The 72,089-nt window shown below is 34.9% G+C and overlaps 4 protein-coding genes across 6 annotated transcripts; 2 read left to right on the top strand and 2 right to left on the bottom strand.

Moving 5' to 3' along the window:
• Positions 1-36,213: 36,213 nt before the first annotated feature.
• Positions 36,214-40,662, bottom strand: LOC145580085 (protein EFFECTOR OF TRANSCRIPTION 2-like). Its single transcript, XM_081637427.1, has 2 exons — positions 40,237-40,662; positions 36,214-37,540 (listed from the first exon to the last, which is right to left on the bottom strand). Exons 1-2 carry the CDS (start codon positions 40,660-40,662, stop codon positions 36,695-36,697), a joined length of 1,272 nt encoding a protein of 423 aa, XP_081493553.1. The 3' UTR covers positions 36,214-36,694.
• A 2,466-nt stretch (positions 40,663-43,128) lies between these two features.
• Positions 43,129-49,586, top strand: LOC145580084 (inactive protein kinase SELMODRAFT_444075-like). Its single transcript, XM_081637426.1, has 9 exons — positions 43,129-43,641; positions 45,071-45,225; positions 45,317-45,411; positions 45,563-46,566; positions 46,964-47,124; positions 47,491-47,567; positions 47,649-47,796; positions 47,883-48,032; positions 49,103-49,586. The coding sequence occupies exons 1-9, from the start codon at positions 43,491-43,493 to the stop codon at positions 49,145-49,147; spliced, it is 1,986 nt and encodes a 661-aa protein (XP_081493552.1). The 5' UTR covers positions 43,129-43,490; the 3' UTR covers positions 49,148-49,586.
• Positions 49,587-53,770: 4,184 nt separating this feature from the next.
• LOC145578977 (putative acyl-[acyl-carrier-protein]--UDP-N-acetylglucosamine O-acyltransferase, mitochondrial) lies at positions 53,771-58,938 on the top strand. Of its 3 annotated transcripts, none has more exons than XM_081636273.1 (11): positions 53,771-53,957; positions 54,071-54,147; positions 54,344-54,468; positions 54,644-54,752; positions 55,761-55,853; positions 55,941-56,057; positions 56,170-56,253; positions 56,469-56,573; positions 57,171-57,257; positions 57,333-57,472; positions 58,524-58,938. In XM_081636273.1, the coding sequence occupies exons 1-10, from the start codon at positions 53,867-53,869 to the stop codon at positions 57,444-57,446; spliced, it is 1,002 nt and encodes a 333-aa protein (XP_081492399.1). In that variant the 5' UTR covers positions 53,771-53,866; the 3' UTR covers positions 57,447-57,472; positions 58,524-58,938. The 3 variants fall into 3 exon arrangements, 2 of the variants coding, with proteins under 2 accessions (XP_081492399.1, XP_081492398.1); XM_081636272.1 differs by having other exon boundaries at positions 57,327-57,472; positions 58,524-58,937; XR_014098951.1 differs by lacking the exon at positions 58,524-58,938 and having other exon boundaries at positions 57,164-57,257; positions 57,327-57,368.
• Positions 58,939-59,496: 558 nt separating this feature from the next.
• Positions 59,497-65,834, bottom strand: LOC145580083 (protein SHOU4-like). Its single transcript, XM_081637424.1, has 5 exons — positions 65,704-65,834; positions 63,818-64,760; positions 62,730-62,885; positions 60,308-60,519; positions 59,497-60,040 (listed from the first exon to the last, which is right to left on the bottom strand). Exons 2-5 carry the CDS (start codon positions 64,691-64,693, stop codon positions 59,848-59,850), a joined length of 1,437 nt encoding a protein of 478 aa, XP_081493550.1. The 5' UTR covers positions 64,694-64,760; positions 65,704-65,834; the 3' UTR covers positions 59,497-59,847.
• Positions 65,835-72,089: the final 6,255 nt, after the last annotated feature.

The following is a 72,089-nucleotide window of genomic DNA, read 5'->3' as shown; positions in this document are numbered from 1 at the left end:
CCAACACCCTAAAATAGATCACCCAACTGGGGTTCTAATGCTCATTGCAAATACCATCAAGGTAGGGGACATACTACCAAGGGTTGTTGGAAACTGAAGGAGGCCATCCAATATTTGATCGAATAACAAGCTTCCCATACCTCCAGCTGGTAAGAAGACTGAATGATGACAGAGCACAAGACACAAGGCGAGCTTCAACAACAAGATTTTGTGACCTCTTTTTCTATTTTTTTGTCTTTTATTCCTCCTTTTCCCAATAAAGTCTAGCATAGGCATTCCTCATCTTCCTCATTAGATTTATTAAGAGTTTGTTTTTTTTATCCTTTTCCATTTTAATAAAATGAGCATTTATTTCTTTACATATGATCATTGCATTGCATTTAAAAAAAAACGTCGAACTAAGCACAAGGTATACCAATTATTTGAGGCATCTCTTGTAGCCACATCATATCACCTTCACCCTTTCAAATATATAATTCCTTTTATGATAAACCACTTTGAGTCTCATCTAACGCTAGACCTTTTTTTTTTTTGACCCACATCTACCTCACCTTGGGATGGGACGGTGTGCAACTTATGCAATTTCCAAAACCAAAAGCTTAGTGATATTATAAAAGTTTCGAAAGATTAAAAGTGCAATAAATAAAGTGTGAAAAAGGGCAAGTGTTCCAATGTCGTCATTGATATGAATATATCTTTGATAAGAACACGTCTCAGATTACGTCTCTTATCAAGTGCTCGGTACCGTGGCTGAGAAACATGAATACCAAGTGAGTGATAGACCGGATGATCGGGATTGTCCACACTTATAAAAAAGGATTCGAATTTGAAAAAATGAAAGTTTAAGAAAAAAGAGAGCAAAAAATAAAGTAAAAGAAAGTTCAAAAGTGAGAAAAATCTCAAGTATAAAAAATACCAAGGTTTAAAAGCAAGGTTGCACACCTTAAGGGCTCATCTAGGGTTTTGAGCCTTTATCCTAATTTTTTTTTAAATATATATGTATATTTAAAAAAAATCGATTTATCGTGTTATAAATAATTAAATAAGTTTATATAAATTAATCGATTTATATAAACTTATTTAATTAAGTTTATATAAATAAACTTAATTAAATAAGTTTATATAAAAAAACTTATTTATTTATTTATTTATTAAATAAGTTTATTTGATTAAATAAGTTTATATTTATAAACTTAATTAATTAAGTTTTATTTGGGTATGGGCCGTGCCGACGTGCCGACGACCGTGCCCGTGCCGGATTTCAATTTTTTGTTCACGGCGCGGCCCACGGTGGGCCGCCATGCTGTGCCGTGCCGGAGTCTTGACGGGACCGTGCCGGTCGCGTGCCGGCACGGCCTTTGCCCATCTTTACTTTATCCCTTTCTTCTTCAACCTTTAGCCTAACCGCGTAACAACCCTTCAAAGACCTCTTTAAGCTATACACACACTTATGCGAGGTTAGGCTAGAGCTACGGTAGGCCTGATTCCTAACGGATACGTAGGCAACCTCACATTGAGGTGCGGCCGTAATAAAAATGCATTTATATTCATATTTACATTCATACAGGATCATATTAAGGGATCTCCAATGCTCATCCCTATCCATTTAGAGCTAGACTTGGGGGCTTGATCCCTACATCATTAGCCTACCCAGCCTAAGAGTCATCATCATTTGACTCGTCTCAAAATATTTTCCACAACTTTAGACTTTGCAGCCTAACTTTAGTGTCACTTTCACACACGTCACAGATACATGACTAAATAAACCTTCCCATAGGAACCCTTTTTCATGAAATCTTAACAACGTTGAAGCATGACTTGCCAATCTTAGAATCACTCACTATCACAATCATCATTACATCACAAAGTACGAAGTACTTAGCCTCCGTGCCTAAGTTACCTAAATACTTTCATCATCGAGTCATCAACTAGGATAGCCTAGGATGCTACAATCCTTTCACCATGAGATACAATGATCCACGCATACATTTGACTAAGCACATTCAACATGCACCGCAACACTTCACTTCTTCTTTTTCGTGTCTTTCTTTTTCGGGATAAAGTCTGTACCCTCCGCAAAAATGACGAAATTTTTTTTGCTTTTCTGCATTTTAAGTCACACGAGCACAATACAATGCACACACGAGTCATGTACATTGAGTCATGTCGTGTCATACCACATCAAGTTGAGTGTACACACACGTGTCAAAACACATTAAGAGTCAAATACACTAAACCTTAAGTCAACCAAACACAATGAGTCAAACACAGCAAGCCTTAGGTCAACCCTAAGAAAAGACATAAGCAAAGTCCTATAGTCAAAAACATAGATGCAGGTGCACTAAGTCCCAAACGGACAAGTGATGTTTACAAAGATCTAAGGCAAAAAACACAAGTTTTTTCAGGACATGAGAAGCTATCACTTCCAAGGCGTGAAGATGAGAAAATTTGACAAGACGGCTCAAGGCGTAGTGATCTTCGACAACATTCCCTAGGATTAGAAAGTTGTCACCCGGTTTGAGAAGATAGCTCAAGGCGAAGCAATCTTGGACGACGTTCCCTAAGATGTAGAGGTTGTCGAACAGAACAACTTTGATTCAACAAAACTTGATTGTGTCCTGAGGCATGGACGACTCACACAGCAAGTTTCTCAAGGCGAAGAGACCTATAATTATTGGATAAGTTTTTCCCAAGACGAAGAAAAATTGTCGATTGATGCACACTTCCCAAGGTGTAGAAGTTGGCGATTGCATCCCTAGGTGTGGGTACTTAGTGGAATTTCACTTGCGAGCTACTCAAGGCATAGGGGCTCACGACAGGACTCTCAAGGCGTGGAAACTATTAAACTATTATGCTTCCCAAGGCATAAAAAATCATCATTAAAAGACTGCTCAAGACGAAGGGGTTTACGACATGTTGCCCGAGGCGAGAAAATTTGTCGTTATTCACTTGTGAAGTTGATTGAGATGTAGTGGTTCATGATAAGGATTCCCAAGATGTGGAAGACCGTCATCCAATGGATCGATCGAGACGTAGTGGTTCACTATAAGAACTCCCAAGGTGTAGAAGACCGTCATTCAGTGGATCGCTCAAGGCGTAGTGGTTCGCGATAGAATTTCCCCAGACGTGGGAGATTGTCATCCAGTGGATCGCTCAGGGCGTAGTGTTTCGCGATAGAAATCCCGAGACGTGAAAGATTGTCACAGCAAAACTGAAGATGGCTACAAGCAGCGGTCTTCGACGATGCTCCCTAGGATGTGGAGGATTGTCACAATAAATGAATATAGCGAGGCACAGTTGCCTTCAGATGGCGTTCACGAGGCACTATGGAGGTCGTCACAAAAAATGCAACAACAAAATCGGTTACTTCATAGACGTGTACTCAACGGTGCAAGATACGCGTTTCTTAACTCTTTTATCTATTTAACTAATGCTAGTTTGTAGGTATTGGCGTTAGAAGAATGATTTAGGATCAGGAACATTCTGAATCATTCTCCGTCCCTATCGTTACTTTTACTTTTGTTTTCAAAACTTACGTTTCTCCAAACTCAGTCAAAGTAGGGGCTTTTGTAGACACCTGATTGTGTCTCCCAAAAAATCAAGCCCAGTGATGAGTATCTTTCACGTCATTGATTATCGAACGAGGTGAAATGTGGAAGAGTCTCGTGATTTCTCTTTTTTTAATAAAAATAGTTCTTTCTATTTTCGAAAAACCTCCTTTTCGTACCTTATTTATAGAAAATGTCCAATCCAATTTATTTTTGTCCATAATATAGGTCCAATAATTATGTGGTTGGATGGGGTTCGAAAAGAGCTTTCCAACGATATATTATAGGCCCAATTCCGATGAATAATGAGGAAGTTATGGCTAAAATACTAAATTGGATCTTAAATGAGGTTTATGGGCGACACAATGATCAAGTGGATGGTCCATTAATAATTATCCTTAAAGTCATTAGGGATTACTTTAATTTTCTGGAATAATGTAGAAGGTTATTTTAAGTTCTAAAGAGATTAGGATTAATAATTATATTTGATTTAGAAAAGATAAAGGATTTTAGTTGGCATAAACAAGTGTTTTAAAAGGATTTAATTTGATAATAAAATACAGACTCTAATTACCTAATTGTATTAGGAAAAGGACTCCATACAGTAATATTTATCATGCAGCATTATCGCGATGAGACAGGACTATCGCGTCGCGATAGGCCTATCGCATCGCGACAGAGCCATCGCGTCGCGATGGGAGCAGTTTTACTCCGATTGAAATTCAATCTTTTCTGATCTTTTCCGGACAATTTTTTCTCTATAAATAGGGTCATATTTCCCCGTTTACAATCATCAACAATCATCTTTCCATTCTTTCTCTCTTAAAACTAGAAGCTTATTCTTTCTCTCTCTTTCTAAGCCTTGCCTTTTCCAAAAAAAACACCATACGTCCATCACAAGACTTAGACATACATAGCTAAGCTCGAAGTTGCCTTCGCCTTAGACGTGAAAGGTTAATAATTTCTGAGGGTTTGGTCCCAAATTCCTATTTCAATTATTTAAATTAATTGGTTGATTTAATACTTTTATTGAAGTTACTAACGTGTGTATTATTTCGATAGAAAGAGGTACGAGGCAATAAAGTGAGTAATTTCATTGCTCTATTTCTTTAGAAAGCATGCTTAAAATATTTTGATGCCTAGTATCATGTTAGGATGTTATTTATTGCTTTCTAGTATCATGATTAGGTTGCTTCCTATTTCTTCTATCATGTTAGTATCATGTTAGGGCTAAAGCTTTAATTTTTATTGTTTAGTGACATGCTAGGATTTGTTATTAATCTTGTTACTATCATGCCTAGGATCTTGCTAACATTATGCTTTATTGAGATTATTATGATGATGATGATTTGTTGTATTAATATTATTATGTTGCTTGATTCCTTATTGTTATTGCTTGATCACACCCTCTCTTGCAGATTTAAAGGGAATTTGTACTTGAAATCACGTTTAATAAGATAATTAATAATTTGATTTAGGCTAATATGATTTTAATTCAAGTGATCGTCAATAATAGATTTGTTTTTGAATTAATAATCCTCCAACATAGACAAACAGGTTTAGGCTAACCTAATGATTGTATGTTAGTCAAAAAGCGCACATGAATCTGAGAAGAATAAAGTAGAGGCCTATTTTAGGGCAGGTTCGATTTCTTTTAGGTTGGATTTGTACCTTCATCCCTGAATATCCAGTCATGGTTCCGGACCACTATGGAGTTAGGGATCTCATGGATCGTGAAGGGGTGTAACCTTCACCCTGTGAACGGTTTACAAGTTCCTAAAACTTGTTGGCGACTCTTTTCCTCTAGCTTCCTTCACTTTGGACGCCACCATGTTTAAGTGTATGATCACAGTGGGGCTCAACTGTGGGATGCTTGAATTATTCCCTTCAGTATGTAATTTATTTTTTACAGACATATATTCGTATACTGTAATTATTTAAATTTTGAATATTAGCAGTACATTAGTACGAAAATATGAAAATTTATGGTTATAGAAATGAGAATATTTGATCTTCATATAAATTTCATTAGAAATCTATGTGAATAAAAAAAAAATATATTGTTTAAAATTATACGGAATCTTTAAATATTATATATGCATAAATTTTTGGCATAATTATTGTTAGGAAAATATTGTTTAATTTTGGAAAAAAGTTACGTTAGATATATATTTTTTTAATCTAAATTAATTTAATTTATTTCACTTTAATTTGTATATATCTTTTTTTGTATTGTATATATCTAATTTAATTTAATTTATTCACCATGATTCTTTAAGAGGGGCGAGGTCAAATACGTGAATGTCATATTGAAGAACAATACATTAATTAACCTTTAGGTAATATATATATAATATGACCTTGAAATGAAAAATTTAAAGACTTATATAACTATGAGTCTATCACCATGACTATTATTTATATAGATGAATACAAAAAATTTTGTATCTTGTTTTGTTATTTGAATATTATAATTCGATTTTAATAAATATTTTATTTTTACCGTATCATGCTACCATTATATTTCTAGACTTTTTTTATTTGAGAAATAATATTTCTAGACTTTACTATATAATAGATGCTCTGACCATTATGCTCGTACCAATAAGTATCATTGTAGACACCTGATTGTGTCTCCCCAAAAACCAAACCCAGTGATGAGTGTCTTTCACGTCATTTGATTATTGAACAAAGTGAAAGTGTGAAAAGTCTTGTGATGCGGTTGTTTTTAATAAAATAATCTTCTTTTTGTTTTCGGAAATGAACTCTGTTTAGTGAAAATTTCCAGTCCAATTTATATTGGTCCATGACAAGGATCCAATAATGGTGTAGTTGGATTGGGTTCGAAAAGAGCTTTCCAACGATATATTATAAGCCCAATTCCGATGAATAATGAGGAAGTTAAGGCCAAAATACTAAATTGGGCCTCAAATGGTTTTATGGCCCAATGATCTAGTGGAGGGCCCATTAATTAATGTTCCTAAAGTTATTAGGATTGATTTAAATCTTCTAGAATAATCTAGGAGGTTGTTTTGAGTTCTAATGAGGTTAGGAATAATAATTATATCTTTTATGAAAATAAAGAATTTTATTTGGATTAAAACAAGTGTTTTTAAAGAGATTAAATCTGATTTTCAAAGATAAGTACGGACGTTGTTAATCGAATTTAATTATATTAAGGATTCCGTACAAGTTTTCAGAAAACGCGTGCATCAGCGCGGAACAACAAAGTTGGCGCTGAACGACAAGCCTGTCGCACAGCGACAGGTCTGTCGTGTCGTGCTGGACTCTGTCGATCTGCGATAGAGGCAGTTTTACTCCTAATAGGATTCGGTCTTTTTTAATTATTTCCAGGCTATTTTCTCTATAAATAGGGTCGATATTCTCCGTTTTTAAATCATCAACAATCATTCACAATCATCTAATTCTATTCTCTTCTCTCTCTCAAGCTAATAGCTTTTCTTTCTCCCTTTTCTAAGCCTAGCCTTTTCCAAATAAATTACCGCATTCACGAGTTCTAGACACACCTAGCCAAGCTCGAAGTTACCTTCTCCCTAGACATGAAAGGTCGATAATTTCTGAGGGTTTGGTCCCAAATCCCTCTTTCAATTATTTAAATTAATTGTTTGATTTAATATTTTCCTTGAATTTACTAACGTGTGTATTTTGTTATTAGAAAGAGATACGAGGAAACAAAGTAAGTAATTTCATTGCTCTATATCTGTAGAAAGCATGCTTAGATTATATTAATTCTTAGTATCATGTTAGGATGTTGTTTATTGCTTTCTAGTATCATGTTTAAGTTGCTTCCTATTTTCTTCTATCATGTTGGTATCATGTTAGGGATAAAGATTTGACCTTTATTGTTTAGTGACAAGTTAGGATTTGTTATTAATCTTGTTAGTATCATGCCTAGGATCTTGCTAATATTATTATGCTTCGACGAGAATATTATTATGATGATGATGATTTGTTATTATTATGTTGCTTGATATTATATTATTATTATTGCTTGATCACACCCTATCTTGCAGGATTAAAGGGAATTTGTACTTGAAATCACGTTTAATAAGATAATTAATAATCTTGTTTAGGCTAATATGATTTTAATTCAAGTGATCGCCAACAATAGTTTTGTTTGTGCATTAATATTCAACCAACATAGATTAAACAGGTCTAGGATTAATATGTTGATTTTGTATTAGTCAGAAAGCGCACATGAATATGAGAAGAATAAAGTAGAGGCCTATTTTTAGGGCAGGTTCAATCTCTTTTATGTTGGATTTGTACCTTCATCCCCGAATATCCAGTCATGGTTCCAGACCACTATGGAGTTAGCGATCTCATGGATCGTGAAGGGGTGTAACCTTCACCCTGTGAACGGTTTACAAGTTCCTAAAACTTGTTGGCGACTCTTTTGCTCTAGCTTCCTTCCCTTTGGACGCCACCATACTTAAATATATGATCACAGTGGGGCTCAAATGTGGGATGCTTAAAATATTCCCTACAATTTTTGGCGACTCCACTGGGGAGGATTTCTATTTTAATTCCTAAAATTTATTTTGTTAATAATTTAGAATGAGTGGATGAGACTCGAAAAGTTCTAAGTATTCGCGTGCGTAATTTTGATTGACTTATTAGCATATGCATAAAAAAGGTCCACATTGGGTAGACCATCTGTAATACGTCAAAAACATAGGATTTTTACACGTAGGAAATTTGGGAAATATCTTTCACAACTAGGATTGAAATAACGCTGTGAAAAACTGGAAAATTCAAAGAACAAAAACCTGCTGAGGCATGTAGGAACTGGCGCTGAGAAAACAGAGCCTGTCGCAGTGCGATGGCTCTGTCGCTGTGTAACAGTAATGTCGCGTGGCGACAGAGTCATCGTCCGACAGACTCTGTTGTCTCGTTCTGTGTTCTTCCAATACCGAGCTAGAAATCTACCTTCTTGTTTCGCCCAGTTCTAGTATTGTTTGCTCGATTCTACTTCCTGATTGATTTTTTCTCACTTTTCTAAACCCATATGTGTTCTACATATGGACATAACCCTCTGGGGATTCACGCTCCATCTACTCAATCGAACGCTCATGGCAACGAAGGGTACATCCGAGTTTGTGAATTCACCAAACCGTGGAACCAAGTTTAACTTGCGGGGTCCCATCCACACGCGCCAACCCTTCCAAAGGTAAGGCTTCCGTGTGGTGAATCCGGACTCATAACCATGGATCCTCTTTGACTAAGCCTTATCCTTGAACTTTAGAGAACTAGAGCCATGGTTAGGTTGCAAACTCATTGCACCATATTGTACTTACTTGACTACTTGTGCATCTCTTGTTTTTGCATATTTACACTAGCCGTTTGTTTGACTTGTGTTTGAGTCTAAATAAACTGATTAATGACTAAAGGACTTTGCTTCATTAATTAACCAATTAATATGAGTTTTTAAAGTCTAAATAAATTGATCAAATCTGACTTAGTACGTCTATAGGATTTTCCCTCTAAGCTAAAATACTGGAAACAGACCCAAACTGACGTTTCAGCAATGACGCCGAGTTTGTCCTGTGGCGCGACACGTTAGTGTCTGGCGCAACGCGACAGAAATGGCGCGCCGCGACAGGTTTGGCGCATCGCGACGGTCCCATTGTCCTTGCGATGGTCCGTTTTTCTACCCGAGTCTTCACGCCGAGTCTGTTTAATTAATTTATTAATGGCATAAACCGTATTTTGGTCCTTAATTGAGTCTAAGCACAATAGTCCCATGGTCTTACACAAGAGTCAAATCATGTCACTTTCACTCACTACAAAAGCACACACTTTGTTACACCTTGACCATGTCTAGAGAGTCTTGCGTGCGCGTGTTTTCTATCATTTTTTTTAAGGGGGTAAGTCGGATATTAATCCTCCAAACATTACCATGTTGTTTGAACCCTATACTTGATTCCCAAAATATGCACCCTATTTTTGCCTTTTGCCTTTAAAACCAATAAAGTCAAAGTCAATTTGAATCAAGTCATTAAAACAAATATGGTTTAATTTACAGTACTTGGTCAAGAAGAGAGGGACGATTAATCAAGGACAACACCTTCGTTTAAGTTTTACTTTTTGATAAGCCCATCAGACACAGAAAAAAGTTCATACTAATCGCAAACCAACAAGAAGTCAATGAGCTTAGGCAAAACCTCGTTAACTTGACCGAGATGATGAAGACCCTTGCCCTTCAAGTCAATGACCCTGCGAAACAACAACAAATGGAACGAATGGAGGAAAGCTGAGCAAGCTTTCCAGCGACTATAAGTTCCAAGGGATTAGCTCACAAGGGGTCTTAGTGGACAAAGAACTTCTTCCGCAGAAGTTCAATGCCAATGATATCCCTAAGTTAAACCAAATGACAACCCCTACTTTCATCTAAGGGCCTTTAAAACCATAATGAACATCAAGGGGATTGACAAGAAAGTTTTCCACACTTTGTTCTCACTATCTTTAGAGACCGTTTGCCAACAATGGTTCTTCTCCCTTGAAAAGGAGAAAACCTCTTCTTGGGATGGCATAATAAACGCTTTCATAGATAGGTACAAGTGTAACGTCCAAGTCGAAACTGACCATAGAGAGCTTGAGATGTTGAAACAAAAAGAGAATAAAGGCTTTACTTCTTTCTTTAATAAGTGGAAGGAAACTTCCGCTAAAATGGTTGAGGTGCCTACTGAGAAAGAATCTGTAAGGATGTTCATTAAGAATCTCCAGGAAAAATACTCTAAGCATCTCAAATATCAAAGCAACTTGAACACTTTCAAGGTCGTCTATGACGTAAGGATCAACATTGAAGACGACCTTGCAAAGCAAAAAGCTACTAACAACTCAACCAGTGGCTGGAAAGGAAAGAAGAGCGACAATCCTTCTTCTTCCAAAACTACCCACTCGAATAATGTTAGCACCTTTAGTCTGAATGAGGTCCTTGCTATGAACAACCAAGGACAAAAGAAGCCATTTTAGAGAAACTTCACACCTATTGGCATGAGTTATGACACCACATTTGATCGCCTACATGCAAAAGGTCTTATAACTCCCATTAGACCATTTGGGGATCTACCGGTCGAAAAGAGGACGGCTAGTTGGAACCCCAATGCACACTACAAGTACCATCAAGGCAGGGGCCATCCCACTGAGAACTTCTAAAAGTTAAAGGAGGCTATTCAAGACCTCATTGATAACAACAAACTTCCATTGCCTCCTGCAAGCAAGAAGCCAAGTATCAATAACGCTCCACTTTCAGATTCCTTGGCTATTTCTGATAAGGAAGATCATGTCAATCCAACAACCCTCATTAAACCAGTTGAAGAGACTCTTGCCATCGAAGAAGAAAAGGAAATCTTTTTCGATGCCAAGAAACACACTATAGGCGAATCGCCGGCCATTAAAGAAGAGGTATGGAACCTCATAAACGCGCTGAGAGAGGCAATTGATACATGTCGCGAACTCCTCGACCGTCTAAAAAGAGTTCAAAATGAGAACGATATCGAAAAGACGACAATTGCTAAGACTAGTGAGGGAAAACCATTTCCTCTCCAAGTAGTTGAAAAACCCAAAAGGAGCAATAAGTCTTATACTCCAATTAGAACCTCTTATGCAAACATGTTTCAAAAGCTCTTCAAGAATGGGAAGATTAAACCTCTCGAGCCAAGACCTTTTGAATCGCTAAAAAGGACAGACCGATTATATTGTCCATACCATCAATCTGGGAGACACACCATTGAACATTGCTTCAAGTTCAAAGATTTAGTCCAAGGACTAATTGATAGTAAGAAGTTAGTCCAAATAACTCCTGAAAAAGATGCTAATATCAATGGAATTTGGGAAAGCGATGATGAGGATGTCTACCTCAAAGATTTGGATGAAACTCCACTTTCCACAATCTATCTGGTAGACGATATTTGGGATGAAGAAGATTCGCCCATAAATGTCCTCATAAGGTCAGGGAGAATACAACCTCCCATTATAACACAACCTATTCCTACTACTCAACAAATTCCCATACCCATTATTGAAGACAATGATATTATGAAACAACTCAAGAAGACTAAGGTCGAGATGAACGTATGGAAATTACTAGCCACATCCCGTGAGCATAGAGTTGCAGTAATGGATGTTTTGGCTAAAGAAGAAATAGATTTTGAAACCACTCCTAAGGGGTTAGCTAATTTTCTCATGAGTGATCTTCCAAGTCCCATCAATCTAATCACCTTTTCAGACAAGGATCTACCTCCAGAGGGTGATAAGCATAATAAGGCCTTAACCCTCACAATAATCTGCAAGAGAATGAATGTCCCAATGACTCTTGTAGACAATAGGTCAGCAATCAATGTTTGCCCACTTCGAACTGCGAGGATGTTAGGAATAAAAGATGAAGATTTGTCTCCATCTACACAAGGAATAAGGGCTTATGACAACACTCATAGCCAAGCTCTTGGGACTATCACTATGAATGTCACGGCAGGTGTCATTGAACATGCTACTACTTTTCAAGTGGTAGACATCAAAGCTTCTTTCAACTTGTTGCTAGGACGCCCTTGGCTTCATGACCTTAAGGCCGTCCCTTCATCCCTTCATCAACAAGTGAAGGCCATAGTTGGAGGAATTCTTGTCACTATCGATGCTTCCCCATTAATAATTAAGACAATTGGTAAGCCTATTATAAATATGGAGCACGATGACAACGATGAAGACTTATGGAGCTTTAATGCAAAAGAGGTCTCTTTTATCGACAAAGATGAAAAGACCCCTCTTCACTGCAACCTTCATTCGAACATGGTAGTTAATGGTATGCTCCGAAAGCAAGGACACTTTCCTGGAATGACTCTAAGGAAAAAGAAAGGAGTAGCGACGCAAATGGGATCGCCTGGCCTTCCTAAATTAGATACTTTAGGACTTGGTTTTGAACCGACCCCGAAAGACTATTAGCAAGCCCGGGAAAAGATTAATGCGCGGAGGAATGCTCGTACCCAAAAGAAAGAAATTCCAATGGATCAATATCCTCTCACTCTAAATGGTTAATTCATAAGAGAGGGTGGGGACTACCCTTATTACGAATTTCCTGAACCTTTTGTCAAAGATGGGATAAGACAACCGGGGTTCGAGATCTTCTTGGATTGCAATTTCTTGGATGATATCCCAACTCCTATCCATAAGGAGAAAGCACCTCCGTGCTTCGAATTTAATGTCATGGGATTACTCTTTGTCTACGAGAAAAACGAGCCTAAGCGCATCGATGACAATTCAGCGCTTATTCAAACAGTCTTGCAAAACGAAGACTTCGATCCTACAGTGCTCATTACTCCGGCAGAGGGATTAGTCCAAGGATGGAGAAAGACCGTGAAGGTGACTACGCCAAGTGGTAGGAGGATCTCCATAACAACAGGACAAGGACCAATGTTCGACGAGTCTAAGTCATCTGAATCTGAGTCTGAATTCAAGTCTTCTTTAATTGAGTCTTCTAAACCTTCTATAGTAGTATCTCATTCTCTTTCTCCTACTTCAAAGTCTACCCCTAGGATAGTTAGTAGTCAAGTCCTATCGGACATCTCTTTATTTGATGTAATGATTTCCGAGTTTAATAATATGTCTTCTTTCGCTTACTCCTCATGCTATTCCCTTACTCAAGATGATGAGCATTTCTTAGCTAACAATGAAAATGACAAAGAAATAATTAAGGCAATGGAAACCCTTGAGAACAAAACACCGGCAATTGAAGATACGGAAACGGTTGATATCTCAAAAGATCCAACCATTAAAAGAGAAGTTAAAATTGGTCTAACTCTTAATAAAGAAGAAAGAACCAATTTAATAAATCTATTGAAAGAATTTATAGATGTGCTCGCTTGGTTATATGAGGATATGCCAAGCATAAATAGAGAAATAGCTCAACACACAATACCAGTAATCCCAGGAATGAAACCTGTAAAACAAAAGTTACGTCGAATGAAACCCGACGTAGCTCTAAAAATAAAAGAAGAAGTTCAAAAATAAATAGCAGCAGGTTTTATAAGGGTATCCAAATACCCCGAATGGGTCGCAAATGTGGTACCAGTCCCCAAGAAAGACGGAAGGGTAAGAATGTGTGTCGACTACAGAGATCTAATAAGGCAAGTCCAAAGGACGACTTCCCTTTACCACACATCGATATTTTGGTAGATAATACAGCGAATCACGCACTTCTCTCATTCATGGATGGATACACAGGGTACAACCAGATTCTCATGGCAGAAGAAGACATGGAAAAGACTACATTTATAACACCATGGGGCACTTACTGTTACACGGTAATGCCATTCGGGTTAAAACACGTGGGTGCCACTTACCAAAGAGCAGCGACTGCCTTACTCCATGACATGATGCATAAAGAGGTAGAAGTCTATGTGGATGATATGACTGTAAAATCAAAAGATCGTCCAGGACATCCAATAGCCTTAAGAAATTCTTTGAAAGATTAAGGAAATACAATATGAGGTTAAACCCATCTAAGTGTGCTTTTGGAGTCACCTCAGGAAAACTCTTGGGCTATGCCATTAGCTCTAGAGGAATAGAGATAGACCCAACTAAGATTAAAGCAATCATGTCAATGCCACCGCCCAAAACCGAGAAGCAAATTCGAAGATTCATTGGCCGGTTGCAATACATAAGAATGTACCAGTAATATGGGACGACGAGTGCCAAAAAGCCTTTGAGAAGATCAAAGCCTATCTCGCTAATCCGCCCATATTAGCGCCAGCACTTCCGGGAATTCCTCTTCGATTATACTTAACAGCCACTAAAGAGACCATGGGAGCTATGCTTGCGCAAGAAGTAGAGGGTAAAGAGAATGCCATCTACTACTTAAGTAAAAAGATGCTCGAGTATGAAGTGCGCTACACACCACTTGAGAAATTGTGCCTCGCACTAGTATGGGCCACAACCAAGTTAAGACACTACATGCTCGTTCATGCAGTCAATGTAGTATCTCAAATGGACCCACTAAAGTATCTGTTCGAGAAATCTACTCTTAATGGGCGAATATCAAGATGGATAGCCAACTTAGCCCAATTCGATGTAAGGTTTATGCCTCAAAAGGCTATCAAAGGATCAGTGGTCTCGGACTTCTTAGCAGATTTCCCAATAGAAGATTCGATGCCAATGCATGAAAATGAATTTTCAGACGAAGACTTGATGCTTACAGAAGATGATACTTGGACATTATATTTCGATGGAGCTTCAAGCCAAAAGGGTTATGGCGTAGGGGTATTATTAGTATCACCTAAAGAGGAACACATCCCAATCTCTATAAAGCTAGATTTCGACGTTACCAACAATGCTGCGGAATATGAAGCATGTGTGGTAGGCCTCGAAACTACTTTGGCATTAGGAGTAAAGAAACTTTGAATATTCAGAGACTCCTCTTTAATCATCAATCAGATTTCCAAAAGATGGAAAGTAAGGAGTGAAAGCTTAGCCCCTTATCAAACATATCTGGAAACTCTTACTGATCAACTCGAAAAGGTAGAATACACATATCTACTAAGAGAGGAAAATCAATTTGCTGATGCCTTGGCAAGACTAGCCTCAATGGTTAGAATTCCTAAGGAAATCGAGCAAATGCCTCTGACAATAGAGAAAAGGCATAAACCAGCTTACATCCAAGGTATAGAAGATGATGAGGAAGCTCGGGATCAAGATGAAGAGGAAGAACCTTGGTATACTAACATCCTCAATTATGTCACCAAAGGTGAATATCCACCTCACGCTGACAAGAGAGCAAAGCGAGCTCTAAGGTTGTTGGCTTCCCAATATGTACTCATAAACGATGAGCTTCATAAAAGGGTACCTAAAGGTAGAACTCTCCTATGTGTAGGCAAAAAAGAAGCTCAAAAAGCAATGAGAATAATCCCCGTGGAACTCATATGAATGGCAAAATGCTAGCCCAAAAAGTAATGCGCCAAGGATACTATTGGACTACCATGAATAGGGATTGCAATCAATATGTAAAGAGATGCCCTAAAGGCCAAATATATGCTAACTTGCAACATGTTCCTCCATCACTCCTTTACACCTATACATCACCATGGCCATTCTCAACATGGGGTATAGATATTATTGGAAAAATCACCCCTCCTGGGACAGGAGGTCACGAATACATCTTAGTAGCAATTGACTACTTCACAAAATGGGTCGAAGCAGCATCATATGCAAAACTCACAGCAAAACATGTAGCACTCTTTATCGAAAGAAACATAATATGTCGGTATGGAGTCCGACGTGAAATGATAAGTGACAATGGAACTCACTTTCAAGCGGAAGAATTGCTTCAAAAGTATGGTATTCAACATCATCATTCTTCCCCATATAGGCCTCAAGCAAATGGTGCAGTAGAAGAAGCTAATAAGAACTTAAAGACTATCATCGAGAAAATGATGGAAAATTACAAGGATTGGCCTGACAAACTTCATTTTGCTCTTTGGGGCTATCACACGTCAATTCGCTCATCCACAGGAAATACGCCATTCTCCCTAGTCTATGGAATAGATGTCGTACAACCTGTAGAGCTAGAAATACATTCTCTGCGCATCGCGTTAGAAAGTAAGCTCGACGAAGTCAAATGGACTAGAGCAAGGTATGAGGAGCTAATTCTACTTGATAAAAACGACTACTAGAAGCTCTACATCATACTCAATGCTAGCAAACTCACACGGTTAGACACTTTAACAAAAAGGTCAAGACAAGAAACATTAAAGTGGGAGACTTGGTGTTAAAAGCATTAAGGAAAAATATTCTAGACCCAAGAGGCAAATTTAGGCCTAATTGGTCTGGACTATACATTGTCAAAACTATCCTATCAGGAGGTGCCGCAAAACTAACTGATATTGTTGGTAATGAATTCTCATACATGACAAACCTTGACCAACTTAAGAAGTTCTACCCATGATAATTGAGTAACATACTCAAAAGAGCTACGTGTGGCCTGATTCCTTAGAAAAGGATACGTAGGCAACCCTTTACAGGGTGCGGCCACTTTAATTTTTACAAATCTTGCATCCCCGCATTAATGCATCAACACAGAACAAACGGCGTGCCGAATTTAGGATCAGCGCCGCACGACAACATCTGTCGCGCAACGACAGATCCAGCGCACCGCGACAGGATCGTCGCGCTGCGACAAGTTCAAAAGTCTAGTGCTAGTATTTTTTTTGGTCGATTTGGGCGAATTTCGGTGTATTTCGAGAATTTTTGACTTCTGTACTCGAACAATTTTCGCAATTTATTCAAGTCATTTTCATTGCTTTAATAATTAATTTAATATAAAAAAAGTCAATTTAATTTAAAAGCTGAAAATTGCATTAATAAAAATAAAATTACATTATTGATGGAATTAAAATTAAAGCTTAAAAATAAAATTGACTCAAAAATAAAATTGACTTGAATATAAATTTTGACTAATAAATTAGTGGTTAAAACAATGCTTTTATCTGTCTTCTCTTTTCTGGCCCTCTTCCAATTCTTCTCTGCTTCTTCTTCATCATCCATCTCTTTCACCAATAGGGATCCCTTAGAATACCTACACACAATCTTGGAGTCAATAGTTTCTCCAATAGCCATTACACCGTCCTTCTTTTCAACCCACATTTTCTTTTCTGCAGAGTCAGTCTTTCTTTTCTCCTTGCCCTTCGTAGTACTTTTCTTCTTAGGCATAACGGGGGTCTTGAATTCAACTTTCTCACCTAAGCGTTTCTTAGGAGGAATTTTCTTGTCTCCTAGGTGGTCTTTTACATTGGTCTTGCTCAACTTTCGGGCTTTGTTCTTGTCCTTTTGAGATCTACCAATTAACCATTGCTTCACATCCCTAGATAAAGAAGGAGGAACCTTTTGGGAAACAACTTCCCACAAAGGCCTGGCACACCAATAGTCATCAAACCTCTCTATGTCTTGTGATACCGGAAATTCATAAGGGTGACGAAGATCTCCGGAGGGAATGGTTTGAGCAAGTCCATATTGTCTCTTCACACTGGAAGGGTAATAAAAGGTCAACTTGGACAAACTAGGAAGACGGCAAAAAGGTTGGCCATTGACACCAAACCATCTTCTCAATCTTCCACCAAGGAACAACCCACTTGACAGTAAAATCGCAGGTTTCAAAGATTCTACTCCACTCCCGGCAGCCCATCTTTATGGAAAAGCGTTTATTCCTGCAATTAAAAATATCAATTTTCTACCTGTAATAAAATTGGAGAGCCTCGAAGAGGTGCTTTTGGATCTTTTTTTAGCTCATCTAAACTAAGCATTGTTTCTCCAACGATTAATGGCATTGGATTTCTCCCTGATTCAATTTGCTCCATGATAGACACTAATATTGCTAGACCCTCACGAATATTACCACTGGTGAGGAGATATTGGCTAAATATACAAAAGAGAAAATCCCTTCTCCTATAAACATGAAAAGACTCCGAACGTGGTCTATCAAGATAAAAGCGTGTGAATTCTTTCAAATTAACCACATTCCCATGCACAATATCTTTTAATTCCCTATCCCTAAGGTTAAGGAAACGCTCAAAATCCTTATATTAATATTCTCTCACCTTAGGAATTACCGCAAGATCTAAAGAAGGGGAGCCAAAGATGGCACCAAATTCTTCCGGTAAAGGGCAAATCTCATCATGACCTAATCTAAAGCAATGGGTGTTTGGATCCCAATACTCTAAGGCGGTATGAATAAAGTCTATGTCAAGATTTACTCCCTTAATACCAAGCAAACCTCCCAAGTGGAAAAAGTCAAGCTCTTTCCTCCCTTTAGCAGTCAAAGACCGGCACCACTCACGAGTAAAATCGCTAAAAATCTTAGACATGATGAAAAATTAAGGAGGAAATTTTTATTTTTTCAGTTCGAATTATACCAAAATCGACGGATTTGGGGGCTATTTATAAACAAAAGCTGACGCAAATCGAATCCTGAAAGGATTCGGAAAAATAAACCCAGCACGCCGCGACAAAGTTGCCGCGCCGTGACAATCTAATTTTTCTACGTTAGAATTACGCGTTTCGCTGACCATATGTTATCTGACCTTGACTCGGATTTATACTTTGACTGTACGGTTTTGATGCTTTTCAAAGCCTTATCCAAACATTATTTTTTGGCAAATATATTCCAAACACTTATTTGATTATTTTGAGTTTAATTAAAATTAAACTTATTTTTTGTCAAATTTGACTTTATTTTTCATTTTTTCTTTTTGGGGGAGAAAGTCGGATATCCTCCATTAATAATAAAAATGACATAAATGGAAAGTTTTGAGCAAAAATTAGTCACATTTCTTCACACACTCATATGCACACAAAATGAAAAATGAAAAAGCAAAAGATAAAACAGACATAGTAATCATAGTATATATATATATATACACACACAATATGTCTAATACAAGTGTCAAACTCAAAATAAGCAAAGTCCTACAAAGTTAAAATAAAATATATACAGGTACAACTATGATGACGGAGGACGCAAATGAGGAGGAACATCAAACATATCAAAAACTGTGTAGTCCGTGGAGTTAACCCCTCACCAGCATTAGGATCGCTGGTGGTCGGGATCAAAAGAATGGGGCCAATCCATCCTGCCTCACCCTGCGGCTGCACTCCTAATTGTTGAGGCTGTTGTGGCTGCTGCGACAATGAGCCAACCTCATACGTCCCACCACCCGCTGAAGGAGCCGATGTCGCGCCTCCTTGGCCAGTCATCCTCCTTGAAGCACCCTCAGACGAAGAGCCGGAAACCTCTACTACTATAGTGTGGTCCGACTCCGCCCGACCACCCTAGCTCCCTGCCGAAGTACGTCGATGTCTCGAACCGGATTCGGACCTCTCCCTCCGAGTCTCGGGTCTCGAACGAGTACTCGTCGGAGGTACAGGCTGAAATAGAAAAAATGAGTCAACTCAAGCATGAAAAAATAAGTAAATAGAGTAAGCAATAAGGTCAAAAGAAATACCTCCATGCCATCATCTCCACGACATCTACCTCGGTGACTCAATTTCACGAGCTGATAACGAAAGGCGTCCATAACTCTCACCATCCTCGTCATCACCTCGCGGGAAAACTGTAATGAAGTCAGAAATAAATAAATAAAAAATCTATGCAAACACAAAATAATGATGAAAGACTTACCGAGGTCTAGTGGCGAGGTATCGACTGCTCTATCAAGCGCCAGGGCTCAAGGACTAGAGGAATCATCTCCTCGGCCGGACCAAAAGACCCCTGATAGGTGATGGACACCGGTGGAGGCATAAACTCCCTAGCCGCTGCTGTAGCCTGTCAAAATAAAGTCTATGCGATTAAAATCTGCTAGGGGGCTATCAAGAGAATAAATCAAGGGCACGAAATGTACTTGTGCCTCCTCCGATATACAAGGAGGTGGAGCCAAACGCGGCATGTGACTCTCACCATAACTTCGGCTCTAATGGATATGACGTTACCAATTCGTACCAGCCGGCGATCCACTGAAATGGACTTTCACGTCCGTCTGGTCCAACATATGTCGTGGGGGACGAGCAGGAACCACAAAGGACTCTAAAGAGTGCTGAATCGCAACTCTCTAGCCCAGCAACGTCATACATCCCCTGGAAATAGCGACATTGAGCTGCATACTAAACAGCCCGTACAAAAAGGTCGAAATCGGCCCATGGCCGAAATTGGACCTCAGGACCCTACAAAATGAACATCCATAAGACAGGATCCCACTAAGCAGCAAAAAAAGGTAAAAATTTTAAGCAAGGCATACCGAGAGAATCAACTCTTGAACACGGGCAGTAGCAGTCTGGTCATTGTAACGGCCTCCCCAACTGGCAACAATAGGGAGCTCACGAGGCGATGGTCTTGCTGGCGAAAAAGACGGGAAGTACTCGTAGAACCAAACCTATAAACGACAGAGAAGTGTCAGCAAATGCTAACACATACCTAAAGTAAACCTTAGTAAAAATAAACAAGGTATACCTCTACAATCCTCCAGAAACTAGAAAGAGTGACCTCCTCCTCAAACTTGCGATGACGAGAAGCGAGTCGAAATCCAAGCAGGAAGTCAACATAGGCCAAGCTAGCTCAATCACATGTCCCGACCATACGAAGGTCGCGAAGAGCAAGCAAATAGTAGAGTAGCACTCGGCTACCCTTGTCATGAGAGAAAGTCCCTAACAGAAGAATCAGAACAAAGATGCGCACCTGCTGCTCTGGGGTGGTCGCACCGTCTCGGAAGGCCTCTACGAGCATAGACCACCGAATACATCGGCTACTAATCTGTATCGGCCGAGCCTCGCCGCGAGCTCGAATAGCGATAGGACCGAGTAGCTCCTCTACCTCGGGAGAGAAAACGGTGATATCGCTGCCAAATGGAACTGCAGCAGTCCGAAACTCGAGTCCGGTGATGAGAGTAAAATCGACAGGAATGATAGTCATTTCACCCCAAGGAAAGTGAAAAGTGTTGGTGGTGTCCCAAAAGAACTCCACCAAAGCTCGAATCAGAAAACAACTCGAGGACGAAGAGTAGAGAGCCTAAGTGGCCTGCAACAGTGGAGACAGACCACAAGACTCCCACAGCCCACGCAACTCCTCGTTGTTGCGAAGGTAGGACTCGTACAGCTGTCCGATAGTATCGTTGCCCGAGCCATGGCAACGAACTAGCTCGTCAGTCATCCCGCGGCAGACTCACTCTGAGATGTGAAATAAAGGCGCAAAGAATAAGGTACGCCTATCCCACTCAGGGAACTCCCCCAGACTGGTGGAAGTACCCTCGTCGGCGTCGACAGGCTCGTCCTCTCGGTGAACCCCACGAGAGCGTGAGCCAGAATTGCGTCGTTGAGACATGCTAGTTATGCAAGCAAACAGTAAATCAAAGGTTCTATACTATCTAAGGTTTGCCTAGCCGCATGATACTATGTTCGTAAAAAAAAACAGAGTACGTAATACTAAAACAGAGCATGATTTCAATCCGAGCAAAAGTAGCATTTTCAAGCAAATCAAACAATTTCTTGCAATACTAGGACAAATATTGTGACAAATTGAGCATGAATAGCTAGCAAAAACATGAAGAACAAGCCACATTGTTCTCACGAACTCAAGGAGTTCGACAATGGCAAATTGCTTATTTCTTCACCAAATTGAGTCAAACAAGTCTCAAAACACTCCTAAGGTAATGTACAAGCATAAACAAGCAGTTTCAAGGCATAAAATACAACAAACAAAGCAAATTAAGCAATATAAGTCTCAGTTTTTTCGAAAAACCGCGAATAAACAAGCACAAAATTCATACATATAGAGTGAGTTTGAGCAAAACTTACATAGATCAGCAAACTAGAGATTAAGAGCTTCGATTTGCAAAAAACTTGAGAGAATTTCGTTGAGAAACGATGGAAAACGAGCAAGATGAAGATTTCGAGCGAAATGTGAAATAAAAGAAGCACGAACAGCAAAATGAAGGAGAAGGGGTTTAAATCCGGAAAACTCGACTCCAGCGCGAAACGACAAGGCTGTCGCGCTGCGACAAGCCTATCGCGCCGCGATAAAACGTAAGGCGCGCGCTGGATCCCTTTCCTCAGCGACACAATTTGTGGCCCCCATATTGATTTACGCGGACCTCATGCAGCAATTTTGGGTTCCTTGGTACGCCAGTTAGCCCCTATAAGCAAATTGACATGATTAGTATTCGGCTCGATTACAATCACAGTAAGTGATCGACCTGATGATGATCGTCTCACTTAGCTTAAGCGCCTAAGCATTGGCTCATCGCAAGCACCAAGATATTGGTTCATAAAACAAAATACAAACAACAACACAGCAAGCATTACAACAAAGCACCAGCAAACTGAGGATCAACAAGCAGTGATCTTCGATAGCTTTCCAAGGAAAGTTATCACGCCGAATAGGGATTGCTACAAGCAAAGTAATCTTCGACGATAGTCCGTAAGATGTGGGAAATCGTCATAAAGGCTGAGGATGGCTACAAGCAGGGCTATCTTCAACAGTTTTTCCTAAGATGTGAGAAATTGTCAAAAATCGGAGGATGACTACAAGTAGAGTTATCTTCGATCGTATTCCCTGGCTTGTGGAAGATGGTCACAAAACGTCAGAAGAGTGCTACAAGCAGAGCAATCTTCAATGGTGTTCCCTAAGATGTGGAAGACTGTCACAGCGGAAATTGAAGGCGACTACATGTGGAGTGGTCTTCAGGCGATGTCCCCTAGCTTGTGGAGGTCGTCACAAATGCAGCAACAAATTGGTTACCCCAGAGACGTGTGATCAACAGTGCAAGATACGCATTTCTTAAATCTTTTATCTTTTAACTAACTCTAGCTTAGTTTGCAGGTATCGGCGTTATAAGAATGATTTAGGATCGCAGAACGTTCTAAATCATTCTCCGTCCCTATCGCTACTTTAACTTTCGTTTTCGAAACATGCATTTCTCCAAACTCAGTCAAAGTGAGGGCTTCTGTAGACACCTGATTGTGTCTCCCCAAAATCCAAACCCAGTGATGAGTGTCTTTCACGTCATTGATTATCGAACGAAGTGAAAGTGTGAAAAGTCTTGTGATGCGGTTGTTTTTAATAAAATACTCTTCTTTCTGTTTTCGAAAATGAACTCTATTTATTGAAAATGTCCAGTCCAATTTATTTTGGTCCATGATAAGGATCCAATAATGGTTTAGTTGGATTGGGTTCGAAAAAAGCTTTCCAACGATATATTATAAGCCCAATTTCGATGAATAATGAGGAAGTTATGGCCAAAATACTAAATTGGGCCTGAAATGGTTTTATGGCCCAATGATCTAGTGGAGGGCCCATTAATTAATATTCTTAAAGTTATTAGTATTGATTTTAATCTTCTAGAATAATCTAGGAGATTGTTTTGAGTTCTAATGAGATTAGGAATAATAATTATATCTTTTATGAAAATAAAGAATTTTATTTGGATTAAAACAAGTGTTTTTAAAGAGATTAAATTTGATTTTTAAATATAAGTACGGACGTTATTAATAAAATTTAATTAGATTAAGGATTCCGTACAGGTTTTTAGAAAACGCGTGAATCAGTGCGGAACGACAAAGCTGGCGCTAAACGACAAGCCTGTCGCACAGCGACAGGTCTGTCGCGTCACGCTAGACTCTGTCGTTCTGCAACAGAGGCAATTTTACTCCTAATAGGATTTAGTCTTTTTCTGATTGTTTTCGGGCTATTTTCTCTATAAATAGGGTCGATATTCTCCATTTTTAAATCATCAACAATCATTTACAATCATCTAATTCTATTCTCTTCTCTCTCTCAAGCTAATGGATTTTCTTTCTCCCTTTTCTAAGCCTAGCCTTTTTCAAATAAAATACCGCATTCACGAGTTTTAGACACACCTAGCCAAGCTCGAAGTTGCCTTCGCCCTAGACGTGAAAGGTTGATATTTTCTAAGGGTTTGGTCCCAAATCCCTCTTTCAATTATTTAAATTAATTGTTTGATTTAATATTTTCCTTGAAGTTACTAACGTGTGTATGTTGTTATTAGAAAGAGATATGATGCAACAAAGTAAGTAATTTCATTGCTCTATATCTTTAAAAAGCATGCTTAGATTATATAAATTCCTAGTATCATGTTAGGATGTTCTTTATTGCTTTCTAGTATCATGTTTAAGTTGCTTCCTATTTTCTTCTATCATGTTGGTATCATGTTAGGGAGAAAGATTTGATCTTTATTGTTTAGTGACATACTAGGATTTGTTATTAATCTTGTTAGTATCATGCCTAGGATCTTGCTAATATTATATGCTTCGACGAGAATATTATTATGATGATGATGATTTGTTATTATCATGTTGCTTGATATTATATTATTATTATTGCTTGATCACGCCCTCTCTTGCAGGATTAAAGGGAATTTGTACTTGAAATCACGTTTAATAAGATAATTAATAATCTTGTTTAGGCTAATATGATTTTAATTCAAGTGATCGCCAATAATAGTTTTGTTTGTGCATTAATATTCAACCAACATAGATTAAACGGGTTTAGGATTAATATGTTGATTGTATGTTAGTCAGAAAGCGCACATGAATATGAGAAGAATAAAGTAAAGGTCTATTTTTAGGGCAGGTTCAATCTCTTTTAGGTTGGATTTGTACCTTCATCCCCGAATATCCAGTCATGGTTCCAGACTACTATGGAGTTAGCGATCTCATGGATCGTGAAGGGGTATAACCTTCACCGTGTGAACGGTTTACAAGTTCCTAAAACTTGTTAGCGACTCTTTTGCTCTAACTTCCTTCCCTTTGGACGCCACCCTACTTAAATGTATGATCACAGTGGGGCTCAAGTGTGGGATGCTTGAAATATTCCCTACAATCATGTAATCCAAAATACTTGTATAATTCTTTCCTTTGCTCATTATGTCGCAAAAATATTGCTAGACTTTACTATAATAGATGCTATGACCATTATCACGACCATCTATTATAGTAACTGATTACATTATGAGCAAATAAAGAAATATCACTCTATGCTTTTTTTCTTTTTTTTTTCTTTTTTTTTGACGGGAAGAAATCTCACTCTATGCTAGTATGCTATTGACAAAGGCAATTTCCCAAAATATAATCCTAACACTTTATTTTTATTTGAGATTTAATATTTCTAGATTTTACTATAATAGTTTAGTTAGTTATTTTGTAACACCCCAAATTTAAGAACGGGGTGTTACATATTTAGAATAAGATATTTAGAATTTTTTTTTTATATGAAAACAAAAATGTATAATAAAAAAATTTTAAAAAAAATTTAAAAAAAAACAGCGAATAAGAGACATTTGTCAGTTTCAAATTGGGGCGCTTGTCTTTTAGTATAATATATAGATAAATAGATTTGTAATTTATTTTTAAGTTTTTTTTTTTTTTTTTTGAAATTACAATATGGATTTGTTAGACCATAAATTGAAATTGACATTATAAATTGAAAGTGACATTAGTATACTTTCGAGAGTCTCACCATTAGGAAATTAGGCTTTACATGAATTGATAAATTGAGAAGTGGGTTGGTTATCACCATTGGAGGTAAAAAAAACAACTCGTTTTGTATTTCAATACTCAAAGTTGAGCCTCACTGTAGGGAATATTTCAAGCCATTAACCCCAAGCTTGAACCCCACTGTGATCATACACTTAAGCATGGTGGCGTCCAAAGGGAAGGAAGCAAGAGCAAAAGGTCGCCAACAAGTTTTAGGAACTTGTAAACCGTTCACAAGGTGAAGATTACACCCCTTAACGATCCATGAGATCGTCAACTCCAAAAGGTCTGGAACCAAATAGGGTTCGGGGATGAGGGAACAAATCCAACCTAAAAGAGACTGAACCTGCCCTAAATAGGCCTCTACTTTATTCTTCTCGTATTCATGTGCGCTTTCTGACTAACATGCAATCAATAAATTAACCCTAAACCTGTTTATCTATGTTGGTTGAATATTAATGCACAAGCAAAACTATTATTGGCGATCACTTGAATTATAATAGTATTAGCCTAAACAAGATTATTAATTATCTTATTAAGCGTGATTACAAGTACAAATTCCCTTTAAACATGCATAAAAGGCGTGATCAAGCAATAACAATAATATAAGCATCAAGCAACATGATAATCACAATAATCATAACAATTATAATCATGTTAATAATAAAGCTTAAATATAATAGCAAGATCCTAGGCATGATACTAACAAGATTAATAACGAACCCTAGCATGTCACTAAGCATTAAAAAGCAAAGCTTTAGCCCTAACATGATACTAACATGATATTAGGAAAGAAAATAGGAAGCATCGCAGGAATCATAATAAGCATATTTGATATTATAACCTTTTCCCTAAACATGATATTAGGAATCAAAATAGGAACCTAAACATGATTTCTATATATCAATAAACAATTAAAGCACTTACTTGGATGCCTCGTATTTCTTTCTAATAACAAAATACACGCGTTAGTAACTTCAAGGAAAATATAAATCAAACAATTAAATTAAATAATGGAAATAGAGATTTGGGACCAAACCCTTAGAAATTATAACCTTTCACGTCTAGGGCGAAGGCAACTTCGAACTTGGCTAGGTGTTTCTAGATCTCGTGAATGCGGAATTTTGTTTAAGAAAAGTTAGAAAGAAAGAAAGCTTAGAGAAATAGAGAATAGATGATTGATTGATGATTGTGAATTGATGATTGAATAAAAACGGAGGTTCAGGACCTATTTATAAGAAAACAGTCCGGAAATAGGTAGAATTTGATAAGGAATAAAACTCTACTCTGTCGCTGCAAAACCGACCTTGTCGCCAGGCGACAGGGTCTGTCGCGTGGCGACAGACCTGTCGTTTGGCGACAGCCTGGATTCCTACGCGCTTTCAAACACGGAGTCCACTTATCAATCAAAATTGACTTGTAAAGTCCGTATGAAAACTGAAATCGTATTTTTCATAAAATAATATTTTATTCCAAGTAAAACTTATCAAAATATAATTATTAATTCTAATTTTATTAGGACTTAAGAGAACCTTTTAGAGAATTCTAGAAGACTATAATTAATTATAATAACTTTAGGAATAATAATTAACATTGGGCCCTCCCCTAGATCATCGGGCTGCATGTAAAGATCAAACCCGACCCAGTTTATTATTTTGGCCATAACTTCCTCATTATTCATCGGAATTGGGCTTATAATATATCGTCGGAAAGCTCTTTGCAAGCCCCATCCAACTACACTATTATTGGACCCTTGTCGTGGACCAAACTAAACTCGATTGGCTGTTTTCATAAAATAGAGTTGTTTTCGAAAACAGAAAGAAAGAATTTTAAATAAAAACTAACCGCAACACTTGACCTTTCACACTTTCACCTCGTTCGATAATCATTCGACGCAAAAGGTATTCATCACTGGGTTTGGTTTTGGGGAGACACATTTGGGTGTCTACACTCACCAATGGAGATGTTGTAATAGTCAAAGATGCGCAATAAAGACAACTCAAATATAAAGTGAGTCTAACTGCCAAGAACGAAGGAATTATGTATTTTCATTTTATAATTAAATAGAATGTAAATTGAGTCATTGTATTTCATTCTATATCTTTCTTATTGTAATGTACCCATCAATCCATCATAAACTTTATTACTCACTTTCTTGTTTACCTTTTTCTTTAAAAAAAATGCACTCACTATCCAAATAATATTTATAATTCTCGTAAAAATAATAATATTTATAATTATCAATTATTCTATCATCTTTTAATTTTAATCCACATGCTCTTTTTTATCTTTCTATTTACTATTTATGTGGTCAAACTTATAAGAAATAGTTATCATGTGAGTTGAGATATTGTTAGATTTATTGCATTTTGTAATTTCATAATATTATATATTCGTAAATTTTTCTAATACAAAACTAGAGATATTAATAGTAATAATCAAAGTTGTGCATTCAAAACCACGTAAAAGTAGTACTTATGAATAGGGTATAGATTAAAGTGTTTCAAAGTATATAAATATAATAATGAGTATTGATATTTGTGCATAAAAGAGTGGAACTTCTTTCTTAAATAATTAATCATATCAAGGAAAAATGAAAGAAATTTTTTGAAAACAAACTAATTACAGAGCTTCGTAGTCGCCACCTAGTCACATACCATTATCCCAGAATTTGGAAGAAGTATTCAGAGTTACATATGCAAAATCTTACAGATTACAAAAAATAAGCTTTTTTAGGCATGGAGGCATATGTTAGCAATAAAGTACGTTATTGGATAGCCAAGTTAATTAGTATATAATTAAATCAAATAGCCAAGTTGATTCCTTTTCAAGAAAAAAATATAATAAAAAAATATAGTCAAGTTTGTTAAAGAACTAACTCAACTAAAAGGTTAATCTGATGGTTAAAGCCCAAGATTGGTTTTATATATGTTATATATCACGTTTGGAAATTTTTACCTACATCCCCCTTTAGGTAGAGTTCCCTACTCCCCCTCCCTAAACTACGTCATTTCAATATTTTTTATATAGTTTCTGCTTTTTTCAGCTTTTTTTTCTTTCCTTCTTATTACTCTTGTTTCTTACCTTCCAAGCCACACATATAAATTTATGATTTATAACCTAATTTTCTGTTTTTCCATTTGTTTTTCTGAATTTTCTCTCACTATTTCATTACTTCTCTCTCATTCATGTGTTTTTTTTTATTTTCTTTCTCATTCATGGAGGAATCGTTGATATGAGTTGTTGATCGTGATTGTGAAATTCTGCATTCTTCGATTGGCAATTTTGATCGTGATTGTCAAGTGATTTTACCTTCTTGTGTTAGATTGCTTGATTACTTTGTTGATCAATGTGAGTTGTTTTGATTAGTTTTGTTAATATTTAATTTTTGTCTATGTTTTAGTTCAATTTGTGTACTCTGTTTTTTCAATTTTGTTAGTTGTTTTTTGTTTATTGATTACTGATTTTAATTGCTATTTGTTGTTATTTTCCAATATTAGAATTTCTGTATTTTTTATATTTTCCAACTCGATTTTTATTTTGATCAATTTGATAATGCTAAATGATCATATATATTTATATTAATGTTGTGGTATAATTGTATACTTGTTATTTTTTGGTTTCAGTAATTGACTTTATTTTAAATACTATAATTAGTTGTTTATTATTTTAATCAATTTGATAATGCTAAATGACCATTTAGATTTTTATTGTTTAGTGTTTTGTTATTGTACATATATGTTAATGATTATGTTCGTTTTGTGTGTGTGTGTTTTTTAAAAAATAATTTTTCATTATGTGATAATACTAAATGATCATTTATATTTATCATGTTCATTTATTCTTTTATAAATGTACATGCATATATATGTTTTTTATAATGATCAATATTTTGTATATAAGAGAAGAAATCGAATGTTTCTAGAAATGATCAATGTATTCTTACTGTTCAAGTTAATTCAAGTTGTTCAAATACTGCTGGAGTTTCCGCTAGTGCCCAAGAAACGTTCATGTTCGTGTCAATAATTCAATATTGTTAGAAATGATCAGAATAATAGAAGTATTAGGTAATGTTGGAGTTCTTCCTAGTGTTCCTAAACATGTTTAAGGTTCTGAACTTGTTTCAAGAAATGTTTAAACTTCTTCAAGTGTTTCAAGAAATGTTCAAGGTCCTTCAAGTGTTACAAGAAATGTTCAAGTTCCATCAATTGTTTCTAAAGATGTTCAAGTTGCTCCAAATGTTCCAAGAAATGATCAACTTGCTCCCACATCTTCTAGAAATGCTGAAGTTACTTCAAGTGTTTCAAGAAAAGATAAACTTCATTCAAATGTTCCAAGAGACGTTTAAGGAATTCGACGTGGTGGTCAATATGTTTCTTATAAGTACGATAGGTTTTAGCTCTTTTTATACTAATGTAGCTGCGAGGTTGGCAAACAATAGGAAGGAAGAATTATTTTTTTTTTAAATAATATATATACTTTAGGAATTTTGGATGATTTTAATATTTTTCTGATAAGTGATGTAAATGAACATATTTGATTTTGATAATGATTATATTTCCTTGTGATAATGAACATTTTAAAAAGTTCAGGTAATGGTCACGTAGGAATTCATGTATTATTGAACATTTATGTTTCTAAATTTGATCATTTCATTGTACAAAATTAACAAAGTTATTAAATACAACAATTAATATAAAAACACACAACTATTATATATAATAAAAAGTTTCATTCTTTAAAAACATAAAATCTATCAAAATTTAAAGATAAATACTTAAAAATAAAACATAGAGTAATTTTGTAAACAAATATTATCTACAATATTTATCTCCCAAATATGAATATATTTCTATGCATAAGTGAACATTGAATATTATGCTTTTGCGAATCTTCTTGCTGCTCTTATATTATCCTTAGACTGAGTGTTTTCTTCAAATAGTATTTGTTGGATAGTGTGTTGTATCCATGATTTTCTGATGTGGTCAATTCATTAATGAAAACGACATATTATGAAGTTGAACAATAGTTGTTATATAAATGAACATTATATTATATGTAATTGAACATTAATCAATTCAATATTAGAAATATCATATGCTCAAGATTTTTTTAATCATCTACCAATATAAGAGTGAATTCATAAATTAGAAATAAGCTTTTCTTTAGCTTTAATTCCAAAATGTAAATTTGTCTATTAAAAATATAAAATGAACATTGCCTCTTTGAAATTGTAGTATTAATATTCAAAAAGCAATTTACATATAAAATGAACAATTATTAAAACTTGAATGAATATCTTTAAATGTGCAATTGGACATTTAATATAATTTAAATAAACATCTATCAAAATAAAATGAGCATGTATACGCTAATGAACATATATTAATATGAAAATGAACAATTATTATTATGAAAATGAACATGTATTAATATGTATATAACCATAGTATCAATATAAAAATAAACTTCAATTACAACTGTAACAAGTTCTTCTACAAATACACATAATAGTTTGTAAGCTTAAAAGTAAAATTATTATTATTCTAAATCATACATATGCATCTTCCAAAATAACATTGATCTCCATTTAATACATTTGGTGTAAATAAATGGTACCGATATGAAAGCAACTTTCTTGTTGTCAGGTTGTACCCTTTTCAAGCCTTACAATATATAACTTGTGTACTTTCTTTGGTATATATTATTTCTCAATATAAGAATCACTGTCTTCAACATTCTTATATAATTATCCTATGTAATAAGAGATCAAATTTATTAAAATAAAACTTAATAAACATTATAAATACATATATAAACACATTATTATAAAATGAACATGTATAGCTCAATATATATGATAATGAACAAGTATTAAAATACAAATGAACATTTCCCAATATGAAAATGAACAAGTATTATTAAAAGTCAAATGAACATCTTTTTGTATGATAATGAATAAATATCAAAATTTAGTACTAATCATGGTTCATATTTTATGCAACTTTAGAATTTTCAACTCTCACAAATTATACACCGAAGTTGTATGTAATATGAACCATATGCAGTATATAAATGAACATTTATGTAAATGAAAATGAACGTTCATCAAAAAGTATTTTCATGACGAACTAAATCTAAATAGAGAGAGAAAATGGAGAGAGAATAGAAATATCATCATCATATCTGTTTTTACGAATTTTAAATTTTTTTTTTTCATAAATTAGTAAATTATGTGTAAACATATTTAAAATGTAACTAACTAAATTTAAGCTAAAATTTATAAATAAACAACTTCAAATTAAGTAGCAACTGGATCTACAACTGGTGACTTTTGTTCGCGGCTTTTTTTTAGGTTTTCTACTCTTGTTTGAATAGGTTTATCATCATCTCTGTTTTTAACGAATTTGTCAATGTTTTTTCTAATAAATCCATTATTTAAGTAGCAATTACATATTTTCTTTGAAAAATGAAACTTCCATTTGTACAGCAAACCGTCTTCTCCGACAGAACCTTCGAAGTGTTCTTCTCTGTTTCGTTTCTACAAAAATACCACCAAAGATAGTAGATTTTAGTTTATTTTGCACAAAAATAAGTGTAATGATAGTAGATTTTGTTTTAGAATATCAAAACGCAAAAAAAAAAAAAAAAAAAAAAAAAAAAAAAAAAAAAAAAATCTAGGGTTTACACTCAAAATTCTACTTAAATGAACAAATTCTTACTCTTCTTTTCCGGAATTTAGTTGCGATTCACGAACTTCATCTCAATGTCAGACATTTTTAGAAGTTTTGGTGCAATTTGCGGTAATTTTGAAGCAATTTGTAGTGAGTTTCATGCGAGTTTTTGATTTTGATGAGAGAGAATTTCACGAAAATGGGTTTGAAATGATGGTTTTGAATTTTTTTTTTTTTTTTTTTTTTTTTTTGTATATATATGTGAGGATGGGCGGTTACTTGCATTTACCGTGGTTAGTGGCTGGTAACTGCAGGATTAGTGGGGTGTGGGTAAGGGTTTAATAGTAATTTGGGGGAGGGGGTAGGTAGTTATGGCTAAAAGGGGGTGTAGCCATTAGGAATTGTATCACGTTCCCTCATATGAAAGCCCTTTGGGCTTGAAGTGTGGATGCTACACGGACTCCTCCATATCCATCGTTTAATATTCCAATTTGAAATGAGGGGGTGGATAAGATTCGAACCCGTGACCTTTGTGTCACGTTGGCGCTAGGATTGATTATATACTCTATCTAAGTTATTATGTATGTAGCTTCGTTCCTTAGTCCTTACCTGTTATAACAAAACAAAAAAGATTGCAATAAATACACAAATTTATGTGGCTTGCGCTAATGATGAGTTAGCTAAATTCACAAGCATGCAAGATGTGGTTAGATAAATGTTGAGGAAGAATACAAATTACACGAACTCAAAAGATATATACTTGAAAGATAGGGTTACTAGTAATGGGGCGTGATCACATGACCTCAAAGTCATGAAAATATATTTGATTTTTAAGAAAGTAAGAACCATGTCGTCTATAATAAAATCATACAATCTAATATTATATAACTAATATATAAAGCTAAATTTTTAGCCATGTCATGAGGCAGCAACACTTCGCATTTCAACATTTCGACAAATGTCGTGCCATGTTGGATAGATTTAAATAGACTTCATAAGATAAAAAAAGTTAATTTAAAATTCTATTTGAATAAAATTTTAGGATAAAATTTTTAATTTAGAGTTTTATTTTCAATAAAATACCAATATTTCAGATGAACAAATTGAATTATAATTTAATTCAAAAAAATTATTAGATTATAATTCTAATAAATTATCATATAAATTTATTTTTTATATCATAATATTTTTTGGAGCAAGGGAAGTAGTTTAAAGCGTAAAACATACCTTTATAGTATATACTAATCGGTTAAAATAATATACTTCACAATCTAATAGAATTTTATTACTATGTAGACCTGTCAATTAGGGTCGGATCATGAGTCGTCTCGGATTGGGTCACTTCAGGTTATGAGTCAAGAAATGTTCAACCCTTGCCCAAATTTTTGGGTTCGGGTCAACTCAACGGGCTTTGAACATTTATTTTATTTAATTTATTTTTTGCTAATTTTAATTTTTTTAATGTATTAAATCGAACATTTCCACCAACATTATTATTAGTCATTACATGCCTACTAATTGTCACAAAAGCACATTTCAATTCCTAACTAATTTTGTATCAATGATATATTTAAAAATTTGATGATAGATTAAAAATTTATCTTAAAATTCAATCAAAAACTTTTGCATGCCCCCACTTTACAATAATTTTATTGCATGTCGAACATTTTGCGAAAAGTGACCCTTTTTTCTTACTAAAGTGACCATTTTTTTTTTTTACAAAATTGACCTATTTTCACAAAAGTGACCCTTTTTCACAAAAGTAACCATTTTTTCACAAAAATGACCCTTTTTTTCCACAAAAGTGACCATTTTTTTTTCATAAAAGTGACCTTTTTTTTCACAAAAGTAATTAAGCTATATATGCAAAACAAAGTATCAAAATCAACAAAAATAAACACAAAAAATTAACAATAGTCGTGAAAAAACAGTACAATCACTCAAACAAATCAAAATAATAAAGATCGACATAACATAACAACAAAATTAAAAAATAAATAAATAAAATAAAATGTACATGCATTTAGATCAACTTCATCAGAAACAGAAACAAATTTGTCAGCCAAAGAAGGGAGTCTCTCTCCTCCTTGGATGATGGCGTTAACATCAACAATGGCAACTGCTATGCCTTTGTTTGATTTGCAGGTTTCGAAGAGTTGTGTGGGTGTTTGAGGTTGTTGTGCTGGGGTTGCATCTGGTGTTTGCTTCACTATGTTCACCCAACATGGTGCGGCTGATTCTGGTGGTGGTGGTGGTGGTGCAGCTGATCCCGGCGGTGACTCCATTGCTTAGAGTTGAGGTAAGAGAGAGAAAATTGAAGTGCTCATAGAGAAAATTGGCAGTTGAGAAAGAAAGAAGAGAGAGAAAGAGGTTGCTGAATAAATCAGGAAGAGAGAGAAAATTTTTGAAGTTAATGTTTGTATTGAAAATTGTTTCTATTGCCCAGCCCGATTTACACTAATCTAGTGTAAATTGGATGTTATTAAATTTTGTGAAATTCAATAAACAATTCGAGCATCGCACGGGGCACAAAACTAGTATATATATAAAGGGGAGTTTTTTCCCGATGTTTTAGATAGCCACGTAGTATTTAACTTTCTTAGCGCGCCGTGTAAGATTATAAATTTTAGTTGTAGCCAATTAAATAAGAGATTATTAATTTCTTTTAGAATTAATTAATTCAAATGTCACTTAAGCAAAATTGGCAAATGATATTTTAAGTTTAAGGGCCTCTTCATATTTACTGAACTGAACTGAACTGAACTGATTGGAACTGAACTGAACTGAACTGAACTGATTGGAACTGAACTGAACTGAACTGAACTGAATTGAGCTGAAATGAATATTTTATGTGAGAGGGAAATTAAGAGCTGAACTGAACTGAACTGAACTGATTGGAACTGAACTGAACTAAACTGAACTGATTGGAACTGAACTGAACTGAACTGAACTGAAATTAAGTAAATGTGAACAGGCCCTAAATTAATTAAATATAAAATGTTATCTTTTGATATTAGGAATTTTATCTAAATATGTAACAAATTTTAGCACATAAATACAAAAAAATATATTTTTAAAAATTTAAACCATCCGTGCATCACACGGACTTCATCTAGTTTTAAATAAATTTGTAAATTTTTCTAAAAATATAACGTAAAGATTATGGAAATTAGTGGAACGTAAATCTGTTTTTGACTTTTGAGTAGGAAAGCAAAAGATGTTTAAAGACATTGGTATTGTATTATTATTACATGTTATAATGTTGACCATGTGGTAGAGTAACAAGAGATAAATGTAAGAATATCTTTACTAGTAGACATGTGAATAAGTCAATGCGCTCTTGAATGGCTCATGAACAAATTAAACTTAGCTCGATCATATCAAAAGTCTCTCACTGCTAAACAAATGAGTTTGAACAAACTTTTGAGCTCATTTAGTAACACTTATTACTCGACTCATTTACACTTGTTTGGATAAAAGGAAATGGAAGGAAAAGAAAAGAAGAGGAAGAGAGGGGGGACAAACTCTCTTGTTTGGGTAAAGGATTGGGGGAAAAAAGGGAAAGGAGAGGGAGGAATCCATTTTCCCTCTCTCTTTAATAGGCATAATACCTTCAAAATTGGAGAAATTTGAAGGAAAAATGGAGCTCACCTCACCCTTCCTTTCTTCTTTCTTCCCTTCCTCTTCTATCCCTCCCTTCCTTTCCTTCCTTGTTTCCTATCCAAATAAAGCGTTAGTATGGTAGACAACTTGTTCATGTTCATTTAGAAGCTCATTTAAAACTCATTAAAGCTCAAATTTCACAAAATAGAAATTTAGAATTACTGAGTAGTGAGTACATCCTTACTGAGTAAAAGTATCAAGCATCAGATTTTAATAGCTAACACCAAAGACAAAAAAAAAAAATCATAGTGTTCCTAAGGATCAACAACAATTAAAACTTCCAGTAAAGAGGTAACCAATTTTTATTCCTCACTTCTGACCTGCAACATAAATTACAGAGTATAAAAATATATCCTAAACTTTTCAGATGTCTCTTTAAAGTATGGCTAAACTCTAAGATACAAATCTATTCCTGTGGAAAAATAAATGAAAAGAAAAATACACACCTTGTTCTACATTGCTTTTGCTTTCATTTTTATGTTCTGTGTTTAATTTAAAACAGACTGTATTTTGTGTTTCTATTTGTTAAAATAAATATTAAAAAGAGCTATCATTTTGATGAGTATCCAATAAATTAAGCCATCCCTTGTGCTTATTTTGAGCCTGTGCCAGTCTTGAGTCCTCCTTCTGCAGTAAGAACTACCTGCTGATGATGGAAAGCACTCGGACTAGCCCAGTGGCCACAATAAGTGAGTAGCAGATAATCATGTACAGGCCTGACATCTGAGATTGTATCAAATTGGTTTATTTTTGGCCAGCATTTGCTTAATTCACTCTTGATGATAACTTAGACGCATATGCATTAACGCGCATCCCTTTATGCTGCTCACACCTCTTTCTTCCTTTCACTGGCTGCCTTTCACAGCATTTTCCATCACCCAAATTCACTCCACAACAGTCTGCAGGGTCGGGATCAGATAAAGGATTTTCGATAACAGACTTAAATATCAGAGACTTGGACATTATTTGGTTAACTCTCATACCTTTATGCTCCTCACATCTTTTCCTACCAGGAGAGGGTGACTTTGTACATGGAGAACTATCAAGTAAAATTACACCACAAATAGAAGAAAACTCGTCGTTTACAAAATTTTCTACCTGAGAGTTATTAGTGCTTGAGTCCTTTGTCATGATTTTTGAGTTGATTGATAGACTAGTCAATCTTCTTCCTTTGTGCTCGGAACAACGTTTTCTTCCTTTAAATGGTGAATTACTACAAATTGTTCCATCATTTGAAATCACTCCACAAATGTGAATTTTATTGGTGTCCTCAGCAATGGCCGCAGGATTAGTAGGAACTAATCGTGGTTGTGAACGAGAAAATTTGAAAACTCGAGCAAAGAGGTTGAAATTCTCGTCATAAATATCATGACTTGGTTTGTTGCCAAGTGAAAACTTCTCTGCCTTGATTTGGATGCCTACCTTTTGCTCTCTGAAAGATTGTAGCATCTTCAGAATCTTAGGGATTTTATTGCTTCTGATTGAAGTCTTCTCGATTTTTGTTAGAACGTCATTAGGACGGCGTGCACCATTACCAACTTTGTTCCATGCATAATCAAATCTTTCAAGCAGCTTAGCTTCTGTTCTCTCAGCATCACTTTTGCTCTTCATCTGTTTCAAGTTTCAACCAACAAGCAAACCATTAATAACAAAGAATATACCGCCTTTAAGATTGCTACAAGTTCTGTGAAAAATTACAGCAGTTACTGAAAATCATAGAATCAAAATATAACAGACAATACGGAGTAGTATTTAACAAAATGAGCACTATTCTGAAGGAAGCTATTAAATCTGAAAGATCTATGCTAAAATATTTGCTCATAAGTTAGTCTTGTCAGCAAAAACACCAGGAATTCTTCCCCTCTTTACCATTGAACTGCCTTATTTTATGCAGCTTAAACTCTTGTTTTCTGGGAAAAACCAACCAGAATACAATCCAAATTTCTTACTATCATAAAGTGTTATGCCGGTGTTTATGCTCAAATTTGGAAAATGTTATCTTAACTCTGCAGCAATTTACAGCATTGAAAAGGGATTTTCAGCTTGCAAATTAAAGTACTAAACCAGCACTTTTAAAATACATTATTCTACCTCAATTATAGACTGAAACTAAACACACCAAAACTATACGTTGAATTTGGGTGAGATAAACGGACCTCTGTAGCAGCTGTGGTATCAGCAACCAGCTAGCTAGGAGGGGTTACAGAAACAGTTGTGTCCGTGCTGTACCCTTCTAACAAGTTTACTTTTGCTTAGAAAATGTCGAGGTCTGTCTTTAAGAAGGATTAAATTTGTGATTAAGCTTAAAATATTGTATCATGCATCAAGATGGATGCACTAATACATATGTTCCTGTTAAAGATGGTTCTATGCCATTTGTATTTCTCAAGTCCCAAAGAGCCTATCTTAATTTGTTGGTGATCACTAATCATTTTGAGAATTCTCATTCACACCGATGTATTACCTATCAAGCATTCCACCAATAAGCTAACATAGTAGAGAACTCTGCAGACAACATCTTTGGAGCAAATTTTGAAAGGCCAGGGTTGAGTGAATTCAGTGAACTATTGCTACCTAAGAACCGAAACTACTCAACAAAATAATCATAATCAATTAACCATGTTACTGTCTTTGGCAAATACAATTCAGATCATCTTGAAGTCTTCAGATTCAACCTACCACAAGATTTAAACAGCAATAGAGCATTTAATCACTTTGATCCTCCAAAACTCGTACTTCACACTCAAAAGAGTCTAAACAGCAGCAGTATGTAGCAGCACACAGTTCTATCAGGGTTTCTTCTTTTTTTTTTTTTTGGTTTTTTTTACATCGATATAATCAGAATCGTCCTCTGCCCAACAAATGTGCAAGAGGGACTTGCTAAGTTGCTAGTATGAAGATCATATATTACTTTGATACACAATTTGGTACTAGTGCTCCTTTTGAGATGTTAAAAAAATGTGGGTATGAGCTTAAAACTTGCATCATGACCGGTGCAAAATCTTGTTTGTGTCTAATGAATGTTCTATACTAATTTTCTTAAGTCCCACAATAAAGGGTAAATAACTCAATGATTTAGACAAAGAGAACTATGTAAATAAAGAGCAAGTGACAAATATTGGTAATCTTTATGAAAAACCTCATTTACACTAGTTGCACTATGTATATTCGAGCTATTTCCATGAACTGGTGATGTAGCCAACTTTAAGACAGGTTGGAACAAATTCTGAAAGACCAAGGGCCATTATACCAAACATAACAAGAACTCACCTAAAAATTCAGCATTTCCAATCAATTCAATCTATCAATTGTATTTTGAATAACATACTCCATACTAACTAAACTACTACTCTTTTTTGGCATAAGTTTGCTTATGCGCACGTGTACAGCGCTCTTTTCACCTAAACTTATATAAATTGAACACTTGATTTTACCTCAAGTTTACTTGATTCCACCTTTAGTTGTTTTTTTTTTAAAATTTTTTTTTTTCAAACCATGATTCCACATTTAGTTTACTGAATCTAATTAGCCTTTAAACTTATTTTTGTAAGGTGAAGAGAACGTATGATTATATTCAGATTTATCGTTCAATCTACCACAATTTTTACAACATTAATATATTTGTCTCATGGTGGCCACATATGATTACAAATTCCACTTGGTAGAGAAAAAAAACATCCTCATTTGCTACAAATTATTCTCTACTTTTGCATGAATTTGCTACAAATTATTTAAGTAGCAACCTAAGCAAAAATTGAAATCCAAAATCTTCATATTTCTTTAACAATTTGACAAAATCGAAAAACCCTAAAAAATTGAATTGGGCTTTTTTCTTTTTTTGTGAATATCTGATCAAATTCTTATTAGGATTTGATCAGAATCTGTTGAGTCTAGTGTTTGGTTTGGCGGGTCGGGGCGAGGCAGGGCAAAGCTAATAAGCTATGCGCCTATGCCTATGCATAGACGCACAGGTATTCGTCGTCAGAATAAACTAATATCTCTATTATATAAGCCAAGGAAACGGGTTCAATTTAATCAAAAACAAAACAAAAATCAAGATCTATAATATATGTTCTTGACCTTTAGACCTTTACTCCTAACAAATTCATAAAGAACAAGGAAAATCAATAAAACAGTGGAAAATCTGGCATCAGCCCCAAGAATTAAAATTGTAAATTCTTGATACTCAGAACACTAATTTCAGACCCAAAATCCCAATTAAAAATAAAAACTTACCAAATCAAATTCAAGAAGCAACAAATAAAAATGACTAAAAACAAAGAATTAAAATTTGTACAAATACTTACAGGAGCCCATCGATAAACAATGGGATAGCCTCGAGAAAAGATCTCCTTAAACAACCCAAAACCATTAATCAAATGAGATCCATTACGCCCATAATCCTGAAGCCTAGACCTCACATTATCAGCCTGTCCCAAGTACACCACAACAATAAACTCGGTATCGAGTTTCGAAACATCACGACCCGAATCAGAGTGACAAACCGCAACTCCAATTTCATACAATCCAGGATTACAAATTGGTGGGAGATTAGCTACTCTGTATCTTTCTGCCCCTTCTTTTTTTGCCTCATAGTTAACCCAATCTGATGGGCCGATTAGTATTTTCCATTTCGAGAAGGCGGTATCGTGTTTCGTCTGTGGGTAATTCTCCCTCTTTAGCCTTGGTGTGGTGGTGGAGGGAGTGGTGAGGCCTTGAGGCTCTCCTCCCATATTTTGGAGGTTTGTTTGAAGAAATGACCGTTAAAGTTTAGGCGGCTTTTTATAGTTGGAGTTTAATAATTTGAGTTATTTTTGTTTTATGACAAAGTTGCCCATGTGAAAATGTTACAAATTGTAGGTGGATCATGCTTAGTTGTGTGTGGTTGAATTTTTTTAATGATTTTATCTCTTTCCCTTTTTATTTCTTTTTCCATTAAAAGGAGATTCGATTATACTTCTTTATGAAGTATTTGCTTAATGGGTTTTATTTCTTTGATTTGATCCCTTTTAGGTCCATTATACCAAAATAACAAAAAGCTTACTTGATTTCACACGGTCAAACGTCATAAACGTTTACTTGATTTGATCCCTTTAAGGGCCATTATACCAAACTTAACAAGAACTCGAATTTCCTAATCCTAAACCTGCTGTGAACATAACTTAATACAATCCAAACCTGAAAGTAGAGGTATCAAAACTTTACCTGATTTGAAACTGACTCGAAAAATATCCGATTCAGATTTCGAATAGCGTGGACTTAATAATTTAGTATGACTCAACTTTAAAAATTGACCCGACTCAACCCGACCTTATCAGACTCGATCGATCATCCGAATTGACACCTCCACCTGAAAGTGAACCCGACATAAATTTGATACGGTTTTAACTCGGCCAGCAAATGAAAGGGTAAACTAGCGATCTGACATAATCCAAACTGAACTTTACCCAACCCAACTTGAGAACCCAATAATGAGACGTTGTAATTTAGAGATATTGTATCTTAAATAACATTTGTAGACACCAAAATGTGTCCTCCCAAAATATAGCCCGATAATGAGTACATTATAATCTAATATGGTTTGGGTTGCATAATGGACTTGAAGATTGCTTGAATAAACTTTTGTTCTAACCCAAAGCCATTTTATTTAAGCCCATTAGCCATTTAAACATTTTTTTTTCCCATAATCCATACACCTAAAGCCAATTTCTTTTTCTCATAGCCTTAATCCAAAACAGAGCTAACCTAATTTTTTAATGTTATAATTTTTAATATGAAGCTTAGATGGATAGATAGCCCTTGAAATCACAATTTCAGTGATGATTCATAACCTCAATTCTGACTTAAAATGAAGGAGATATGACTAAAATACCAAACAATTGAGCCCAAAACCGACACTCTTGCACTAGTTCAGCCAAATATTGAAATCTATAAAAGATATTGATCTTATTCTAGTTTGATTAGAAAGTAGATTTGAGCTTTCCAACTATATATTAGCCTTATTTCAAATTCAGAATCAAAAGTTATGAAAATTTTACAATCGGCAAATTCTATAGACTACGAGACATGCAAGTCAAGATGTGTGACACGCGAATCCCATGCGTATCTCACGAATTTCTAAACTTTTCAATTTTTTACTACTCGTGAATGGTTTAAGAGGCATCAACCATCAACCTCTAGGAGCCCCTAACAAAAATAATAAGTCGTTCTTGATCAATTTCCAATTTACTTTCAATCACAAAAATTCCATATTGAAATAAGTTTTATAAAAAAAATCGAAGTTCTACCTCCGTTCACAAAATAAAAGTGCGAAGTATAATGTTTCCAAAAATGGAGGTAGCAAGGGATGCCAACCTTTCATGAAGTTCTTTTCAATCGGAATTTAAAAAAGATTTGGTTCAATCGCTTGAGTTACCTTGTTTAGAGACAACAAGTTCACTATCTTATGCTATCACATTGTCGACTTCTACAAGACAAACCTTTTTTCACAATCAAGCTATCACGCGTACCTCTAAGGGCCTGTTCACATTTACTGAACTGAGTTGAATTGAACTGAACTGAACTAAACTGATTGGAGCTGAACTGAACTGAGCTGAAATGAATATTTTATGAGAGGGAAATTAGAAGCTGAACTGAACTGAACTGATTGGAGCTGAACTAAACTGAACTGAACTGAAATTAAGTAAATGTGAACAGGCCCTTAGCAATCCTTGTGAATAGCTAAAACAAGTTATATTGCCAAGAGTTTATTTGTCACTTAGCCGAGAGTAACAATATAAAAGTAAAAATGTGGATGATCAATCAGCTTAATAACCTAAAGTTTGTAAGGATGATATTCAAAACTTGACATCAAATCTCGTTTATATCATTTATCTTTATCCTCTCTACAACCAAAAAAATAAACATAAAAATTCTCAAAAATAAATTTTGAATCTATCAATTATCTTCAAATCACACCCTCCTTGTTTTAGTAAGAAATAATTTTCTTATACCAAATAAAGTAGAAAGATCAATTTAGTCCATAGTTAGCTAAAATAGCATGAAAACTTAAGCTTAATGAGAAAGAACATGGAACAAAGTGGGATTGTCACCGTGTCAGTGGTCCCACAAAAAAAATTCTCAATAATTTTGATCTTACCTGTTTATGGGATCAATTTCATTGTCATTATTACAAATCCAAACTTCATTAAACTTTCCATACATCAAATTTGTCTAAGCTCTCTTTTTTATCCTCTTCTTTTTTCCTCAATTTCTGCTCCAAGAACATTACCCCTTTTAACATCTTCTTTACCCCTTTTTGTATTTAATCATGCAATAAAAGTTGCTTCAGAAAAAAATGTAGAAATCATGACATTTTGATTGATTTCCCCAAAACCCCATCTCATTTTTTGCATCATTACTCCTGCTTTTGCTGCTCACTGTTCAAAATAACAGAAAATTTTTCTGTTAAAGCTGAAATAACAGAGATAATTCATTGATTTATTATGTGGGTTTTCCTGGGTTTGAGCTAAAGTTGGGATTTTAGTGAAGATTAAAGAGGTTTAGGGTTGAAGAAATTAAGATGAATTCGAATCAGAAGAAGGTGGTTGTTATAGTTGCTGTTAAAGCTACAAAAGAAATTCCAAAAAATGCAATGGAATGGGCACTTGCTCATGTTGTTCAACCTGAGAACTGCATTAAGCTTTTGGTGGTAACTTCTCCTCAAAATTTTGGTAATTTTTCTACCATAATTTTATTACTTTTCTTTTTCAGTTTAATTTATTGCTGTTAAGTTTATTTCTATGATATTTTATTTTTGCTTATTGGGTGTTTTTAATTGAATAATATGCTCTTGTTGGTTTTAATTTTGTCTAACTTATTTTCATTCTGTTTGTATGTAATCATCACTATTATACAGTATTCGGGTTTAATTTATTTTGCGAATTGTAGTTCTTGTATCAGACGGTCTAGGCACTAAATTGCCTTAGTACCTGCTGGGTGCTGCTGCTGTTGTAGTACTGCCTCTAACTAGAGTTTACTCCTAGTGTATGAACATGATGAGGATTCATTTCTAGAGTGGGTTTTCAGCGAGGAAGTCATGATTAATTTGCTTTTGCAGTGCATAAAGCGTTTGAATTAGCACTTTTCTTGTTTTGAAAGTGAAAAGGGAACTGTTTTCCGCCGCTTTTGGTTGTTTTTCTGCTTTAGAATTGGATGTCTTTCCTAATTTGATCCCTTTCTGGCCGGAAATAATCATTGGTTCATAGGCAATTCAGAAGGTTCAAGGGATATTAGTTGAACCAGAGAATATAGCATTAAAAATCTTCTCGTTTCAATAGCAATAGGTATCTAATTTAAATGGGTGTTCCCTTCAGTATATGCCTCAAAGTTTAATAATGGCAAGCCAAGTGTGAAGCTCTAACTGAAACTATCCTTTTCTTATGATATTTTATCTTTATGTAGTGATCATCTCTGCTTAAAGCAATTAAGCAAATAGCATCAGAACACTTACTGAATTCTATACTCGAGAATGCAAATGTATTCTCAAGCTTATGCAATAATGTATTTTGATAACTGCGTAAAGTTGTAAACAATGTTGTATTCATGGTAACTGCCCAATTTAGTGCTAGGTCATTAAATGTGTATTTCCTCATGGTTAAATGCCATTATATGTGTAAGTCTCTGACAAGAACATAAAACCCAATATATTAGTATCAATAAAACTAATGTTATTGTGCTCTTTAGCTGAGTTATCTTGCCTTTTACTGGTAAGATTTTGATAAAAATGTGTTCTTTGCTCTAGCTCAAAGGTTGATTTGAATTTCTCACCTGAATCAGTACAACTCCTCAAGAATATAGTTGCTACTGCTTTTACATTTTCATTGCCTAGCAGTCATAGTTTTGAATTCTTGTATCAGTTGGATGAAGTTTTTTCCCTTGTTTCTTTACATCTTTCTTATGACGGGGGTGCTGGGTGCAGAAGTTTTGTACATAATAAGATTCTTGAGTGCAATCACAGTGTTCTAACATACCAATGAAATATAATTGTTTTCTTTATTGTTCACAGTAGTTGTCACTGGTCATTGTAAGTTCTCTAGGTTGACCTTTGTGCTGAAATTAGCTTGTGCATTGGATAGTGATTAGTGAATGTGCATTATTCAGGAAAAAAGCTTTGGGGGCTTCAAAGGTTTACTTCTGATTGTGCTAGTGGAGCATGGAGATCTCGCACAGGAACCCTTTTGGATCAAGAGGAAGACATTACTGACTCTTGCTCACAGTTGATGCATCAATTGTGTAAAGATCAGAAATCATGCAAGGCTAGTTCTTTGACTGAGAACCTTACGTAATTTTTGGTGTAGGCTTGATTTAGTCCATTGACAGTATATTCCCTTGTCAATTTCTATACAGATTAATGTGAAGATTAAAGTTCTGACCGGTTCTGTTGACGGAGTTGTGGCAGCTGAAGCCAGGAAAGATCAAACAAACTGGGTGATACTGGATAAGTAATTAATTAGTTTTAATTTCTTTGTACTTTGATCTGTTGATGTACGTAAATTATAGAATTGTTGGGAGTTTACATACTAGGTTAGAATTTTTAAGTCATTTACTAAATGCAATTATGCACTTCGTCTAAGGATGTTGGTTTCTTTCCAGAAAGCTAAAGGATGAGGCAAAACTCTGTATGGAGCAGCTTCAGTGCAATGTTATCATGATGAAAAGATCTCATCCCAAGGTTCTTAGATTGAATTTAACTGGGTCAGGTGATGTCGAACCTGAAGTAATGCACTCACTGTCATCCATGTCTGAAGCGTCACGTGCTAATGATGCATTTGATTGCCTAGCTACCATTCGGGTGCCAAATGTGACTCCCATCAGTAGTCCAGAGCATGATACATCGTACACAGCAACTGATGCTGGAACATCATCCATATCAAGCTCAGATGCAGGGACTTCGTCATATTTCCTCTCAGGAACAATTGAGGACCAAAGGAAAGCACTTCTATCTGTTGCTAGTGAAATCGATAAACTAGAGGATTCTGATACGGACAATGAATCAATGAGCTCAACAAGTTGTTGTCAGCCATGGATGCTAAATAGTCCCATTGCAGGTACTGACAGCTTGAAATCTGACATAGATGGGTCACTTAGAACTACAGATCAGATACTGGCCCGTGCATCTATAAATCTGCTGAAGAGATTTTCAGTTGCTGAAATGCAAGATCCTAAGCAGAAACTTAATTCAAACTCAACAAGCGTACGAGACGCTATCTCATTGTCTAAAAAGTCACCTGCTGAGCCACCCCCACTATGCTCAAAATGCCAGCATAGGACACCAACGTTTGGTAAACCTCCGCAGTCATTCAAATACGCAGAGCTAGAAATGGCAACCAATGGATTTTCAGTCAACAATTTCTTGGCAGAAGGTGGGTATGGTTCTGTTTATCGTGGGGTACTACAAGACGGACAGTTAATTGCTGTGAAACAATATAAATTGGCCAGCTCTCAGGGAGATAAGGAATTTTGCTCTGAAGTGGAGGTTTTGAGTTGTGCCCAACATCGTAATGTTGTAACTCTGATAGGCTTCTGTGTGGAAGGCGGAAGAAGGTTGTTGGTATATGAATATATATGCAATAATTCTTTGGATTATCATCTTTATGGTAAGTTTGCAAATCCTTATGCATATCAGGTCATTTACTGAGAAGAGATGTGGACTGTTAGAGTTATGTGTGTACAAAGTATTTACTTTTAAAGTGAGATATTAGTAATATCCCATTTTATTATTACTATTGTGATACAGTGGATAAAATAAGCAACCAGCTCTTTATTTAAACCTCAAATCTCAACTTATTTTAGTGTAATTTGTTAGCTCACCCAGATATATTGCACTTAAAAATTGTCTTTATATGCTTTTTTACAGTACAATGTCTAATAAAGTACCCTTTACATATATGTTGTGAGTTTGTGCCGCATTTTTGTTATACCCGTTTCCATATGGCCTCTCACATTTAACTTCAAAATGCAATTTACTTAACTAGTTAAGTTTGGAGTGTACAGGTCGTAGCAGCAATATATTAGAGTGGCCTGCAAGGCAGAAGATTGCTGTTGGAGCTGCTCGAGGACTGAGATACCTTCATGAAGAATGTCGAGTTGGCTGTATTGTTCATCGTGATATGCGACCAAACAATATCCTGTTAACCCATGATTTTGAACCATTGGTATGCTTCTTTCCTGTAATATTTAATACTACCTCCGATTTTTTTTATGTGCAACTTCGGAATTTTTTATATCTCACAAATAATACTCCAAAGTTGCACATAAAAAAAATGGAAGGTAGTAGATAATTTAGAAGAATTTTCACATCATACACTTGCATAGAAGATTGTCATTAAAAATCGTCACGAGCTATATGATTAATTTTTTTGTGCAGAGCTATATTGATTACCATTTGGAAAATAGTAGATGTATTCTATTTTTCATTTTATTTATTTATTTATTTTATCAAGGATGCCGTGTCCTTTATCTTAAAGTGTCATAATTTTCTTAAACAAGCTAACTATGCATGATATATCTCTGATTAATAGGTTGGGGACTTTGGATTAGCAAGGTGCCAGCCTGATGGAGGTGTAGGTGAGGAAACTAGAGTTATTGGAACATTTGGGTAAGTTCAGTCCTTTAATGATAACTTCCTGTTATTATTCTTAACAATTGCAAGAGATAGTGACATCCATGTTTTATGCAGGTACTTAGCTCCAGAATATGCTCAAAGTGGTCAGATCACAGAAAAGGCTGATGTCTATTCATTTGGCATAGTGTTATTAGAACTTATCACAGGACGGAAAGCTGTAGATATAAATCGGCCCAAGGGAGAGCAATGCCTCACTGAATGGGTATGATTTTGATTTTTCAAATATCTTATAATAATCCATGTCTTTCAAATGAGTAATAAAATTGCATTAATTGGATGGTCATTCAGGCACGGCGTGTAGTTAAAGAAGAGAATCTCAAAAAGTTGATTGATCCATGTTTGGGAAACAGCTATGTGAAAGAGGATCTTGTATCTATGCTACATTGTGCCTCATTGAGCATCAGAAAGGATCCTGAGTCAAGGCCTCGCATGTCTCAGGTTTGAGAGTCTGCACCATCTTTTAGCATTTATAAGAAATTAATAAAATCCAATTTGAGCTCTGAAAGTCTGCACTATTCTCTTCAAAACAATCGCTGCATTTCATTTTGACCTCTTATAGGCTGAGATCTAGCTTTTGTAATTTGGACTGGGATTGAGATATCAAATACATCTAGAATAAAAATTTCAATTAAGTCAGTGTTAAGATCATTCCTGTTTCTTTTCACAGAAATCTTCCATATAATGTGTAAATCGTTGTATGATGTTGCATGACATGCATAAATGTACAGGTTTACATGGGTAATTGGGGGGGGGGGTTCCAGGTGATTCCCTACTGTAAGAGAAGAATGTCTCATTGGTCAACATACAAAGTGGATACACCATTGTTGACTTAGTGAGCCACATTGACTTTTAAAGCAAACTAGCAAAGGTCATGCTCAGATGACAAAAAAATGGTTGGTTATTAGGAATTGGAATTTGACACAAAAGCTTTTTTAAGTTCTTGTGCAATTTTGACAGATTTGTAACCGATCTAGATTTTTAGATCAAATTATGATTTGAATGTTGAATCCAACTTTTTTAAATGAGCAATTGATTTCCGTAATCCCCTGTGAAAATTCAAAACCATAAAACTGTAGGCAATGTGCTATATTGAATGGCTGGGAGGAACCAAACATGATCCAAAGTTGCTAAACTGTAAGGCATGTGAAGTGATACTAATTTCCAATGTAGGAAGCTCATTGTAGCTGAAGATAGTAGTAATGGCTGGGCCTGCTTGAAAGTCTGTTTACAATTTACGTTCTCAACTTTGTCTATTGTTATGGTTATTTCACTGTTTCAGTAAAATTTGGCATTGTAAAGAACAACAACCCGCCCCTTCCCCCTCCCCCCCCCCCCCCCCCCCCACAACATGATCTTGAATTACCATATCCTCGAGTGAAAGATTTGACCCCACAACCTGGGATGTGGAAGGCCAAGCCAACCATGATCTCCGTGATTATTTTATCATCTTGACCTGATTTATGTTTGCTTATATCACTCCACGTTGTTGACAATAAGTTGTTTATTAGGTTCTGCGGATGTTGGAGAGTGCCCACTCGAACTCAATCAGTTAATTTAAAGGCTCTGGATCCTGAACAATACTTCAGCAGTGGAAGTCCTTGACAAAGCAAATTCCTTAATCAGCTCTGTATTCTCTCCGGACATGCACTGGAAGTTCTGTGCAAATGAAGAACTATTGCTGAGAAACCGAAGAAATTTTGTTTGAAGCACCTCAGAATGACTATTAGTGCAAGTTCAACTCACGATGTCTGCAAACGTGCAGCAATCTCCATGCAGAGCCACACAGAAGATGGAAACTTCATGCCAGATTTCTGTGTTTTTTTAAGTAGTGATATCTAATCTTCCTTATCTACCTCTTTAATACCAAGAGCGTTTGTAAACTAGTAGAGCCCATATGTGATATACTGTGGCACTGTGCTGTATAGGGTCATGCAGGCAAATTGAAGGTGTACAGATCTAATAAAGCAATCATGCACACATATTCTTGTATTATTTCATTACTCATTCCTTAATAATATAAAGATCCCTAAGGGGACTACTTTGCATAATTTGGTAGGTTAATTTTGCACTATATATTTCTAATATACAAAAGCTCATCTAATTATAATTTTCATTTCATTTTGATCTCTTTTAGGCTTATTGACCCTGTACTCTTCTACTATAGCAAATAAAACAGTATCTCCAACATTTTTTTCATTGTTGTGACACATATTGAGGTCTATTAATTAGAACTATTACCCTTGTTGTTGAGCTTAAACTGCTTGATCTTTTAGTTGTAAAATTCATAGTAAAATATTCTAAACTTTTTTTTTTTTGCTCTTAATTAATATGAAAATATCTAAACTTATTTTGATAAAATTAGTTAAAATATGATGAAAGAAACAAACCCTAAGTTTTATCCAACCCTTTTTTTTCCTAGTGGAACTTGCGGAGTTGTGGTCCACTAATCAATGTATAAAGTAATAAAACTGCACATAAAGTATTGGGTGAATCTGTCATACAGTTTTACTATGAATCCACCTATCCAATACACAAAATAAAACAAATGCATAGAGTATCCAATTCCAATATTCCCTCCGAATCTAAATTATGAAATATTATTGACTTTTTGCAATGTTCATCTAATTCACTTTGACTAATGTTTGTGATTAATACATAAGAATGAATGTATTGTTGGAATTATTTCAATGAATAGTTTATTAATAGTTAATTGTTGTAATTATTATTAATATTTGTTCATTTAAATATATCATAAATCAAAGTTTTGCATTGACATACGTGCACAAGAAAACGTTTCACTTACTCCCTCCGTTTCGCATTAGTTGCAACAGTAATCTTGACTCATAGTTTAAAAAAATTATAGACTAGACTTATAGGGTTATAATATAAAGTATTGTTAGTAAGAGATAGAAATAATGAAAAAAGTAGTGTGGGTGGGGTTGATAGGAAAGAGAAATAGTAACAGCCCGTCTTGTGTGCGGCCGGCCACACCGTGTGGCCACTTAAAGTAACCCCTATAACATTGATTAAGTAACCCCTATAATACCGACCGACTAACCTCTATAACAATTACGAAGTAACCCCTTTAACACTGACCAAGTAATCCCCATTACACTAGTGAAGTAACCCCTATAGTGGTTGGCTACACGGTGTGGCCAGCCACATATAAGATTTTGTGTTAAACATTTGTGAAAGTGGGGTTGGTGGGAGAGAGAAGTTATAAAATAATGGTGGGTCCTTTCCAAGTTTCCAAATATAATAGTGTTGCAACTAATATGAAACGACCGAAAATCAAAAGTGTTGCAATTAAGGCGAAACGGAGGGAGTATTTAAATATGGAGAGAGTAGCTTATAGCCCTATACTGAAGTTTTCAAAAAATTTACACATACTCCCTCTGTATTTTATTACTTCTCTATTTCTCTATGTGTGGAGTTTTAGAAGAAATAGAAAAAAATAATAAAATATGATGGAAGTGAGGTTGGTCAATAAACAGAATAATCTAAAAACCTATGTTACTCCGACCCGTATTTGAGTGTCATGTCCGACAAGGTATCAGAGGGTCCGACACTTCCTTCCAAAATTTTGGCCGACACTTTGACACGGTCAAAGGAGTGTCTTGACTAATTTTTAGGGTACGGCTAATATAGAAAGTGTCCAAAAATTTTCTTCCGGCAGTTATAAAAAAAAGGATAATTAAAAAATATTTAGATAAAAAAATAATTAGATAAAACACAAAAATATACTACATATGTTGATGAAATTCAAATACTTTGTATATGATAAACAATATTAAAAACTTTTTAGTTTTTCACACCTAATAGTAAATAGGGACCACTAATAGTAAAGAGGACCATGTTCCAACTTCCAATACACTTTTTAGGGTCTGTTCACATTTACTTAATTGAGCTGAACTGAACTGAACTGAAGTGATTGGAGCTAAACTAAACCGAACTGAACTGAACTGAGCTCAAATGAATATTTTATGAGAGAAGGAAATTAGGAGCTGAAATGAACTGAACTAAACTAAATTGATTGAAGCTGAACTGAACTGAACTGAACTGATTGGAGCTAAACTGAACTGAACTGAAATTAAGCTAAATTGAACAGGCCCTTAGTCTTCTTTTGTTTCTTTTCCTTTTTTTTTTAATTAAAAAAACAAGTTGAAGCTCCACGTTCATTTGCCTTCTCTTTCTATTCTTCTCTCTCCTCCATTAAAACGGATGCATGCTTCAAAGTTCAAACTGAATATCTCTTCTTTCTCCTCTTCAAAATTTCAAAGGCTGGCATAGTGGCATGTCTTTTCTTTTATTTTTTGTTTACAAACAATTCTTTTATTCTTCCAATATTCGGCCACCACAACTCGCCGGCGATTTGTACAATGTACCGGAAAACACACTGGTGAAATCAGAATTTTTGGGCGTCCAAAAGCCCTATACTTTGATTGTCTGTATGCGTACAGCAAATCGTGAATCTCAGATAGATTATTGATTTAAACCCTAAATTTAAATTACAAACATGATTATTGGAAATCGACACTTTTTCTGACATCCAAGTCGACACTTTTCCAGACCCATGTCAAGGACACCCAAGGCAAAGCGAAGTGTCGGAGTAACATAGATAAAAACAAAGCAAAAGTTAGTAAAAGTTTTTTTTTTTTTTTTAGTTGGCAAGGAAAAGGGGCCTACTAGGCCAGAACCTCTCACAGGTTGGGGTTTGATCTCACAACCTGAAGGTTGTAAGATGCAAATGCTTGATGCAAATTTTAGTAAAAGTGAGGAGAAGAGTAAATACGAAAAAAAAATAAATTAGAATATAATGTAAGGGGAGCACTAGTGGGGTGGAAAATAGTATAGAGTAATCAATCATACTATATACTAAAGTAATCAACGAAGGGACACTTGGCATGATTTTATGAAAAACTTTCCCTCCAAAATGCTTTTTTAAAAAAAAAAAAAAAAGAATTCTATTAAAAAAAAAAGAATTCTATTAAAAAAATTTAAATGATAGACATTATTAAATTTAAATTTAAAAAAAAAAAGTGTACATAAGTAATTTAATTTCAACTAACTCTATTTCAATTGACTATTATTATATCATACTTTATAAATCCGTGCATTGCACGGGGACAAAACTAGTATATTATTAAAAAAATTCAAAAATAAGAAATTAAGCAGGTAATAAAATACGCTCGTAAAAGAAAAGGAGCAATAGAACACAGAGGGAATATAACATGTCCAAAGATGTTTAAAAAAAAAAAAAAAAAAACCCTCATACGGAGTATGAAATGTCTGAAAACTTTACTCTTGTTGAAACAAAAATAAATTCCCATTATATATTGGTTTAGAAACAAATTCCCTAGATATCGTTCACGTACGATTAGTGTTAGCCTTTAACCTTTTTTTTTTTTTTTTCTTTTTGTTCAACTTAAAACCACTAACGGTAATAGCGGTTGTAGTTTAAAAACCACTATGAGTATTAATATTAGCGGTTTTACAAAAGAGCCCGCCTTAAAAACTGGTCTCTTTAACTTTATTTTTTAAAAAAATTGCAAAACCGCTAATATTGTTAGCGGTTTAAGTTGAACCGAAAACCAATCCTACGTGGACAATACTTTTGGGAATTTGTTTTTAAAACGAAACGTAGTGGGAATTTATTTTTATTTCAACAATCTTGAGGGAAATCGTTCTAAGACCATCTCCATTAGTGAGACTCAACTTTGAGTATTGAAATAAAAAATGAGTTGTTTGTTTTACCTTCAATGGTTATACCCAACCCACTTCTCAATTTAAAAACCCATGTAAAGTCTAATTTTCCAATGGTAAGACTTTCTAAAGTATACTAATGTCACTTTCAATGGCTTTCAAATATATATATATATATATATATATATATATATATATATATATATATATATATATATATATATATATATATATTACAAATATATATAGTATAATATTGATAAAAAAAAACCCATATTTTTTGTCAAATATAAGTCAAAATTGAGTATCTAAACTTAACAACTTTCTTTTAAAATTGCTAACTTTAGATATAAATATATTGATATCCTTTGAAAAAAATACTCTCTTAGAAAAAAAAAACTCTCTCCATTCTCATTATTATTGGAGATAGTCTAATATTATACGGAGTATTGCTTTTATTTTTCATTTTGAAATTCTGTGTTGTTACAAAAAAAACATTTGAGGAAAAGAAAGAGGAAGATAATGACGAGGGAGATTGACAGACCAAAATCTGCAAAGTTGAAAAAAAAATGAGGTGGCTTCGCAAACCTCGCAACATCAACACACTCCCTACGTCACTGCTCCGACTTCCTTCTCTCTCCTTCCTCAGACTTCTCTGCAGTTAACTTACTCTCTCTCTCTCTCTCTCTCTCTAACTTCATCAACAAATTCTGGGTTCTTATTTTTTTTCTAAATTTCTAACATTTTTTGGGGTTAATTTGATTGATTTATAGATGCAGCAGCAGATGCTTTGAGCCCTACTTTTGTCCACCCAACTGCTATTGTTCATCCCAATGCTACTCTTGGTCAGGTTGTTTTTCAATTATCTTTTTTGTTTTATTACTGAGTACTGTATATTTTATTATACTCCCGCCGTCTCTAAAAGTTTTTCATGTTTGGACGGTGATTGTCTCGAAAAAAATTAGAATTTTTAGAAACGGAGGGAGTACCTGTCAATTAGAATAATCGTATTAATGGAGGATGCTCTTCTTTATGATTAATGGCAGGGTGTATCAATTGGGCCGTTTTGTACAGTTGGGTCGTCAGTAAAACTTGGCAATGCTTGTAAATTGTATCCTGGGAGTCACATTTTTGGATATTCTCAATTGGGCGATAACTGTATTCTTATGACGTTAGTATTTATTTATTTATTTTCTGACGGTTATTTATGATTACTAGTTTTAAACCCGTACAATGCATTGACTAAAAAAATGAAGTGTAAGAGTAGTATTACTGTATATTTTTTAATGTATGGTGATTTTCATGTTTTATTGCTTGATTGAAAATTTTTGGTGGAATGTGGGTAGTGGTGCTGTGGTTGGTGATGAACTTCCTGGGAAGACTATGATTGGATCAAACAACATTATTGGACATCATGCTGTTGTTGGAGTAAAGTGCCAAGACTTGAAATATAAGGTGTTTATTTTGTTTATTCTTAATAATTGTAACAAACTAACAATTAAACAATACTAATAATATTGGACTTGGTGTTGCATTTTTGGACTAAATGTGCCTTTGTGTTTTCTGTGTTTTGCTTGTGGAATTCCGAAAAAATTTCTTTGTATGCACTAGTAAAGTTTTTGTATGTGGGATATGTATAGTGTCGGACCTAGATTAAGATGTTTGCTAAGTAAAAGAAGGATGAAGCATCAATAGGTATTAGTTAAGTTTTTAATATCAGATTATTCATGTTATATTTTGTTTGGAGTGGCTTAGGTGATGTGATTGTTAGTAGTAATTTTACAAAGGATCAGCGGAGGGTCTTCATGATAAATCAAGGATTGTGAGATTTTATTGTTCTGAAATTAGTGTGCAGTTGATCCTGGTAATGATTTACACTAAGAGCATTTTAAAAGTACTGTAACCTCTAAGGATCAGTGGAGGGTCTTCATGATAAAAATGTTGTGGAAAGTAAACCTTCATCATCCATCTTTGAAATCGTGATCTTAATTTCTGATATCTGTAACTGCAATGTCTGCCATGAATTCAACGAAGGCCTACACTATTGTTAAGAAAGACAGTTTGTGAAGGATAATGAACTTAACATTCTATGAACTTGTTTTGAAAAACATATTTCAAATTAGAGTTTGTACTAGGTTTGAAATATCACATGATAATCCTAACTGTCAAAAATAATCTCTGCCGTGATCTAGTAATTTCAATTTTGGATTGAGATTTGGAGAATGACACTCCTTAAGAACCTGATTAAAGGATCATTCAAAATAGGTGGGACAAGTCAATCTTTAATCTTTAATTAACAATGAAAGAAAAATGCAGTAAAACAGTGTCTGCAATGTGATATTTGTTGCTTGCTTTAATTTTGTTTTTCGGTTAGCCTTGTATTGCCAATTTTTTCATAGCTCTTATATGCGAAAATGCAGCAGGAACAAAAGATGTGATACTTATCCTTCTACATGATTTCAGGATGGGGATGAATGTTTTCTTGACATTGGTGACAATAATGAGATAAGAGAATACAGCTCTGTTCATAGATCATCCAAACCAGATGAGCAGACGGTGTGGAGTGCAACTTTACTTCAATTGCAACGGACATTTTGTTTTGATTGCCTTGCTATTTTATTCACACTTTGTTCATGACTACAGATCATTGGTCATAATAATCTTATTATGGGATTCTGTCATGTTGCTCATGACTGCAAAATTGGTAACAACAACATTCTAGCAAATAATACCTTGTTGGCAGGACATATAGTAGTAGAAGTGAGTTTATCGTCTCTAATTTGATTTTACTTTTTTTCATTTTGTCCTGTATTTCATACAGAGTATATAAATTCAACAGTTTCATTTTACTTTGTTAAAATACCTGAATTAGGATCACATTCACACTGCTGGTGCGGCTGTTGTCCATCAGTACTGCCACCTTGGCTCATTTTGTTTTATTGGTGGTGGCTCAGTGGTATGTATTTTATCCCTTATTCAAAAGATATTGATCTTTAAGCTTTTAGTAAACGTGAGACATAGGACATAGGGCGATAAAAACTAGTTGAAGATACCTATCTAGTTTTCTTGATGCATTTTAGCCCTTTCATCAGCTACACTATGCCTTAACAAGAGCGTGCTTACTTTGTGGTTTTCCCAAGATGCAGTTTCTAATACTTGTATCCTTTTAAGGTTTCTCAAGATGTTCCAAAATTTATGATGGTATCTGGTGACAGAGCTGAACTCCGTGGCTTAAACTTAGAAGGCCTGCGACGTCGTGGGTTCTCTGCTATAGAGGTTAGTTAGGTTCAAGGTTTTTAATTAAAATCAGTACAAGTGTATGTTCAATTAAATTTTATAATAGATTTGGTGCCTCTGCCTATGAATGAACTGATGTTACAAACGCAATAAAACCTTCCATAATTTTATTTGTGTGACCAGTTTATATGTTACTGATTTCCGTACATTCCTATGGCTGTTGTTGTTAATGGTAAGTTATTTTGCTTACTGATAATTTATATATATATATATATAAAAAAAAAATAATAATAATAAAAAAGCACTGTTTTTTTATTTTTGTTTTCCAAAACAACATTTTACTGATAAAAATTTTCTTGCAAGCTAGCTTCATTCTTGTTTACCAGTCATCATAGAGATCTGATGTATGTAGCTCGATTAGTTTCTTCATACGAGCATATGGAACATCTTGCTGTCCATTTCCTGGCATCATTTTCTCACATTGTAGGTGATAAATGACAACATTGAGAAATTAGCTTTCTCCTTTAAATTTATGCTCTCTGGTCTTGAGTAAAAGTTATATCATTAGTTATTACAATAGTTTGAGTCTTTGAGAACAATTATGAATGTAAATCATCTTACTTGGCAAGGATCTAGATTAAGGGCTTGCGAGCTGCCTACCGCAAGATTTTCATGCCTACTGACACTGAATCCGGGAGCATTGAAGATCGTCTCAAAGAATTGGTATTTTTCCCTCCTGTTTCTGAATCGATTAAAACCTTAACATATCATTAACTGATAACATTTTCACAGGAGCAGCATGAAGAACTGGGTCAACTTCCTGTCGTATGCTCCATGGTGCAATCTATACATGATTCCTTTTCTGAGAGTCGTCGCGGAATATGTAAATACAGACATTGGAATGCATCTTGAAAGTATTCTTTCCCCTGTAATTTATGGTGAGCTAGTTCTTGGGATTATTTTTTCTGCTTCAATTTTAAGTATAATTATTACATCTTTTATACATCTGCTTCCTTCAGATTAAAGTTTTTCTAGGAAATCAACACAGACCATATTATATCTTGCCAATATTGAATTTCTTATTCTGTCAAAACTAACCACATCATCATCCATGAATGCACCATGTTTCAAAACAATTTATTTTTTTCCTTATCCAGAAGATCTCAGCATGCAATCAAGATGTCTGTGGACTACAATTATCCTAACTCTAATCTGATTTCTGGGACTTCCTAACCTGCAACATCCTGCATAACATCTCAATTTTGACAACTTTGTTTAAGAATTTTGCTTTAGAAATAGGGCCTCCGAATAGTGCTCCATTAGTTCATTCATCCCCAAATTAAATGGCCAGAGGACGACAAATCCACAATGGACTCTTGTGGTCAAACCTTACAATTGGTATTAAAAGAAATATAGGATATAAAGTCTTTAGCTATTGGTATGAGTTACTAAGAGTGTGTTTTCATCATATAACCTGTATTGTATCAGAAATAATCTGTCAAAGTTAAGACATATTTGGTACTAAAAGGCAAAAGTCAAATGTAGCCTATTATTTTGGGATGGATTGAGTAATATATATGCATGAAGTGTTTATACCTAATACATGTTAATGCCTTTTTGTTTTCAACTTTTATTATCTCAAAAGTCAACATTACAACCTTTATTTTGTAAATGTCTTTGATTTATTGTTTTTAAATTGAGCAAGGTGATGAAGTGATAGCTTGCTCAAGGAACTTCACTTTGCATTATTATTTGACTTTAAATAATATTCTTTGCAGAATTATTTGCCACATTGTCTCAATCCCTCTTATTTAAGGATGTTACACAATTTAATCTAAAAAAGCCCTCTATAATAGTTGAATTATTCCCACATTACTTTACTCTACCCTGGTAAGATATTACAATATATTTTAGATATCTTCAATGTATAGGTTTTTTTAAATGCGTTTGAGCAAGTAGTGATACTTGATTGCTTGTTAACTTTTCCAGGAATTCTTTCTTGGTGCATCTCTTTGGACTGTGTGTCGCCTGGGAAAGTCATCCACAGACATGCGTCTCAGCAAGTCCTGATAAACGTATTCACCCTTGCTGCCTAAACTTTAGGATTGAGCTGTGTAGGACAATGAAAGCATATTAAGACTTTTCTAGGAGATGCTAATTTTTGAGTAGTTGCAGATAAAAGATAGCAGTATTTTTGTTGATGTAACTTGTTGTAACTGCTTGTAAGTTGTAACACACTGATTTTTGGTTAGGAGATAGAGAAATAAGACAGAAAGTGGATTTTCTGGTTAATGAATATGACAGCAGCTTTGTACCATTTTCAAAGCTGGTGAGTAGTGACCAACTCTGTACTATAATTTACAGCTGTGTAACATCCAACATTACATGTACATGAAAATGAATAAAAAATTGGTCAAATTTATTAAACTCATTTTGTATTCAAGTGGTGAATATGTCTTTGTCACAGCCAACATTACATGTACATCACCACATTGTACACTAATTAGTAATTACATGGTAAACTTTTTATTATCTCGCTGACTTTAGAAAAATGAAAGCTTTATGAGTCTTTGGTGAGCTAATAGAAACGAAAACATATACAGAGTAATATTCTACGGACACTAATGTAGTAATGTACATGAATCTTGATAAAATTGGTGTAAACATAATTCCACTATTCCAGATGGGTATACTCCTATTTTGTACAAGTCTACAAGATATATATTATGTACCATTTTCAACATTTAAAACTGTTTAAATTCATAACGAGATGCAGGCCTTTTTCTTTTTAGACCTTGGTTAAAAGAATTGGAGACGAAGGAAAGGAAAAAAAAAAAAAAGAATCATTCTGAGAGTTCAGGGAGAGGCTAATTTGAAGAAAATATTACAGAAATTCTCAAATAATACACTAACAAAGATCAGCTTTGTTTCTTACACAGATCACCAACAAAATTGGTGCATATACAGCAATAAAGTATATTAACTCAGTGAAAATAGAGAACAATATTACTCAAAATTATGTTCAAATTTGAAAACGTATCTAAACATATCACCCAAATTTCCGAATCTCTTCAACGGGCATAATACGGTTTTTCTTTGCATTATAACACCCATGCCATTTCCCAATTACAAAAGATATCTAAAAACCCTAACCATAACATGAAAAGGAATCATATAAAAGCTATACACACGAGATTAACAAAAAAGAAGAAAAAAAAACGAACATCACAACCACCACCACTAAACAAATCACCAAATATTCCAAAATAGCAGTATCTTCATGATTGTGAGATTCCTATATAATAATACCCTTTCACACAGGAATAACATCGATCTTTGAGGTGTCTTCACATCTCAAAACAATACCTTCAAGGTTGGCAGGGAGTATGCACTTAGACCACTGGCACCCTGTTGGCAATGGCTCAGGAGGAGGAACAATCATTAGCACATTATCATTTCTTTGTACAACCCCCATCACACTCACGGTACTACCTTCTTTGATGTACCTATCATAATAAAATAATACCAAACATGTTACATAGCTCCAATACAGAGTCACTCAAATAATATTATATATTTTGCAAAATGACAGTTTGTTGAGTGTTTAAGCTATTTTTGTCATTGATATAAAAAAGGATTTATTGAAGCAACAGCAGCAGGTATAGGGTCCGAATAAAACACTAGTCAATTTTAAAAGTAATACCCAAAATTTCAAGAGTAGTTCAGAAATGTAACACCCTCTGAATAAAGCATTTATGAAAATAGGTACCTACCCTTCTTTCAAACGCATGACACGGTCATCACTAGAGAGGTTCCTTTCAGATATCCACCGAACAAAGTCAGGTGACATATCTTTGTTTGATGGATTGATATCAATGACAACAGATTCATCAACATATGGAGTCACTCTAGCACCATAGCCCGTCTTGACCAGAGCCCTTAACCCAGATTGGAAATCAGAAATGTAGAAATCAACCACGTGCCGCTGCAATGACAAATCAAGTTCAGAATAGATTAAAATTTTTTAACAATATGTATTGCTATTCAAAATCGTTCATATGTTCTTAAGCCAAGATAGATGCTTTCACTGAAACAAAGAATATAATCTGGCATCAATGCCATGATAAAAAGCATACTGCAAATAAAATCACAACAATTTTGCACAATTTAGAACCTCTGATTAGAGAATTTATGTCACAAAAGAACACAAAGCATATGATCTGTGCATTCACACATTCACGTCAGTCTGCAACTTTATTTGCAAACAAAGCACAGAAGGGGCGTAGAAATTAGAATTGGTTCAGTTTTCAGTTAAGTTTAAAACAAATTAGAAGGGAATGATAATCAAGACAGCTTGTTCCCTGACTGGATATCATAGCTGTTTGAACAAAAACATGCACAGTAGAGGCACTAGCACTAGCAGTGGTACTAAACCAGCTTTTATCTTAATCTTATAGAAACTACCTTAATTACACCTTATTCACAATTAGCCAATCTGCAAATGGAAGCCTGATCATCACTAGTTAAATTCTAGGGAGAGAAAAGAGAACAAGTTCAATGACTACACCAAGTTTGTTCTAATTCTAAGGCTTTTCCATCAATGGCAAATGCTGTAATTTGAACTCTAGAATAGTTTCACAATTTCTTTAGAGAAGACTACCGGAAATCCATATAATTCAAAGAAGACAAAGGTTTACTTGCACAGCCTAACATATAACTACCAAAAAAAAAAAATTATGTTTGATAGACACTTTTTAACAAAACAAACATTTGGAACAAGATGTGCAAAAAAATAGGCCGGTGCTAACTGCTAATTCACTTTACTTCCCCACTAAATATATAGAGTTCTGATACAGACACAAGAAACACAACTCACCTTGAATTTTCTATAAACCCAACATATAATGCAGGCACCTTCAACGAAATAATCTACATCAAAACCAATCAGTTGCAAAATAAAGTATTTGAAAATAAAATGAGCTTCAGATTTCTTGTTCTTAACAAACAGTGAGTATATCTTCTAAAAGTAATTACTAGTATTTCAGATCTTTTTTCGTCACTAAATATTGTATATATATATCAGATCTTCCAATGTTTCACTAAGTTATAGTCAAGAATTGTAAAAAATAAAAAGGCAGCACATAGTAGGAAAAAATAACTTCTCAGCGTCTAACTAAAGATACATGAAATCTTTTGTGGTGTGTTTGGATTGAAGGAAATGGAGGGAAAGGAAGGGAAAAGAAATGGAGAGATGGGATATCTTTCATTTGGATAACAAATGAGGAAGGGAGAGAATTGGAGGGGAGAGAAATGGGGGGATAAAATTGTAGGAAATTGACCCCTCCAACAATGGAGAGATTCGGAAGGAAAACTCACAATTCTTCCCTACCCTCCCTTTCCCTCCCCTCCTCTTCTCCTCCCTCCCCTTCTTTTCCTTCCCCTTTCTTTATCCAAACACGCTGTTAGTATTCTAGAATGGAACTAGATTACTACTCCCTCAATCCAAAAAAAAAAAAATTCAAACTTAGTTTTTACAAAGATGAAAACATTGGAGAGAGAAAAGGCGGCAGAATTTTTTTATTGAGACTTGAAATGGGAGAATTTTTTTTTTAGACATTTAGATAAACAGTAGCATGCAAATTAAGTGTATCATAGTTTACTATGGAATCGTTAACCTGATAACCTTTCTTCCTATGGAACTACAAACCTATTTCATAAACTATTATATATGCCTCAATCAGAATCTGGATTGACGGTGATGCCAACAAGCAAGTTACAGCAACCCTGGGATCAACATTAGCATTAGTTCAATGAAGTAGCACCAACTATTTCAATCATTAAATTCAAGTCAATACCAGGAAACACAATTAAGTCTATTAATATGAAATAAAAAAAATAATAAAAAAAGGCAAATGGCTTGTACTTAAGCAACATAATAGACACGAGGGGATCCGTACAAGCGTGCAAAAAAAGGGTTCAATAGTTACCACGCAAAAAAATTGTCAATACTCAAACCATCAAAAATCATGTAGCGGCTTACCAGGCCACATGAAGCCCACAATCCTGGAAGGTGTTGAAAGTATAATTCTCCATATACACACAATAGCCAGATTTATCTATAATTCTATACCTAAGGAAAGCAGTGAAGAAGCTAAGGCAATAAATTAAAAGGTCAAATAAGAAAGATGTTATCACCTCTAGCGATCTGAGGCCCCACGTAAAACGCCGATGACTGGGGTTAGCAGCTTTTGAATCCCAACCTCGATACTCAAATAAGCTAGTTGATGTGTAGACACACCGTGGAACCTTTTGGAAAGATGACTCAAGAGGTACATTTCCACATGTTACCACCTTCACAATAGCATGATTAATTTAGTTAGAAAAACTTATTTAAACAATGCCAACTGAAGCATAAAACAGCATACATTTTTCATGAGATATTGAACTTCTCACAACAGCAAGAATTTAAGAACCAAAAACAAAACACAAAACAGCAAGAGCACAAAAACTCTTAAAGTTCTGTTTAGATAGATTTAAAATACTTAGAAAAAACTGTATTCAATACATAAAAGCTATCAAACAGAATCAGCAACAAAGTTAACTCAAAAGGAAAACCTCATGTTGAATAGACTTTTGATTAGCCTGCAGACATCATAACTGAGATCGGTTGACAGTTTGTACTTTATCAATCACTCATCCTTTTTTTTATTCTTCAGTTTACTCTATTGTTCAGTTCTTTTCTTCAGGTTAGAAGTTTCCCCCAAAATTTACTAAAGAGAAAACAATGTTCCCTTCCACAGCTTCACCTGTCATACTGCTTTGTATATTACAATAGTACACCCTTTTCAGCAAGGATAATACAATGCTAACTGCATAACCTAGAAGTATACCAAACGTCCCTAACTTTCATTCACTCTAATGTGCTCAACAAACATGCATCTTTAAAGAATACAGCTTCTGACAAAAAAAAACCACCAAATTAAGTATTTTCCAATCACTAACTAGTAAAAAATCTAAAAATCCATATCCTTTCATACTCATTATAGAAAAATTATCAATACTATGTATCCCTTTAGCTAAAGAGCCAAAATACATTCTTGTTTAGCAAAACAAATCTAATGCCCATCCTAAGTTACATTCAAGATAATCAAAAGAAAATACTGTGCTTGTAGTTCCCAAAATTAGAAGTCTGTGTACCAATGCTGACAACACGCTAAAATAAAGATAAAAAAATATTAAAAAAAAAGATAGCTTTTTGTAGCATTCAGATAGATCTCACATACCCCAGAAACTTTGACAAATTGACCATCTCTTGCTGTTCGAAGCTCTGCATCTGGGTATTGAGCAATAAAGCCTGTGATAGCTCTCCTTCCCCAGAAAGTGTTCCATGTGAAGACAGCAGCAACAGCACTAAAAAGCACCACCACGACAATGAGAAGAATTGGATTGTGCACAGCTCCAAGAATAAAACCACCAGCAATAAAACCCATCACAAACAAAAGACCCATTGCCCACAAAATTAGCTTTGGGAAGCTCTTGTGGAATGAGTACTCATCCTCCTGAGTGAGCTTTGTCACAGCCTGGTTGTGTACAATTGATGCAGCATGATGTTTCATAGAACTAGTGGACTCCAGAGGACCAGATGCCTTTCGAGGAGCTCCAGATGAGTTCAAGGGACCAGATGAAATAGGTCCAGAAGTTATCAATCCTGTGGCAGGAAGGATTGGCGCAAGAGGGCCTGAATTTTGCCGAGAAACACCTCCACCAGCTTGAGGGCCAGAAGACTTTTTCACTGGTTCACCATGTTTGTTAAGTGGGCCAGAATTGGATTTTTTCATGGAAGCTGAACCAGATCCTCCAACATTAGAAGATGAAACCCTGTTCACAGAATTCTGTACAATTGGGCCAGAGTGAGATGCAGCTCCTCCAAATGATCCAGTCCTAGTAGGGGCATTGCTTATAGGTCCAGACTTACGTGACCTTGATCCATCTCCATGTATGTCAAACATCTTCCCAAGTTCCCCAGACTTTTTGATATCACCTCCAGTATAAGGCATGGCCACTGAGCTCATGGTAGGTTGCCTTTCCTTAGGTTGTTCCGGACGTCCTGACACATAAAGCCCATTACTGAGCTGATGGGATGGGAACCGAGAACCCATCAGGCTGATCTCTTTGATCACCAAGAAGGCACACCACTTCCAAAAGAGTCAAAATATTGTGGAGAAACTGCATAAGAAGAGTTTGATTGGTCAACTAAGAGTCATTCACATAAATAATCCACGGAAGAGTATGAAAACTATTTATCAGACATTATCAGGCCCAAACAATTTACAGAAACTTGAATTTAATTACAATAACTAGTTGGCAAGTTCCGTAAAGTTTTCAGGTCTCATGAGAGCACTTCTAATTAATTTGAATTCAAAAAGCACCTACGGAAGAATCAAAACATCCCACAACCATCTTCCCTCCTCTCTCTACTAACAATGCTTAAGGATTGGGAATCATGTAAGAAAAAGTATAGTCTTCCTTGATAATATTATAACAATGTTCTCTAACTAAGACCCTTTGTTCTGATTCTGGTTGTTGAAACTGACAACGTCAACCTATCCATAAGCAAGGCCGCGCATAACTCAAAACCGTGATACATGATTCACAAACTCAAGCAGTTTAGCAATATTCTCACAACCATAATGAACAAAAATATGACTACCATTACAGTACTACACCACTCTCACTCTTGTTAAACAGCAAAATGTACCCACAAACAAAGATCCGGGGATTGCATCGACATTCGAAATCAAATTCATACCCACAAATCAGGCCCGTCCCCGAGCCTGGGCAAAAGGGGCACTCACCCTTAGTCCAGATCTTAACTTTAAAGGGTTCTGAAACACAATAACAACCAAATTTGATTCAATTATCAAATTACCACTCATAATTTTTGGGAAAAAAAGCTCCAATTACATAGCTGCATCCACCAAATTTGATTCAGACAACAAATTAAGCTCATAATTTTCTTCTATAGCAACAAAATCAAGTTCAGTAACCATAAACAATAGTTCACTAATCGAGTAAAGGAGAACCCTAAACTGAGTGTACTGAGAATGAAATTAAGGGTAAAACCGTGAAATTGAAATTGAAAGATTAGAAGATGAAAGTAACATCTTACCTTAGAAGGTGCTTCAATGGAGGATAGAAATCGCCTCAATGGAGAAGGTTGAGTGCGCTTCAATGGAAACTGAGAGAAAGAGGACAGATCTATGTTTTTGGTAGGTAGCTTTTTTTTTTTTATTTTTTTTTATTTTTTTATTTTTTTACTTTATTTAACAAATACAGTAATTAAATCATTGATAATATGCAATAGAATAATTAAAAAAATAATTCCTCAAAAAAAAAAAATAAAAAAAAAAGTTGACTGCTGTTGAAAGTTTGAAACATTTAGGGCCTGTTCACATTTACTGAAATGAGCTGAACTGAACTGAACTGAACTGATTGGAGCTGAACTGAACTGATTGGAACTGAACTGAACTGAACTGAATTGAGCTGAAATGAATATTTTATGTGAGAGAGAAATTAAGAGCTGAACTGAACTGAACTGAACTGAACTGATTGGAACTGAACTGAACTGAACTGAACTGAACTGAACTGAAATTAAGTAAATGTGAACAGGCCCTTACTCGTAGAATCGCATTGGTCATTTTCTTACACTAATTTGATTTGATAATAGAAATTAGAATATTTCCGTGCTAACGTTTGAACGAATTAATTTGAAAAAAGAAATAATATTAAAACTTCTTCTAATTTTTTTTTTTTTTCTCTATAGAAATCTTCTGAAAATATTGTGTAGGTTGATTGATATTGATTGAAGATAAAATTTTCCTTTTTTTCATTCTTGATTGATATGTTACCAAAAGTGTTATGTAATAAACATACTACTCTATGTTGAGGTATCATCTGGATGTTAATGTAATACTTCCTCCGTTTTTAAGTTGTTACACTTTTATTTTCACGGTATCTTAGAAAATTTTTTAAGAGGAAAGATATAGAAAGAAAAATAAGAGGGGCTCATGTGGGTATGAGCGATAGAGAAAAAGAAATGTCAAAAATGAAAAAAGTTTCAACTAATTAACAATTTCCAAAATAAGAAAGTGTAGCAACTAAAAAGAAACGGAGGATGTAGTAATAATATAGATTATTATGTCTACGGGGGTGTTTGGCAACAGGAATAGGGATAATGAGAACAAGAAAGTAGGATAAGGATAATAAATTAAAAGGTGTGATAAGGATAAAAGTTATGTTATCAATTGTTTGGCATGATTTGGGAATTAAATTGAGATAAGTAATGAAATTACTTAACTATCCTTACTAACATTTATCCTCTCTCCTCTTCCTTCCCTTTCATATAAGGGTAAAATTATCTTTTACTTTTCAATATTAATCCCTACACCTTATACATGCCCCCTTGTTATAAAAATAGAGGGATAACTCTATTTTTCATCCATATCCCTTTCATATGGGATAGAATCATTCCCATTAAACAAACAAGGGATTATTAATCCCTATCCCACCAACAATCCCTACAAACACAAACACCCTCCTATTGTCTAGAGCCTTTAGAATAAATGATGAAAATCGATCCCACGATCTCCTAAAATCAAGAAGGGTTCTAACCAGCTACTCCTCACTCCCTTCTAGTATGAATGTTAACTTGGCTTATCAACTACTCCATCGATCTTTTTTTTTAATTTTTTTTTATTTATTTGCATCACTTGATGATTCGCAAAGTTTTAGGAAAGTTTATTTGCTCAATGTCATAATTTGTACTGTACAAGAAGGGAGGCATGAAAGAGATAGCATGTGAGGGAATTAGTTTATTATTATTATTATTATTATTATTATTATTATTTAATTAAGGACATACCATAAAAGAGATAAAAATGATAAAATATTTTTGAGTGAGGTTTAAGGGAAGAGGGAAAAATTATAAAATTTGTTGTATATAGTACTAATGTAAATTAAATAAAAAAATAAAAAATAAAATAACCAAAAGTAAGTGAGCAAATATAATTTTTTTTAAAAAATAAAAAGGAGGAAGTACTTCATATACGAAGTAAGCATTATTTTCAGCTAAATTTGAAAATAAAATAAAATAAATAAAATAAAATAAATAAACTCTTTGTTTCATATTTAGGACTTGTTCACTTCACCTTAAAAAAATAATATTCAGTAAAAATAATTTCAGTTCAGTAAAATTAATTTCGGTTCAGTAAAAATAATTTCAATTCAGTAAAAATAATTACAGTTCTAATAAAAATCAGTAAACTTAAAGAAGAAATATAACAACAAATCAGTAAGAATAATTTCAGTTCAGCAAAAATAATTTCAGTTCAGTAAAATTAATTTCAAATCAGTAAAAATAATTCAGTGAAAATAATTTCAATTTAGTAAAAATAATTTCAGTTCAGCAAAAATAAGGTGAAATGAACGGGGCCTTAGTGTTATAGTTGGCCTTTTTTATTAATTATCTATGCATATAGGCTTTTTTTTATTTTATTATTTTATTGAAAAGATTTTATATTGGTTTTTTATTTATGATGCAAATAGAAAATATTTAGATGTGAAAGTAAATAAAATATCAATTAGAGCAGCTCTATCAAGATGTAATGGAATCAACTAACTATTCAGTTTTCACTTTAAAAAGAAAAATATAATCTAATACAAGTACAACCTATCAGTTTTAACATCTTATCAATTACAAGTGTTGTGCTACGTACCTTATTAGTTTTAGTAGTTGTTTATGTAGTGTGTCCGGACAAAATATATAAATAATTGCAATACTTGTCTTATTCATCCGTTTCTAACTATATTGAATTGACATATAGGTTTTTTTTTTTTTTTTTTTTTTTTTTTTTTTTTTTTTTTTTTTTTTCTTTCTTTCTTTCTTTCCATTTGTTCACAAAAAAAAGGGATACAAGCGAGTATATATTTCGATGCTTTCAACTTGATATATTCATTGAAATTGCAAATTTGCCTATTTGGCATGATTTCATATAATTACAATGTTTCTTATATTTAACAACCTTTTTTAACTTTGCACTCCTACTTTAGTCCACCCTTTCTTTCTCCCTCTTCTGTCCTTAACATACAATTCAAACTTTTTAATTGCTTGCATTAAATTGAATTGTTTGTACTCTCTCTTATATTGCATTAGATAATGTGTCCAATTTAATGTTCTAATTTTAGCGAAATTGATGTAGATCTTGATGATTCAAGAAACAGACTCATGAACCAAACCACTTAGAGCCTTAGAGGCGACAACTCTAAGCTTAAATTATAGGCAACAACTTCATATCCTAGTCAAGCTAGCCTCAAACACAATAATAAGCCAAAAATAAATTTAGTTAATAAATCAGAAATAATGTTCATATAAACCCCCCACCCCCCCTAAAATTTTGTTCTAGTGTGGAGTAGAGTATTTATAATAAAATTACGGAATCCTAACTAGCTTAGGAAATCAACTTGAACTAGGAATAATCTAACAGGCTAAAACCCACACTAAAGGAGTTAGCTAAAACCATGCTAGCTAGACGACAAAATAAAGCAATTAGAGATAGAATAAAGCACAAATGTGACAAAAGCCGAATTTCCGTGAGAGTCTAATCCGAACCCCAAAGTATCCAAGCAAATTTCAATTGGCTCATAAGATAGAACGTGATCATAGATCGTGCTAAGACAAAGCCTTCCACATCTAACACGTACCTCTTGGAGCTTCTTAATCCTCATCATTGTCCCCTTTGTCTTGAAAAGAATTTTCCCTCAATTCTTGTCATTTATGTATGGTGCTTAGTTTTGATAGGAATGGTGTCCTTCGAACAAGTGTATTATTCCGATACAGGGTTCAGAATTATTAGAAAGCTAATTATTCAGTGAGGTCAAATGATCGGAATGCCTAGTTGGAGGCCATTTCCAATGAGTAATATTAATGTATAATTAATATTACAGCTTAATCTTGACTGAACCCTTTGGGTCACACCCAAGCAACTAACGATCCGTCACGACGAATTAATCCGAAAGGAATTGATGAGTTGCTCGAGTATTATGAACATAGACATCGGAAATCGAGCTGGGAGCATCGAGACAGAGCATCACAAGTCGAGTCGAATTGATAAAAGACGAGACGGTAAAAATAAATTAATCAGCAAAGTACCAAAATACCCCTAGCATCGGAATGCCCCGAGCAAACCGAGTGCTAGGGGCAATAGTGCTAGCACAGAAGCTAGCATGCGCATCGCACCAAGCCAAGGGTGCTGGCAGCACTACGCTGGTGTAGGGTGCACATCGTGCTAGCATGCACGCTAGCACCGCTTGCTAGCTGCTGCTAGCACGGGGCGCAGCACCATTGCTTGCTGAGCTGGCTGGCGCGCGAAGGTGCTGGCAGCAGCGCCTAGAAGCCCGCATCAATGCGAGGCTTGCTGGCGCTCGCTACTGGCCCATGTGACCAGCTGGCGCGCCTTAAGTGGCTCCAGTTTTGGGGTTGGTTGAGGTAGTTTGGGGATCCTTAGGGGGCAAGGCTTTGTTCCCTTCTTGTGGTCCTCACCTACCCTATCCCTCCTTGTTGCCACTTGTTGATTAATTATTGCTTTGCTATTTTTCTTTTGTTTTTGAATCAAAGATAAAATGGAAAAATGATTTTTACCAACTCTCCCACATTGATGGTAGAGTGGAATGTTTTTGGGAATTCTCTATAAATACCCATGTATTGGGATTTGAGAATTCCACTTGAATTGAACTCAATAAGGCATCTCCAAAGAGAGAAAACCTTCAAGTTCATTAAAACTCGAGTTAGTTTATTTTTGGTCCGACTCAGCTAAACTCCGAGTTAGAGACCGGACGGGTCGAGTTTTGGGTGGATTTCTGTCGGAGGTCTTCGCACGTGCGGGACTCGAGGCTTTCCAAGTAAGAGCTCGTCAAACGAGCAAAGCACGCGTCAAGGGTAATATTGTCTTTTCTCTTTATGTTGTTAATTATGTCTTTTAGTTATATTAATTGTGAGCGGGTATTGGGGTCGGGTTTTGTTCCACGGAAAGTCGGACTTTCCGAAACCCAACAAGTTTTCAACATTGAATGTAGCAATTTCAATTCACCTGCATAAGAGCTAGCAAGTTCGATCTTGTAGGCACTATCTCCAAGATGTTTTAATACTCTATAAGGATCATCATCTATCACTAGGATCAGGAATAACCACATAAGCTTGTTTTTGCCTCTTAGGCCTTGTTTAGTTCACCTTATTTTTACTTATTTTAGAAAAAATAAGTTCAGATCAGATCATCGTTTTATGTGCAGTATTTTATCGCTAAATATCTTTTATTTTGTAATGAAAAAAATTATGAAAATCACATATTAATAAAATACACATTATTACGAATCTAACAAGACTCCACTTGATATAATTTTTCCGTATAGAGTATCGTATATTTAAGGTCAAAGTTTGGTCAAATATGACATTCAGATCAGATCAGATCATACCAGATTAGATCAGACCAAGATCAGACTAGATCAGATCAGACCAGACCAGATAAGTTCAGATAAGCAAAAATAAGGGGAACCAAACAAGGCCTTAGTAGCATAATAAGCTTAATCTTCCTTTGGAGAATTCATCAAACCACAAGAACGTAAGGACTGATGCCACAACAACTTTAAAAGGAGATGATCAATGAACCTATTTTAGAGAAAGGAGTTAAATTGATTGTGTGCAAACTTAGCATGTGCCAACTTATTAATTAGGCTACAAATCCTTAGTAGTCTTACTCATTAAATTAGCCTATGCAAATTACAAAAACTATGTGAAGTACTAGAAAGTAGCTTGGATCCCACAAGTTTCGTGATTTCCAAAAGTAAGTAGGAATTTAGTATTCTTATTCGTAACTATGCTCCTTGGAATCCCTTGTTAACGAACAACCTTTCTGCAATACAAATCAGCTACATTAGTAGCATTTCTCGCTTTTTGACAAGGTAAAAGTGCGCTATCTTTAAAAAATGACCCACAACTACAATTATAGAATATTTCCCTCTCTTAGTTCTAGGCAAACTAACGGTGAAATCCATAGATGCACATGGAGTAGCAGAAACTGGAAGTGGAGTATATAAACCATTATGAAAAGATCAAACTCCTACCTTTTGACTTGTAGCACACCTTTGAATTGAATCACTTGTTGCACATCACTAAGAGTGTTTATCGTTTTGAGTAAATGACATAAGCGCATGAATCACTATTAATTATCAAAATATAAGCTCTATCGTTCGCAAGAATTCTAGTGTAGAGATGTAGAATAGACTCTTTATTTGTTCCTCCTCCTTGATCAATGGTGTAGATTCATCCCTAAGAATTCTTCTAAAAAATCAAAGTGTCATTAATTATCAGGCGTCGTCTGTTGGAACACTTGATCATCCTACCTATCTTCATTCTCAAAATCCAACTCTCCTTCTATATTTTCTTCTTCGCCCCTTTATATGATGTGTAATTAAAGCTCTTTGCTCTTCACCTTCTTTCTCCTG

The sequence above is a fragment of the Chenopodium album genome, chromosome 14, assembly GCF_948465745.1.
Source record: "Chenopodium album chromosome 14, dcCheAlbu1.1, whole genome shotgun sequence".
In the NCBI taxonomy this organism is placed as follows: domain Eukaryota; kingdom Viridiplantae; phylum Streptophyta; class Magnoliopsida; order Caryophyllales; family Amaranthaceae; genus Chenopodium; species Chenopodium album.
This window is presented reverse-complemented; position numbering and strand designations above follow the sequence as displayed.

Coding starts and splice junctions, on each gene's coding strand:
- LOC145580085 (XM_081637427.1), bottom strand. CDS start 40,662: ATGGGAGGAGAGCCTCAAGGCCTCACCACTCCCTCCACCACCACACCA. Junction 37,541..40,236: donor TTGTTTATCGATGGGCTCCT/GTAAGTATTTGT, acceptor AACTTGAAACAG/ATGAAGAGCAAAAGTGATGC.
- LOC145580084 (XM_081637426.1), top strand. CDS start 43,491: ATGAATTCGAATCAGAAGAAGGTGGTTGTTATAGTTGCTGTTAAAGCT. Junction 43,642..45,070: donor AACTTCTCCTCAAAATTTTG/GTAATTTTTCTA, acceptor TGCATTATTCAG/GAAAAAAGCTTTGGGGGCTT. Junction 45,226..45,316: donor AAGATCAGAAATCATGCAAG/GCTAGTTCTTTG, acceptor ATTTCTATACAG/ATTAATGTGAAGATTAAAGT.
- LOC145578977 (XM_081636272.1), top strand. CDS start 53,867: ATGAGGTGGCTTCGCAAACCTCGCAACATCAACACACTCCCTACGTCA. Junction 56,254..56,468: donor TTATTGGTGGTGGCTCAGTG/GTATGTATTTTA, acceptor TATCCTTTTAAG/GTTTCTCAAGATGTTCCAAA. Junction 57,258..57,326: donor AAGATCGTCTCAAAGAATTG/GTATTTTTCCCT, acceptor ACATTTTCACAG/GAGCAGCATGAAGAACTGGG.
- LOC145580083 (XM_081637424.1), bottom strand. CDS start 64,693: ATGGGTTCTCGGTTCCCATCCCATCAGCTCAGTAATGGGCTTTATGTG. Junction 62,886..63,817: donor AATTTGTCAAAGTTTCTGGG/GTATGTGAGATC, acceptor GCTATTGTGAAG/GTGGTAACATGTGGAAATGT. Junction 60,041..60,307: donor GTCATGCGTTTGAAAGAAGG/GTAGGTACCTAT, acceptor TTATTATGATAG/GTACATCAAAGAAGGTAGTA.